The sequence below is a fragment of the Vigna angularis genome, chromosome 6 (genome assembly GCF_016808095.1).
Source record: "Vigna angularis cultivar LongXiaoDou No.4 chromosome 6, ASM1680809v1, whole genome shotgun sequence".
NCBI lineage: Eukaryota > Viridiplantae > Streptophyta > Magnoliopsida > Fabales > Fabaceae > Vigna > Vigna angularis.
The window spans coordinates 602257-674345 of record NC_068975.1 but is presented as its reverse complement, the minus strand read 5'-3'; the positions used below and the strand labels follow the sequence as shown (position 1 = coordinate 674345).

The window sequence follows — 72089 nt, the reverse complement described above, 5'->3', positions numbered from 1 at the left end:
GGCTGGGATTGGACCAAGATTAAGGTTTCACTAATCTCAAACCCATATAAGAAACTATAAGTACAAGTCAAAGGTAAGAGGTAGGTGATCGCATTTACTTTGCATTTAATATCACTATTCTGAGCACCATACGAATTGTTTACTGACTTAAGCATCGATTATTTCACTAAGTGGGTGGAGGCGGATGCCCTAGCCACGATCATAGCCAAGTAGGTGCAAAAGTTCGTATGGAAGCTGATTTGCGTTTCGAGCTGCCCCGAACAGTCGTCACCAACAACGATAGGCAATTCATCGATAGAAAATTGGCCGAATTCTATAAGAACTTGGGAATTAAGTATTTCACCAGTTCGGTAGAACACCCATAGACAAACGGTCAAGTGAAAGCGGTCAATAAAACAATTCTCATCGAGTTGAGAAGAAGGTTGGGAGAGAAAAAATGAGCTTAGGTCGACGAACTACCTAAAGTCTTCTGGGCATATCGGTGCACCTCGCATGGCATGACCAACTTAACGCCTTTCAACCTCACGTATGGCCCTGATGCCATGCTCCCCGTTGAAGTAGGGGAACCATCACTACGAAGGCAACTAGAGGACGTCCAACTAAACGAGGGGGAGTTAAGGGTTGAGTTGGAAACTCTAGAGGAGCGACGAGATTCGACGGTCATACGGTCGGAGGCTTGCAAACGATTGATCGAGAAAAGATACAACACCAAGGTGCGGCCAAAAAACTTCCAAGAAGGAGACTTGGTATGAAGAAAACTGGTGACACGAGACGGACGATATTGCATGGCAAGCTAACTACCAAGTGGGACGAACATTTTAGGGTGACAGAAAACCTCAAGAACGGAGCCAATCGCCTCGCCCATCCGGACGACCAGTCTATCCCTAACACCAGGAATGCTTCCCACCTAAAATTTTACTTTAGTTGAATAGCCACTTATTGTATTTCCTTTTTTGTCAAAGTTAATACAATGTTCATAACATTTTGTCCATAGAAATATTGTGCATAATAACAACCAACAGACAACCAGATTCATTGAACGAAACCTAAGTTGATGAACCGAGGGTTCAAAAAGAAACCACTGTCAACTTGGTCGGACGGTGAACGACGAGTTTTTCAATGAACCACTGCCGCCTGGTTCAAATGATCCTAATCCAAGTTGATGAACGGAGCGTTTCGAAATGAACCACTGTCAACTTGGTCGGGCAGTGAACGATGAGTTCTTCAACGAACCACTACCGCCCCATACGAATAATAATAACCTAAGTTGATGAATAGAGCGTTCCAAAAGGAACCACTATCAACTTAGTCGGTGACAAACAGCTAACGAGGAAAAACATAATAATTGCAAACTCAGGTAAATAGTAAATAACACCACATGACTACGAGGTCGCTGAACGTCCATAGCTTAGCATAAAATAACAAAGGGATAAAGTGTTCATGTGAAAGGAAAAAAGAAACTATTGTATTGAATGATGATCTTGGGGTACACATTGTATCAATGGGCCGATGAAGCAAACACCCTAACAAAACCTAAGTGTTTGTCGTCCAACCACATCCAAACAATCAAAAGAAAATCACAATAAACCCCTTCAATGCCGACTAGGCCAATCTATTCCCCGACAGCGCCGTCATTTTCCTGGGCATCCGTTGGTTCCTCCTCGGGAGCCTCCTCATTCACACCATCGTTGTTATCAACCATCTCATTGAGGGGGATTAAATTCCCTCACAAACCTCTTTCATTATGTCAAAACCCTTGGCGTACGGATCGACTCCCAAGAGTAAGGACGCCTGGCGGAGAGCCTTGTTAAAACTCTCCTCATACTCAATCATCATGATCTCGTTCAAACTCGTAACCATCTCCTCCGCCTTTGACAGCTTAGTGGTAAGTGCCTTATTTTGATTGGTCAACTCTCTCTCTTTCTCTGTTTGCCTTGTCACCTCAACCTTCAGCTTCCCATACTTCTCAACCGCCCAATCACCCGTTATTTGGGCAACCCAAATGTTCTTGGAAGTTTCCTTCAGCTCCCGTCTGGCCTCATCCAACTTCAGATGAAGGTTAGCCTGGTGCTTCTCACATCCCTTGTGGGCGGCCGCCATCGCCTCTAGCTGGGTGCGAAGGTCAGCGAAAAACTTATTCTTTTCAATGAGATCAGCTTGCACATCCTCTGCACCCCTCCGGTTGGCAAACTCGCGAAGGTACTAGGTCCACATCGCCGCCCAAGTCGACAACTCCAAGGCAACACTAGTTATGTCCCTCTCGAACAGTGGCTCGACGATCGCTTGTTGCGACGAGTTCATATGAAAGTTAACCTTGTGGCTAACATGAAACTCAGAACTGAATATGCCGCCCGGAAGGGGTTGAGGGACGCTCCCCTCGTGACGACTCTTCTTTAAAGAGGATTTCTCGCATTCCTTGTGGGATTTCCTCTTTTTCTCCAAAAGAGGAACAGTCGTGGCAGTAGCTGCACGGGACGACTGCTCAAGGTTTACCACCGGTGTTGGTTGAGGGACCCCAACCTGAGTGACCGCCTAGAGAGTAGGGGATGGACGACTCTTTATAGTCGTAGTCGCATGCCTTGGAGAGGCCGATCGAGGATCCCGACTCTTCGAGGTAGTGCCACTTGTTTGCTTCGTAGAGGGGAAGAAGTTGGTTTTCCTAGGAGGTGGGAGAGACATAATGCTTGAAATAAAAACACAAACTTAGCTAAGTTAACACCAAAGCACCAAATAAAATAATAAAAGAAAAAATACCCTACTGAATGCATTGTTTCAGAATCCTCATGGGCAAGGCACTCGACAAGGCCGCGGGCAGAAAGGTGGCAGGGTAACGCATTTATAATCCTAACGACCTCCAATTTAGCTGGGCTCATTAGGCCGACCGACCAAGCACTTATTTTTCGAGGCTCCCTTGTCCAGTAAAAGGGAAACAAGGGATGACATGTCCTGTCATGGAATTCGGACCGACCAAATTCTTTTATTATGACTGTAAAATATTTCGTCTTAAACCCTTTGAAAGAATCAGAAAAGGGTTTGAATAACAATTTATTCTTGACGAACATAAAAAATACCCATCCTCGCTTAGCATTTGGGCGTACGTTGTAGTAATGGAGAAAAACAGGAATTGTGGGAGTAATCCCCAAAGCAGAACAAACTACTACAAATGCCTGTATGGAAGCCCGACCGTTCGGGTATAGTTTGGAAGGAGCGACGTTGAGCTCGCGAAGAACCATCGACTGAAAGGTTGTAAACGGAACCCGAACGGACATTTGGGAGAATATATACGCATATATGAAAAAGAAATCCTCCATACGTGATCCTTTACCGTGGAAAACTTGTTCGTTCTTCTTTCTAACAACCAACCTTATCAAACGAGCATCCTCTATGTCTCGAACTATACATAACTATTCGACCCATCATTCCAGTTCCTTTTTAATGTTGAAGCATGACGTATAAAGCCCAACGTCATGCGACGCCCACCCGTAGCCCCGAACGATCGGTCATCCATTAACAGGTATCTCCTCGTCATCATCAATGTTAACTCCACCAACAAGAATTCCGAGGGCCACCCCATTTCTGACCCTCTCACCATGATAAAGGGGAGAGTGAGGCTCTGAGCTACCCTTCCACTCGGTTGTCTCAAGGTAGGAGGACAACACGGAGCTCAGAGATGATGACCAATCACCTCTACTCGTCGCACCCTCGTCGACTCTGCCCGACGACTCCTCAAATGAGATAACGTGAAGAATAGCCATTATTATTACCTTGGAAAAAAGAATGAGAAAAGCTTGTCTGACGGTATGCAGAGCAAAGAAAATAAAGTGGTAAAAATGATGACATACCCACCACCCTATTTGTAGAAAAATTTTAGAAACTGCCAATCCATCGCTGCCGTTAAAATTGGCCACATCCAACAGTCCCGATTGAGCGACCTTACCACTGCCCGAGAAGGAGATTGCACGCATACACGACACGTATTTTCCCGCTCAAATGAAATTTCAAAACACGTCGAACGGCCAGGACCAAACCATGACAAATCAACCACAATACTGCTTGCAATAAACCCCAACGCCAACTATGTTTTCCAGGGCTTGGGGGGCATGTGTACAGTAGGGGCCAGACGACTTGTGAGATAATGCATATCAAGAAGACCAGACACCTAAACAGTGGATAAATGTTGCTAGCTAGGACTAAACGGCCCTATCAAGGTCGGACGACCTTAGTCGACAAATAAGCTTTATGTGCAAAGATTAAGGTAAATGGTAATTAGGGGTAATGGACTAAGATTGGATCGAGATTAAAGTTTCACTAATCTCAAGCCCATATAAAAAACTATAAATTGGTCAAAGATAAGAGGTAGGTGATCACATTTACTGTGCATTTAATATCACTGTTCTGAACACCGTACGAACTGTTTACTGACTTAAGTATCGGAGAACCTTTGATAGGTACCCCTGGACAGTTGAAGTGAAGACGGAGATAATAGTATCCTGGACAACTTTGGATGAGAAATTGTAAAGGTATTAGATATTACTTAGCCTTATACCGGAAACAACTTAGCAAGATTATGTGTCAAATTGTATCTCAACTATGTCTAATTGGGACACATATAAACCACCCTTGAAAATGACGAGAGTTACAAATTAGTTAGAGTGCAAACATAAATCTAATTACTAAACACCAGACGTTTTATTGCTCCGTCAAATCGTGTACTCCTAAAAACTCTTCTTAGATGATCTATCAAAATGTTTAATACCCCATGACGTAGAAAATTCATTTTGGATTGCAATCTCTTTCACTTGGAATTAATTCCACCAATCAACATTCAACAAGATCTGAAAGTACATAAATTTCATTTTGCGAATTAGCTTCATCAACATATTTGTAGGATTTTATTTAATGTTGATCTTCTCCACTTCAATCATCTTCATCTTCTATATATGTACAAAGAAAATGATATTGTGATATTGATGTGGTTCGTTTTCTAACATATAGTTTTCTATTCTACTAATGATTTGCTATGAGAAATCCCCTGCTACGATGCAGAGTGAAATGTTATAGCTTAACATTTATGTTGAAATATTATGGCTTAACAAGATGGTTCTCAATTTAGTGATAAATTAGTTATTAAAATAGACAAAATAGTTTTGCCAAACATAAATTATTCGACTTTTTTATTCAATAACTAATTCATGTTATCTATTCTTTTAATTACTAAATTGTTGCTTTATCCTTTTAAAAATTAAGGAATTGATTTTTAATAAATAAAGAAATTAAATTGAACCAAATTGAGTGAATAAATCAGTAACTTAATAAAAGCCTAATTAAATCAAATAAATAATGGTAATTACAAGTGGACGTTAAAATGTAGATGTTACATTATCTTCTACACTTCACCATAACAGCAAGCAACAGCTGTACCATTCTGAGAAGGTTTAGTTTCCAGTTTATGTCGGCATAACCTTAACACGAACACCCTCAGCAATTCTCGTAACTTCCCCTTTTCTCTCTCTGAATTTCCAATGTTTGGGTTTAATGTTTTCATCAAGACGTTGTCTTCTTTTTTGTTTTTCATGATTTTTTAGCTTTTTTTATAAGCTCGTGTGTTTTTCGTTGCTTCTACTCTCTCTATTTTAAATTTATGCCACCAATCGCTTTTATAATTCAAACTTTTCGTGGCTAAGTCATGTCTCTCTTTTTTATTAATTTCATTTTTGAATCCTAGCCTCCACACTCACTAGTTAAAATCTTAGCTACAATTATGGGACACATGATGGGTGGTTTAGCATTCCAAGAAAGGTGGCATCTTTGGTGTGCTTTGTTTTCCTGGCCTATGTTTCACCATTATATTGGGGGTTAATCTGATGGACATGGTGTTTCGTCTTGTTGAAATATTAAGTTCATAAACTTGGCAACTGCTTGTTGAAATGTGTAAACTATTACAATCTCAGACTTAGAGAAGTTCAAATTTAGGTAGTATTATGAGATGCATTCGTAGACAAAATGGATGGTTTAGCATTGCAAGAGAGGTGGAACGCTTTAGAGTGTTTTGACTGGTTGGCCTATGTTTCACCATTATATTGTGGTTTAATCTAATGATCGTTGTCTTTTGTCATTGAAATACCAAGTTCACATGCACGATAAATGCTTGTTTAAATGTCTAAATGGTTACAGTATCAGACTCTATTCTTTCTGTTTTTGTCAACACTTTTAACCGTGCTTCACTACCGTATCTCAAAGCTTCGTGCTGTTGTTCTTGTCTTTTAGGGATACTTCATCATGTACGATATTGATACATGCTTTGGTTGTGTTTTGTGTGAAATCCCAACAGTTTTCAGTTTTACATTCTGAGATCTAGTGATATTATTTCCCAGTCTATTTCCAGTTGCAATCACAGCCCTCATGCACTGAGTCACACCTCCTTATATGAAGCTTAACTGGCTGAGTGTTTACAGAAAAGAGTAAACAATTACACCGCTTCAAAACAATCTTTTGCAGTAGCAATTATGTGTTTATTTCCTATGTACATACAAGGGGAAAAATGCACTATTAGACTATTAGATTTTTAGGTTTCATTGAAACTTAATATCCATAATTAATAGCTGATGCCAAGTGAATCCCTGGGACAAGTTCTGTTCAATTGAGTTTTTTGTCTATTTGTTGTTCTATGTGGGAAAGACATGCGTTCTAGGTGGAGGCTGGCCTCATTTTTGTTTTGAAAATGCTGTGATCACTTTATGTTCTTCAGTGCTTTGTTTCTCATCTAGAATGTGAGAATTAAATTGTTGCTATACTAAATCTACATATTTGGTTATAATTGTTGTTTTCTGGAACATAATCCACAGCTTACCGATGCCTTGATATTCTGATTTAAATGCTAGGGAATAAAGTAGCAATGGCTTCCTGTTATTTCAATCCTATCTCTACTAGCCCTCATCTTGTTTCAGCAAACTTATCAAGAAAGTTCAAGATTCCAAAGCTTCTTCACAGAGTAACTTTCTTGGACTGATGTTTTGTTGTTTCTTTGTCTTACTGATTAGTTCCCCTTTTAAATTATGGTAGTTTCTCAAGGTATCTTTCCTGGGGATATAATTAAACATGAACGTGCTTTGCACTTAAGATTAATTCTGTGTCAACTTTTTGGTGTCATGTTTGTCTTTTGATTACTTTTGATAAATGAAGTTACATACAAACAATGAAATTAATTTAATATTTGTGGAAGGCGTGATAAATCAATGAATTGAGTGAGCCTAATGTTTTGCATGAAAAGGGTATGAGTTATTATTCTATTTCATACAAATTGAAACCGATAAGGCTACAAAATTAAGGCCTAGATTTGCAATGTTTCCATTTCTTTTATGTGGGTTTTCAGTATTGAAATTCATAATACTTTTTAAAAAAAAAAAATATGAATGTTAATCCTACAGAAAAAGTAAATGACTAATAGGCATAATGTGGGAAACAGTGAGGCTTTGAAATTTTGATTGTCTGTAGAATGTGTTTGGTCAGTTTCTATATGTTTTTTAGTATAAAAGGTTTATGACTGCATGGTGTAACTATTGGGATATCATCATTCCTTAACATAGAAAAGTATGAAGAACCATTGAAGGTTTACTTCTAAAGTATTTGGGCAAGCTAAATGAGTTTCATTATCAGCCATCGTCTGCTTCTCTAATAGATTAAAATTGATTTTATATCATTCCTGAGAGGAGATTTATTCGCTAAGGCAACTTCCTTTTCTTATTTGTGCTGACTTGTTTTCATCATAACATTTTAAGCAGAAAAAGAGGTTTGATGGCTCACCCAGATCCTCAAAAATCACTTCATTTTACGGCTTGAAGACCCCTCCGTATGAACTTGTAAGTGATTCACTTAGTTGTCTGAATCCATGTCTTAGTTTGGAAATAAGTGTACTGTTTTGTCCTATATGCTTGGATTAGTTGAGTCATCTATTTCAGCATCAAGCTTATCGGAGAAATAATTGCATCTGTAGGTTAAATTGTTATATTCACTTGTGCTCAATCTAGGTGCTAGTTATAATTACCATTGACCTTCAACCATTGGAATGATCAAGAAAAAGAAAAACTAGGAAAGGGATGGCATTACTTTGAACTTTTTGTTTTTGGAGAAACATAAAATTATCCAACCTTCAGTGAACTTTAAAATTTAAATTACGATTTTGAAATAAATTGTGACAACTTATTTCTCTTAGCTCATTTCTTTTTATTATAACCATCTTGTTTATTGGGACAAAGAGGTATGTCTTATTGGATCTTATATTAGTAGCTTGTATGATCTTGTTATAATTATAGCAATAAGTAGTGGATCCTATATAATCGAGAATATCTAGATTCTATATCTATTATTAGGAATCTTTTTATTTATTTTTGTATCATATATTCATTGTTAGAGGATATCAAATTTCTTGTATTTATTATATCGATTCCTTTTTCTCAATGCAAAAAAAAAAAAAAAGGATCAACGTCTAAAGAACACATTTCTCAATGTCTCTCACTTTTAGCAGATTTTTTCCAGATTTCAGTAATGGTTGGAGCACAGCTTCTTACAGAAACGGAAAATAGGAAATGTAGACCATGCAACACCTTTTTCCTGAGGAAGGCCTGTTTGTTTAGTTAGCCAGGCCAAACAGCTTACTTCCCCCTCATCCGTTACCTTCCCCTATAATGTACCCCTCCGTCTCCTCTTTCTGCATGATTTTCATATCCTCCCCTCCAATCTCCATCCAGCTTTCCTTTTTGTTATGCCCCTCGTCTCTCTCTTCTACTCCCCTCAGCTGCTGTGACGTGTTTCTTTTATTTTGAAGACAAACTAGCATTGTTTCTGGGGTCCGTTTTCCCATTCTCCGATTCCTTCAGCCCCTCCTCCCTTTCCTTCTATGTTCTTGCATAATGGGCCTATCACTGCCACTAGTGTAAATGAATTAGTGCTTTGTCTTTAGTATCATGTCATTACCCACCAATGTCAATAAAATCTTACTCTCGTTTCCGTCTTCCCTGCTTAGGCTCTATAATTTGACACAAATTAATTTTGAGTTATCTATTGTGGATCAAATCGAAAAAAGGTACTGGTTTATTTGCTCAATGTGAAACACAACCTTTTTACAGAGGAAAGAGTTTAGGGAAATAAGAAAGTTTCCATTCACCAAATAAACAACAGTTCTAAATAGCCCATACGACATTGTTATTGAGAATACTAGTACTTTTTTGTGGCCCTTATAAATCGGATGCTCAACATTAAGCACAACAACCAATGTGTTCCTTTCAATGATGTATTTGACACAGATACGCTTGGATATGTTTTAAATACACATCTGTAGTGGATCAGTACTTAAAATCAAAAGAGGGCTTAATATAAGCTGAAAGAGTGCTTGTAAATAACTGTTGCTTTTTCGTACATATAATATTACTCCTAAATTACAATTTATTGTCATCCTTCAAGTAAAATCTTGTTGTTTCTGGAGTAGGCATTCACCAAACTCTCATATAGAGTAATGTGAAATAGGGGAAAATAAGAAACTATTATTAAAATAAATAGTTGATTTTAGTGTTTTCTCCCCCAACTTAATACTTATCTTGGGTATATAGGGGTTTGGGTGATTGTTGATGGTTACCCAAGATGAATGGTTTGAAGTTGTTTGGCTTGCAGAATGGCGATATCCTTGTGGTCCTTCTTGGTGGGTTTATTCTTGAACGAGAATTTGGTTTTGAGGATGAGTTGGTTGGTGAGGTTTTGGAGGGATTGTCTTAGGTCGGAGACAGTTTTGAGGGAGGTTCGAATGTCGTAAGAGGGGTAGGAAGTAGGAGTTTCGGGCGATGAGTTTTTTCCAAATCGGAAATTTATTCAAAGATATTTTGGAAATGGACTTTTGGGGTCGGGTGGGTCAGAGGAAAGGGATTGGGATTGTTGGAGTTGGAACTCTGTTGAGGTTTTAAGTTGGGAGAAGTGTGAGAGGATGGAGGAGGTGGATTTTGTTGAAGATTAGAGTTTGTTGAATGGCTTTGGGGGGAGCTTCGAAAGCCTTTCCACCATTGCTAAGTGCTTCTTCTGTTTCTTTGTTTTGTCTTCCATGGAGGGTGAGTGTTCTTGTTTCTTGGACTCCTCAAACTCAATTTATAACATATTCTTGGAATTACATGTTTCTTATGCTTTGTTGCTTGATTTCATTGTGTTTTAAAAATTTATTTCCTTTTGTTCTGATCCTAAGTCTGTCGAGGTACATTGTTAGGATCAATTACCATACATTTGAGGTATTGTCCGCTTTGAAGCGTAGAACTCTGTCACGATTTTGTTCTTAAAAGGCGTCTCGAAGGGTGGAATGAGTATTTAAACTGCCTTAGACCTCGACTCTTAAGCGATGTGAGACTATTAGGTGTGGTAGGAACATAAGCCCTTAGTCGAGGTCTAAGGGCAATGACTAGTCATCCCCACTGGAGGGCTTAAGGAAACTGATGGTTTGTTAGGGTCAATCACCATACATTCGAGGTTTTGTCCACTTTAGAACGTGGAACTCTGTTATGGTTTTGTCCTTAAAAGGCGTCTCAGAGGGTTCAATGAGTATTTAAACTGCCTTAGGTCTTGATTCCTAAGCGATGTGAGACTATTGGACGTGGTAGGAACACCTTTAAAAAAGTAAAGGAAACAACATGTGTCAAACATGTGTGACCACACAATATCTATGAAACATCATTTGTCACATAGGATTAACTTTAATGTCCTTGAAAAATGGGAACTAAAACCAATACTTTTGAAAGTACATAGACCAAAATGTATCAAAGTTTCGACCAGAGTCGATTTCCAATTTTACTTAATAATTCAGGACCAAAAACATATTTATCTCTATTTTTATTTAGTATTCGTGGATATAGGCCTTGAGGTGCCAAAGCATATCAAATTTATTGTGTACTTTTATTTGAACTATATGCTCTTATTTGTAGCTTTTTCGTTATTAGAGATTATTCCTATTTTGTGATTTCCAACAAACCTTAATCCTATAAAAGGCTTATTTATTACCCTTGAAAAATAAGACAGCACGAACCAAGGATCCCACACCCCAACCCCTTTTTCTTAAAATAGCCTAATATATAACATTCCACTAGTATATATAAATGTCATCATTTTTATTTTTATATATTTCCAAATATTAAACATATATAAAATATATAATTTGTTATTTTTCCGTGAGTTCGTTTTTAGGAATTGATACTTGAGTACCACTTAATTAAAGAACAAGTGTTGTTATAACAAATGTTGATCGAAGCAATTCTCACCCTTACCACTTGTTCATATGAAACTAGTGCTGTAAAAATGGGTTGTAACCCGTGAGCCAACCCGGCTCACCACGGGTTTGAGCCAGGTTGGGTTTGAAAAAAATGTAAGTTTTTTTATGCGAGCTAGTTTTCAACCCGGCTCATTTAGAACCCAGCTCACCGGGTTGAACCCGTGGTGAGCCGGGTTGAACCCGTGGTGAGCCGGGTTGGCTAACCAACCCACCTAATTTAATTTAATTATTTATTATTTTGTGTTTCAATATTATTAGTTAACATTTTGTTATTATATTGTGGATGGTGACAAAGAAGATGTTTCTAGAGAGAAAAATATTATAGATTTATATGTTTAAGATTCTAATATTATAAATTGACAAGTGATACAAAAATTATCAATACTAAAAACTTATTTATCGTCTTTTGTACATGTTTTTAGATTACGCTTGCATTGTATGATACTTTTTTTTTAATTGTCTTTGGAGTTTAACATCATTTTAGTGGACGTTAATTTAGATATGAATTAAAAAAAATTGTAAACTTTTTATTTTAAAAAAAAACTTATAATTAAATGAGCCAGTGAGCTAACCCGTTTAACCCACCAACCCGTGGTGGGTCGGGCCGAGTTCAAATTTTTTCAGCTTGCTAATAAGTGAGCTGGGTTGGGTTGGCTCACTAAGTGACTAACCCGTAGTGAGCCGGGCCTAGTCGAGTCGGGTTATCTGTTTTGACAGCTCTATATGAAACTATAAGTTATATTTGTATATATACATTTGAGTTTCATAAGTTTAACTTGGTAATATTTAATAATGATTGTCAATTTTAATATGATTTCTTAAAAGAAAGTACTATAACATTTATTTTATTTTGTGGATTGTATATATGCATATATACCTACTTTAAATGTATGTGACAAATCCTATATTTTTCAAGATGAGAGAAATTGCTATGTTAGATATGTGTTGTAGCTGATACTCATCACATTCATGCATCATAGGCAGCCACTAATAGGCAATTTGTGTCAACATTGATAATTCTGACTTTATTTTGCTGCTTCAATATTTCTTAGGATGCCTTAGAGCCGCATATGAGTAAGAAGACAATTAACAAGCATTGGGGTGAATATCATCGGAGTCTTTTAGAAGGGTTGAACAAACACCTAGAGAAGGATGATATACTATATGGTTACACCATGGATGAACTAGTCAAAGTGACATACAACAGTGGAAATCCTTTCCCTGAATTCAACAATGCAGCTGAGGTACTTGTTAGATTGTTGCTCATAGGCTTTGAACAATAAATCAATTCTGAAATTGCATGCTTGTTCGTAAAACTATTGAAAATGCTCCGTTCTATATTATATAGGAAAATTAGAATATACACAATGTTCACAATATTAAACATCCTCCAAGATTTGCAAATTTACACTCACCTCTCATCTTTCTTCAGAAATTACACTTACTCCCTTTTATCCTTTGTATATGAATGGTATATATGACTGGAAAAGAAAAATTGAAGAGGGAAGTTGAGATTAATTTTGTTAAATCTCAATTAAGTGTAATGTAGTCTGGGTTGTTTTTATTCAAAGAAGTACACAAAAAGTTTCTCTTATATATGAATTATATCTATGAAGAGCATCGGTATAATAATCGATTACATACATGTATTCAATGGGAGAGTGAATAATCTTCATGATATGTAAACCAAGGGAAATTTATATTATAGCACTTTAAAAACTGAAATTTCATCTTTTAGCTTCAATATTGTAAGGGGGATTCATTATTCTGACATACTAAGATATCTGTGGTTGCAGGGATGGTTTGAACTTAAGATTGGGGTCAATATGTTGACAAGTAACTTGCTTACTGCTATAGGATAGGTACTGAACATGACAATTTATACTAAGAAAACATAAATGACTTTTAGGGCAGGTACCCAATTAACATAGTTCCTTTAATTTCAGCCTAGAGAAAAATGAATTTTTCACGCATTTGTTGAGAATGTGAATTTTGGAGTTCTCTCCACTTTTCTACTTACATATCTATTTTTTTTGCTTATTTTTTTATCTATTAAAACTTTAGGGCTCTAAAAGTTGTCTACAAAGTGTAAAAATACTAAGTTATGTTAGGCAATGCCGTTAGTACTCAGTCCTCATTCACAACAGATGCATCAGTTATCTATTTGTTAATTATACTTTTAGTTAGTTTTGTAAGATAGTTTCATTAAAGCATGTTGCCCGTAAATAAGAAGAGAGGTGAAGAGGGAGGGATATCTTATCATTTGCAAGAGAATATGCCTTGGGTCTTGGGAGGTGCAGTCCCATGAAGAAGTACTGAGTGTGTGTGAATGTTCTATTCTGTAAAATAGGAAGTTTGTCCCTATATCTCTCTCTGCAATAGAGATATCAAGTTTGTATCCCCATAAAAGTACTAATATAACAATCTAAGTTTGAAACCAAACAAATGTAACTGGGAATGAAACAAATTAATAATCTTTGTTCCGTTGGTTCCTGTATCATTTCCATTTGTATTTGTCTTTATGAAATCATTTTTCCTTCTCTAGATTGTAGTTTTTATTTCTTCAAATATTTATCTCAACTTTACTTGGTTGTTTGAATTTTCTATAGTTGGCATGATATTGAGAGCAGTCTGTCCTATCTTGTGATGAAGCTAATCTTGTCTAGTCATCTGTAATATTGATTAAATTACAATTGTGGTTTCTAGGTGCTTTTATATTTAAATGCTGTCTGTAATTAACTCTGCCCTTTCCACACAGGTTTGGAACCATGATTTCTTTTGGGAATCCATGCAACCAGGAGGGGGTGATATGCCCAAACTAGGTTTCCTTCAACAGATTGAAAAGGATTTTGGATCATTTATGAATTTTAGAGAGAAGTTTGTAGAAGCTTCCCTCACATTATTTGGCTCTGGTTGGGTTTGGCTAGTTTGTAAGTTCATTCCATATTGACCTCCCTATCTGCGGTCTTCCAATCCTTATAAAATAATGTTTTAGCTTCTCAAATTCCATATTATCTTCTTAATATGCCAAAAATCCTTGGATTTTCCTTGCAATAAGAGCCTCTATTATGTTTTATCTCGAGTGGTTGTTAAATTCTAATTTGATATATTGCTCCAACAATGCTGGTGATTGATGCTAATATTCATCGGTTGGTGATTGATGCTAATATTCATCGGTTGTTTTAGTGAAGAGAGAAGAGAAAAGACTGGAGATAGTCAAAACTTCAAATGCCATTTGCCCAATTGTGTGGAATGACATAGTAAGTTAATTTCCATTTTCCTCCATAAAATTTATTTCATTTAATATTGTAATTGAATATAATAATCTTTTCTCATGCAGCCACTTATCAATTTGGATTTGTGGGAGGTATGCCCTCTCTTTCTCTCTCTTCCTCTTACTCGAACAACTCAAACTACACATGCAAATTACTTAATGAAAACCTTTATATAGTCATCACTAACTGACTTTTTTGTCGTTGCTGCAGCATGCATACTATTTGGATTACAGGGTATGTTTAACCATCATAAATCATTGGACATTTTCCATAAAGGTATTAACTTAACATTCATTGCGACTTTTGAACAGAATGATAGAGCAAAGTATGTGGATGTATTTTTGAACCACCTTGTATCTTGGGAAGCTGCTGCAGCCCGATTGACTTTTGCAGAGGCTTTTGTAAACTTGGGAGAACCAAAAATTCCTATTGCATGAAAATACTGAAATGCCTGAAATGCTTAATGATTATAGTGGTAGTAGCTACGACCATATGGCAACCTAGGTGGAGTTGGGGAAGGAATGAGTTTGCTTCAATCATCATTTACAAATTTTATAGTGCCCCGTGTGCTTCTCTCTGGTTGTCAAATTTTGCAGTGTTTAGGATTCAGGACAACTTGACATTGGGGGAGATCTAGTGAATAGCAGGCAAGTATTTCAATGTATAACAATAGAGAAAAACAACCATGATCTTGGACTGATTATAGTCTTATTGTATGAAACTATGAATGCTATAACCAATGTGGCAAGAAACTGTTAAATTTTGAAACAAAGCACCACAATATGCAGTAATATTACTTGATATGGTAATTGATTCTTGCATCCCACAATACTAGAAAAAAGCTCACACCATTCATCATTGCACCACACCACCCTGCCGCTGCTTTCACCGCCGTTACCGTCTTCGAAGAAGAGAGGAAGAATGTTGCAGAGGAAGAAGAGAGAAAATACAGAAAAACAAACTCGTTTCGAGAAGTTTTTTCCAGAACGTATTTAATGGGTTTCAGAATGCTCTTTTCAGAAGACATTTCATGTATGGATATTCTGGAAGGCATTATTTTAATTTTGGAAACATTTTTTTTAAATCCTATTCCAGAACACATTTTACACATTCCGAAAATTATTTTCCAAAAATCACATTCTGAAAATTTCTTTTCGAAAATTCTGTTTTGAAAATTTTGTTCCAGAATATTATTTTGAAAAGCTTATTCTGAAAATTTTCTGAATTATATAATTCCGAAGTTACTTTTCAAAAGATAAAATGATCGTTTTGAATGTTTGAGGGGGTGCACGAAGAAATTGTGGGAGTACAAGGACTATGATATAAATAAACTCAAAGCCCTTTTAGATAAGCTTTTTTTACCATACTTTTGCATGAGAAATTGCTTTATGCACCCTATATTTTTTTTCTTGCATGAAACATGTGAAATCACACTCACAAGTCACAAAGAATATATCAAATTGCATTTTTCTGGAATATACTTCTAGATTTGGTGAGAGATTTTGGATTGTACATTTAAAAAATGTGTTTTACGAAATATATAATCTGAAATGTTTCATCAAATCAAAAGTATATTCTAAATTATTCAATCCAAAACGTATACATACATAAATGTTTTGGAATGTTTAATTTGATGGTACAGGGGCATTAGAAAAGGGAATCAGGAGACAAGAAAGAAAGGGATGTAAAATTAAGGTTTTAGAGTTTCTAATAATTTTTTAATGAAGGGTAAAAAAGGAATATAAAATTTATGGGTGGTGTATATAAAACTTATATAAATAAAATGGTATTTTATTTTAATGATTTTATTTTGTGATATTAAATAATAAATGGTGTGGTGGGACCATGATGTGAGAAAGTGGGAGTAAGGTATTGAAAAGTCAAAGGAAAAGAAGGAGATGGAGAAGGGGTATGCATGGTGTGTACGTAAATTGTGGTGGAGTTTGTGAAGAGAAAAAGTAAAATAAAGTAGCATGAGTAAATAGGTGTAGAACCGTGAGTTAAATGAAGGAGAGAGAAGAGAAAATGGGTGGTGTGAGAACGGGTTGTGTTACTTAAAAAGAAGGCTTAATACCCTATTTTGTTTCTAGTTTTGCTCGAAAATGTTAAATTAGTCCATCTTTTAAAAAATGTGTCAATTACGTACTCACTTAATAAAATTTGCATCAATTAAATCCCTTCCGTTAAATCCGTACAAACGGCGTTAATTATCTTGATGCAAAAATAATTAACGTCGTTTGTACGGATTTAACGGAAGGGATTTCATTGATGCAAATTTTATTAAGTGAGCACGTAATTGACACATTTTTTAAAGGATGGACTAATTTGACATTTGCGAACGAAACTAGAGACAAAATAGGGTATTAAGCCTAAAAAGAAATGGTGCATGGGAGAGAGATTAGTCATCTTAACTTAGAAAAGTGAGTAAAAGTAATAGAATGGGAGTGGGGTCCACGGGTTTTGAGAAAAGATGTAGGAAAAGTGAACTTTGTGTAATAGAATGAGAGAACAAAAGAGGAAGAGAGAAAGGGAAGAGTAGTTACGTAAAAACCAAAGAAAAAAGATACAGAGAAGAGAGTTTTTGGTGAGAAATAAATGTGTCATGTGAGGTCCACTTGGTGAGAAAAAATGAGTTTTGTTTCAATTCTAAAAGGACTAATGGGATCCATTTGTGTGGGTAAAATATAAAAAGAAAGGATATTTAAGATAAAAATGGTACAGTAAAAAGGGTGTGTTATTATGTGTTGTGAATTTAGTAGAAATGGGGTACATTAGAAATATTTGTTCTAGTGGACTAGTTGTGAAATTAATAATTTCACCAGATGTGTCACTAAAAAATTATTAAATGATTTAATTGTGAAAATTAATTTATTTAATTATTTGTAAATTTTAATTAATTGTTGGATAATAATTTAGTTTGCTTATACATGTTACGTGAAATATGTATGGTTGTGATGGTGTTGTTCTGGGAGCAAATGTTATTTTCTTGGAATTTTGTTGAACGGATGATGTTCTTATTGTAATACGATGGTGTGTTGGGTCTCTACGGAGACAGAGATTCGAGTGTCACCCTACTTCGTGTGCGAGAACTTGAGAGGGTTGGATGTCTCGCTCAATGACTTCAGTTCGTGTTGAGTATAGTTCACTGGAGCGCGTAGTGTCGGATTTTTTACTCGTTAGTCCTTGAGAGTCGCGAAGATAGGTCTGAAGTTGCGATAGAAGACGGCTCAAATCACCCTATTTTGCGAAACAGGTTTGATACGACAAAATTCAAAGAAACAACATAAGTTTGTATGTATGATTCGTGTTATGAGTTGAACACTGAGATGTGTTGTGATGTATATGACTATGATAGTTTGAGTTGTGTATTGAGATGTAATGTGATGTCGGTGTTGAGTTGTGTATTGAGATGTAATGTGATGTCGGAGTTATGAGTTGAGTGTTAAAATATAATGTGATATAACGACTAGTATGGTCTGTGTTTTAATGATATTACACTGAATTGTATGTTATGTTATGTTCTTAGTTACTCATCCTTCCTTTTGTGGTTGTGGTTCCACCTGCAATGATCGTACTTGTACGAGAGTAGATAGATGGTGTTGCAGATAAGGCAAGACTGGAGTAGCACGACGAGAGATATGAGAATTAGTTGCGGGGAATTTATCATGTTTTGAAGTTATTTTATGTTTTTGAATAATGGATTTGATATTTGTAAGGTTTGAACATTATGTTGTGAGACGTTTAAACTTTTGAAGGTTTGTTTCCACGATGTTATTTAAATGAGAAAATTTTGGCATAAATTTTGGATTTTATTAATTAACAAGTGACACTCCGTCAGGGGTGTTACAATGTAGGAAGAAAAAAACGAGTGTAGGAATAAATGTCTCGATTAACATACAATATATACTTGCATAAGTCCGCACTCATTTAAGTTTACATTTTGCCTAAATTTATATTTGGAAAGGGAAAATTCTCATATCAAGTTTTGAATGACTTTCTCATCAACTCTGTATTATCAAGCAGAGCATATAACACCAAGATCTTCATCTCTTCATCTATATTTGCTTCCGCTACTTTCATTGATCATCATGGAGTCCACCTTTTTGAAGAAGTTTCATCAACTCATCATGGAGATCATCTTATGTTGAAGGAGCCTCCTCAAAGCAACCTCCATCATTTTTTATCAAGAGCTATGGTCACTATCTTGGAAGTCTTCAAGAGATAAGTGTTTAGAAGTTCTTACCCATTTATGTTCTTGTGAATTCCTTATTGTTTCATTTTTGCCAACATGTCAAATATGTTGTTTGAGTCATGAGTCTGTGTTGTATGTCTTGAAATATTGCTTCAAATTAAATTTTCTTCTTGAATCATCCATGTTGTGTGCCTAGGATTTCCATTTTTCTATTTGTATGTATGCAGAGTTTATGGTTTTGGGTCATCTTTTGAGTTATTTTCTCTACTTTTACGATCCTATTGTTTTATCATAAGTCTTGTATATCGATATATGTCATCAGATCTTTGTTGAACTTGAAAGAAAAATTGAAAACATTGAAAACTTGAAGCCTACCCATTTTCTGAAATACAGTGTAAAGAGTTGTCTGAACTTCAATTTTCAAAAATCAACTACAACTAGACTAGAGGTCCAAATGCTACGTTTTTTATGTTATGGAAAGCACTTTGAGTCTATTTCCTAGGAAAAAAGAACCATCTCATTTAGAGCTTTGTAGAAAAAGATATGGGTAAAACATTGAGCAAAGGTCAGAGTTATCCAATTCCAGCGTGAAATTTTGGATTTTGATGTTTTGGGTTTTTCTGGGTTTTCTTTGCGTTTTATAAGTGTATTCATACTTGTTATTAGTTCGTAAACAAGTTCTTAGTATTACGTTTCCATTAACTCATTTTTTTAGTTGTCGAAAGATCATTTGATTCCTTTGGATTTCCTGCATACATCACTTGAATTAGTCTTGTTTTTTAATATGATTTGTGAAAAGATTATCCCTCAATCAAAAACAAAAGAAAATAAGAAAAGAAAAGGGACTAAAGAAGGGGGAAAAATTGCCAAAAGAAAAGGACACAACAACAACAAGAAACTCAATTTTGAACTTGATTTTAAGTGTTGTTTGCATTTTTCCAGCAAGTGTTTTGCCTTGGCTAATCTAGTTGGTCTTATATTCTTAGTTTTATTTAGGTTTTATTCATCTATTCTAGAACTTTTCCTTAGGGATTCCTTTTGAGTACTTACCTAATTGATACCCTTAATTTTTTTCTTATCATTCTTGGCTTTCTTTAAAGTGTTATCTCATCTTACTCCATTTGAGTTTAGCTTTCAAATTGTGTTTTTGTTGCTTTCATTCTTTGGACACTTTGGTGCTTGAAATCAGATTTTTCTGGAGCTTTCTTTTGGGAGTTTAACTAACTTTGAAGGTAGCATCTTGAAGGCTTGAAAGAAGGCTAATAGAAGCATTTCTTTGGACTTGGGAAGAAGGAGTTCTTACATGGATTTGGAGTTTTCAAATTGTGTTTTTGTTGCTTTCATTCTTTGGACACTTTGGTGCTTGAAATCAGATTTTTCTGGAGCTTTCTTTTGGGAGTTTAACTAACTTTGAAGGTAGCATCTTGAAGGCTTGAAAGAAGGCTAATAGAAGCATTTCTTTGGACTTGGGAAGAAGGAGTTCTTACATGGATTTGGAGTGAACATAAAGAGAGGATAAACACTTGAAGAAACTAAGAATATATGAGTTTTTTTTGCATTTTTATTTGTTGTTTTGTATCACGAAACCTCTGTGTTGTTATAATTTTTTAGTTTCATTTGGTTATTTGCTTGGTGTCTTGGGAAAATGTCTTTGGTACAATCCCATCTCCATTTATAAAATTGTGTAATAGTTTAGTTTCCACTCGTAGAAGTGAAGGTGTGTCAAGTGGCTCTTAAGTGTCATTTGTATTTTCACATAGGGTCGTTAGTTTACTTGTTTACATAGTATTCAATTCCTTCCGTTTTCCTTTTATACATTGTCTTGTTTATCTTTTAAGTCTCCTTGGTACTTAGGTTGGTTGAAAGCATTTTAGATAAACCTTTCTTTGGTTTTAGGAGCATTCTTTGCATTTGCATTTAAAAAAGTTTTGGAAGATTTCTTCTTAGAAGCTTAGGTAAGGCAACTCAAGGACACTCTGCCTAGGAAAGACTTGGTTTCTAAGCTTGTCCATTGTGACTCACCTTTCTTTCTTGGGAGATACTTGAAAGATCTCTACTCTATTGTTCTCTTTTGAAATCATCCATCAAAAACAAAAAGTTTAATTGTGAAAACCTTTCTCACTCATAGTTGTAAAGTGTTTTGGAAACCTTTGTGAAAATATTTTAAACTTTACAACATGAGTGATCATTCTTATTCAAGTGTTCATAGTAGTATAAGAGGTAGTAAAAAGGACTTACATCTTAGGTATGAACTTACACAAAAAGTAAGCAAGTTAGAGAGTATGTTTACTAAGTTTATTATGGAAAAAAGGAGAGAAAAACAACAAGCTAAGTCATCCAATAGAAGCAAGTACACTAGAAACATCCACCTCTCATAGTAGAAGGAGCTTCAAAATAGTCACAAAAATAAAAACTTCTACCATTTTAGTTTGCGTGATGGTTTTTGGGATCATGATCGTTTCTATGATAGGTATAGTGAAAATCATTTGCATTTAAGAGCTAAGAATGACATTCTACACTTTGGTAGAGAAGTTAATTTGATGTCATACTTAGCTTGGGAAGAAAAGTTTGAAAAACTTCAGCCATTCATTATTAAGTGTAGTTAGTTTCACACTGTTTGGTTGTGTTCTTCTAGATTTGTGAGGCATGCATATGAGCGGTGGTATCAAAGGAAAAATGATGTTCAAAATGGTATCAAATCACCAATTAGAGATTGGAATGATCTAAGAGCTTGCATAAGAAGAAAATATGTTCCACCTTCTTTCAAGAGAAATCAAGAGCTTAAACATGAAAGGAGAGAACTCATGGAGAAAAATATAGAATCTATTAGAGGTGAAAAAGAGTTATTTCTTAAAGAGAAGGAGTTTGAAGAGAAACGTGAGAAGCTTTTGAAGGATAAGGAAAGAAGAGAAATTGAAAGAAAGAAAGAAGAATAAATACAACTAGAGAAAAGAGTTAGAGAAAAGGAAGCTAGAAGAAAAAGGGAGGAGAGAGAAAAGAAAGAGAAAGAAGAAAATAAGAGAAGAGAAAGGGAGGAGAGAGAAAAGAAAGAGAAATAAGAAAATGAGAGAAAAGAAAGGGGGGAAAACATAAGAAAGAGAAAAAAGAGATTGAGAGGAGAGAAAAGGCGAAGGAAGAAATCCTACTCAAAGAAGAACTTCTACTCAAAAAAGAAGTATTACTCAAGGCACATCTCACTCCCCCAATCATAATTCAGTCAAGAGTTCTAAAGAGAGTGTTAAAATAGAATGACTTAACTTTCAACACCAAGAGGGGGGAGGGGGGGGGGTGAATTGGTGAAATACAAAAACAATGTTTTCTTTAAATCTTTTTCGCAAAGTAGATGACTTTAAAAACTTTCCTTAAACACAAAGAATAAGATTTTTAAGTGCAGTGGAAATAAAGTTGATTAAACGCAGTACAGAGTCGATTAAGTAAAAGTGTAGGGATAGAAAAATCAAACACTACTTTTTATACTGGTTCGGTCAAGCCTACATCTAGTGTCCTTCCTCACCAGGAAGCAAATGCACTATAATGATAAAGGTTTTTACAACAAGGCTTTTATAGAGACCTCCACGTCAAAAATATAAAACACCTCTCTAACCTTCTAATCAAAATATAGGCATACAACACACAAAGACCAGCAACAAGATGTCCCTTCTCCTACTGTCTTCAACCCTTTGAGACCCCTCAAAGTCCAGAACGCATCACGTCCTCTTCCTGTAGTCACAACAGGGTAACAACATCAATCTTCACAAGATTGAATTCCTGATCACCAAAACAGACACCTTCAATGCAAATTTGATCAGACAATAAAAGCACACAATCCTTGCTCTTCAAGTTATCTCCAAAGATGAACACCACGGTCTTCTTTAAGAGTTCTTGGAGCTTTTCCCAAATCTGTAAGACAACACTAATCTGAAAATTATCACACAATTCGTTAGATTCTCAAAACTCCTTATAGAATTCAAATTTGCGTTAATATATAGTTTTTCACAATTTCGACGCTCTTCAGTCGACTTTGCCACTAATGAAGTCGAATACATTCATGACAATTATAACAGTTAGTAGCAGTCATAGCAATTAATTGATTATGCAATTAATGCACTTGTTTCACAATTAATGCTTGGTCAAACATATTTAAAAATATAGTCGTTAGACACTTTAAGACAAGCATTAACAGAATTTCAAAACATAACAAACTTAGTCGAATGGCTTGCGCACATAGTCGACTTTGTAACAGTTAAAAACATAATTTTGAAAAAAATTCTCACAACACACTTTGAAAAAGTTTGTGCAAAGCCACGAGTTTTAATCGACTTACTTCATAATGAAGTCGACTTAAAACTGCTGTTTTGCTACACAATTTAAGTTAAACTAAAATGCATGTGGTTTTTCTTTTCCAAAACAATTTTCATGCAATCACAAATTAAATCTCACATATATAACATAGTGAATTGCAATGATCAACACAACACAAACATGTTCTCATATAATCATAATCATGAAAGTAATGAGCATGTAACACATAAACACATGTGTTATTAATTATGTGTTGTCATCATAAAAAACCAGAAGCTCTGAGATTGTAGGTTCAGCTAAACCAGTGCTCCCCTTTCAACAATCTCAACAGAGAGTTTTCCAAACTTTGAACTCTTATCATTTCATTAATGATTTTCATTTCTTGGTTTCAACATTTACTTTTGAAAGTCTTTTGCCTCCATTTTCACTCCCCATTATATTTAACTCCTTGATAACCTTTGAAAAATTACTCTTTAAGTTGTTGTTACCTCATAATTTACAAATAACTCAAGGTGAACAAAAAGATTTTTGTAAATTAAGTCTTATAACTTTTGAAGAAAAATGTAAAACTCGAACAAGAGATGTCCAATGTGTCAAGTGTTTTGAGAGAGGGAACATTTCTTTTGAATATCCTCCTAAAAGAACATTGCTTTTAAAAGATCAACACACTAGAAGCTTGGATAATTGTCATTCTTCACGTAGTGAAGAAAAAGTTTGAGTATGTAGAAAAAATAAATTTTCCTAAAGAAAATCTTTTAAAAAATAAAAGGCCTTATTTCTTTTATATATGTTTTTATCACTACAACAACTTTTTGAAATAAAGGTCAACAATCTTCTTCAGAAAACCTTTTCCAAAAACAAAAAGGCCTTCTTTCTTTGTTCTTTTGTTTAGGTATATTCTTTTAATAAGACTCTTATTTGCTATTTGTTGTAGGTACATTTTTTATCCAGGAGGATGTCATTAAATCAAAGTTGTGCTTCCTCAAATATCTTTCTAATGTGAGGACAAATCGTTTTCAAGAGGGAGGGTATGATAGAATCCGTTTTAGGAACCAAATTGAAATCCATGAAGGGAGCATCAACTAAACTAAGGCTAAGAGATTTGAAGAAGAAGAAGGACTTTCAAGCTTTTTCTTGTTTTCCCTCAAGTCTTAGAAGACATTAGACCTCTTATAAAGAGCTATGGTCAAAGAAGATAAAAGAGAAAGATGGAACTTCAAGAATTCTACTATTGTGGAGATCACATTTTAGTCTTCTTCTTTATCTTAAAACACTTTTTGTAAATATGTAATATAACTCATTTTTAGGCCTTGTATTTGGCCATGACACTTTGTTTAGAAGGCTTGGTGGCTTTAAAAGAGAGCTAGTGCACCATTAGGTCCTTAGTGAGAAGGTAACACCTAAAATGAGTTAAAAGTGAGGGGTTTTGAAGGAGTTAGTTGCACGGAGCCTTTGCATTAAATGCTTTGACTAAGTTAGTTACAAAGCATAAGGCTCATCACATTTAATGTTTAGGCTCCTCATTTAATGCTTAGGCTCCTCATTAAATGATGGAAAGACTCCTAAATATTTCATGTACTCTAGCCTTCACCTTCACCCATAAAAGAAGAGACACCCTTTTGTAATCCTTAGAACTTGATTAAATGTAAATTCTTTTTGCCAAAATTGCAAGACTTCTCTTCTTGAATTCTTACCTTATGAAATTGTCTTCTTATAGACTTCTTCATACCTTCCCCTTCATGGTTGGCCTATTCTCCTAGAAGGACATCTACCAAGACCATACAACACCAAGATCTTCATCTCTTCATCTATATTTGCTTCCGCTACTTTCATTGATCATCATGGAGTCCACTTCTTTGAAGAAGCTTCATCAACTCATCATGGAGATCATCTTATGTTGAAGGAGTCTCCTCAAAGCAACTTCCATCATCATCACTTACAAAGTGTTCACTATGGTGTACTTCAAAACGCTCCTCGATCATTTTATCTAATAGATTTCTACATGTGTAAATTATACCTACAAAATAATAAACAAATTACAGTCCTTACCACCAAAACACCCAAATAGGAGATAAATTACGGTCTCTACCACTAAAACACCCAAATGGAAGACTACAACTTGTACAAATTTCAAGGTGAAATAGGAAACCACAACAAACAATACATAACAAATAACAATTGTTACTCCAAGAACAAAATATTCATATCCCAATACAAAAATGCAATACCCAATCATCACAACAAATAAGAAATGAAATAAAATAATACGAAATGAAATTCACTGATAACCATGTTCATTAGATAACCTTGTATCACTAATGAACGCATAATTTCTACTCAAAATCTTCTTTCTACTCCTTTCATCAATATTCACAAATTATTCAAATCTCTAATTTTGTTTACAATGTTTTACCTAATGCACAAAAACAAAAATTAAATTTAAAGTAAAAAAGATTCACATCACCCTCTTTACTAGCTAATGTATCAACGATTTAGATAGTCTTTAACGATTTAAACTTATTTATTACATATTTAAAAAAAAACTTAATTAAAACAACTCAATCTGAAAAATTAATTGATATTTAAGAAAAAACAACCACCAACTATTTAATTTTTTTTTTAAGATCACGGTCAATCATCCAAATATTTATTTTTCAGTTCCCGCCATATTCCGGTCTTTTACTATTTTGATTTTCATTGTCTTTCAGCGGACCAAAACGCTCCGACTTCCTAATGACATGAGTTATTTGTTAAACCCAATCCATCGGAGCAGAATCCCCCGTTTTCTAAAAATTTCCCAAATCGCTTATTTTACCTTCCAATTTCCCTTCTTCAGAAACCCTAACCGTGGTTTTCAGCAAGTTTTCCCAGTCTCAGAATCTGCATCAGGGTTTGTGAAAGAACCATGTCGAGAGCGTTAAGCTGGAGACACCATGTCGTGGTTCAATCTCTGTTGTCGCGGGGCCCACTCAGCGAGAAGGACTTCCACGCCATGTTTGAAGAGCTCACCAAGAGAAACCCAGGTTTCTAAATGTTTTCTCAACCCTAATGCCGCTTTATTCACTTCTGGTGAAGAATTGTGTATTTGTTTACTGTTAAAAAAATTTAGTTTACACTTGATTTAGGTTTTGAATTATGATTGGTTGTAGAGTAGAATTGCTGCATTATGAGTACTGAGGGTGAAAGTTGTCTTGGTTTGATTTTAAATGCTGGTAGCAGACTCTTTTCTTTTAAATTAGAATTTGGTTTCTGTGTTTCATGTATCCTTGCTGGGTTTTATTGCGACCTTGACATGGGTGAGCTTGCTTTTATTAGGTACTGAGCGGCAGCTGCTCGATGGTTTTATTCTGAAAATCAACAAGGCGCTTAGTTGTGCTAATTTTGAGTTGCGTGCCTGCATAAATCAATATGATGGCCAAGTTTATTATGGGGTGGTCAATACCGTTTCTGATGAACATTCCAAGTTAGGGACGAAGTATAGTGTTCCGCAAATTGCCTTTTACAAGGCCATTGTAAGTTTTGCTTAACTTGATTGTGTTTTTCTGTCTGTGTTCATTTGTGTGATGTGTAGTATTTGGTATTTGCGGTTCTGTGTTTCCCTCTTGTGCATTACGTGCGTGTCACTGGATGCATAGAGTGGTTTCTTTGAATTGAGGGAAGTATTTTTTTCTTGCCTGGTATTTGACATCTGACGCAACTAATATTGTTTATTTCTTTGGCTAACAACAGATTGAAGCAATAGTACAGGATGCCTCTGCAAAAGGTGTTATCTTCAACATCCATGCTCTCAATCTTAGTTTGGATGGCCAGGTTATAAACTTTTTCACCTGGCTGAATGTTTCCGATTGTAAGAAAAGTAATGTTGTTTCAGCCTGCTGCTAGCCAAATGTTAAACTCAAGGGTTGTAAGAGGATTGGAAGTGGTAAAGGATTGAAACTCAAGGATCATAGTAAACTACTTGTAAGAGTTATGTACACATGCAAAATTTCCACAATTTTTTTCAGAATCTCCATAGAGATTATCTACCCTACTTGTTCTTATGGGTGTTCATCTCAAAATGATTCTAAAACATATGTGTAGGTATGTAAGTAACTTAGTGCACAATAGGAATTTTAATTGAGAGCAATCAGCAGAGAAATATTTGTCTAGAAAAACTATCAAACACATGATTATTCTATCCCAAATCACTACCTCATAAATGCAAACAAAAATACATAATTGTCCCCACAGACATTAAACCTGTAGCTGCTATTTAACTAAGTCTTAATATAAGTGCTATTAAAACTGCAGTAATTATTAAAATAAATTCCTATATTTCCTAGAATAGACTTTCCAAACTTTTGTTCTCTGAGGGTGGCCTGACATCTTATCAGACAATTTGATTATAAATACTCTATTTAGTGCACAAGCTTAGAATTTTCTCAAAACTCATATCAATAAGGACTATGGCATTTGAAAAATGAATTTTGAGGAACTACTTCTTGCTCAACTTCATTAATTTGCTTACATGTCTTCTATAGTTCAAATTCACACAATACAAACTCTATTATGGGTTGGAGCTTTCCTCAAGACTTATGGTCTTGGTTCCATATCATAGGTTTTTTTTTTTGCATCATTGAAGGCCATCTGCAGATCTTATGGTTAACATTTTAAATTTCTAACAAAGCCTACTTTAGAGATATGTAGTCTCCATGACATAAGACAAAGTTGATTCTGCTTCATGTAAGTCTTCCATCTTAATAAATCATATATAGTTATACTTCAGTGTCATAGTATGACTGATTCTATGTTATAAGTTATACCATCTAACCTAAACATTCGATGTGCAATGTTATAAGTTATACCATCCCTCCAACTCTAACTCTTGTTTTACCTCCATTTTTAAAATTTTGCAATAAATTCTAAGCATGAGATTTTTTTCTTGTGGTTAAACTTTCCTAGTCTATTTTTGTTTCTGGTTTTTTGTTAATCTGCAATGAAAGTAATAGTTGTATTACTCCAGTGTATCACTATTTATTTGATTTGCAAATTTAAAATAAAATGTACAATTTTCATGGTATATGTTCAGGTTACAATTATGACAGATCCACAATCACAAGGAAGCCAGTCAAATGTTCCATCTACTTTGAAAAATTTGAGTTTGTCTCAAAAAGAGAAAACCCTGAATGAACTTGTAGAGGACCAGTGGCTTAATTTGACAACAGAGGGTGTTATTAAACTTGGTTTGAAGTCATTTCTTGATCTTCGCAGTTGGTTTCGAAATAATGATGTTCCATCCTGTCATGTTTGCAATGAAGCTGGAATAAAGGTTGTTCCTGTTGCATTGTGACAGCTCTTTTTTGTTATTCTTTACCCATCAATAGTTTTGATTACTTTGATTCAGTGTCAGGCTTTCTTTTTACGTTTTTTATTGGGATTTAAATGTTCTGTTTTGTTTATCGTTCATAAATTTGTAGTAGATTTTTGAAAAAGGTTGCTTATTGATCTGATTGGAACATCTTTAATAAATTGGGTGGTTTCTCTTATTATATGCACACCAATAATCCTTTTTCATATATTAAAATTTCTCTAAATATTATGAGGAATTCCTACTGTCCAATTACCTGGCTTGTGGAGGCCGTGATCACCTAAAACAATAAAGTCACTTGTTTTGTTTGTTTTAGAAGGAACAAAAACACATTGCTGCATTGTTTGAATCTGATAATTCATTCGGCAATGTCTGACAGGCTGAGTTGTGCCAAAATGAAAATTGTACTGTGCGAATTCATCAGTATTGCCTGAAGCAACTTTTCTTGCAGGGAAAGGTATGGGTATTGTTATTATTAGTCTTATTTCATTTTTACTGTAGACAGGTGGAAAGATTCTGATTATCTTGCTATTACTAACTTGTGTTTAGGTTGCCAAAGTTTGCCCAAGTTGTGGGACTTCCTGGCCATATACTGTACCGAAGGAGGCCTTGCGGATGGAAGATGACAGTGAACCTAGACAAAGTCAACGGGTGACCAGATCTGATCGAAATAGGCGAAGTGCTAACAGGGTTGTTGTTGATGATGAAGTTGGATGCAGTAATCAGGATGAGCTGAATGAAAATAGAGAAATCCAGAATGGTAATGTACGGAAAAGAAGAGGACGCCAAACAGATAATGCAGAAACAGGAGGATCTGGTGCATCACAATCTTCAGCAGCCATTTCGGGTTTGAGAAGAGTAACTCGAAATTCTACTCGTCTGAAGTAAACAATGGTGCTTTACACTGCTTTTTGGGGAAGCACTGTACATTTTTCTGCTGACTGCTGTAATTTATGCTGAACTTTTGAGGATATTTGTATGGACTTTTGTTGTAAATGCAGTTAGCTAGTTTTAGTGACTATTTGTAAACCAGCAATCTTATGTTATTCCTCTGGCGTGAAAGGACAAACCTCTAGCAAATACAGTGTAAATTCGTCCCTTGTGTCAAAAGGATCAAAATTAGAGCCGCATCGACTCGAGGTAGCTGCATGATTATTTTTCTCAACTGATAATGGAATTCTTTAGTAGTGTTGTGCTTCTTTAATGGATAAAGGTTGTTCAACACTGTTTGCTAATCATTTTACAACCATTTGACATGCATGAGTGGTGCCAAATGGTGGTAGAAAAATATTAGGTGTCAAAATACCATTAGTATTTTAATTATGTTATTGTTATAGAGATAATCATCAATGTTTATCGGAAAGTAAAGTAACATTATGTTGGACTCGATGTTCAAACTAAGTTTCATGGTTTAAGTGAATAAAAAAATGTGATTGAAATTAGAAGAGTTGTTAAAATTAGTTTCAGTTTTTAGTAAAAATTAATTGTTAGCAAAATTGATAATTTGTACTTTTAACATATTGGTTAAAATACATGACTTCAATTTTTTTATGTTGTAAGAAATTTTATGCGGATAACTTTAAAATATTTATACGAACATTCTTTTAAGTTTTGAAATATGTATTCTCTTTGTAAGCTTCTGATTAATTTTAGTAAAACAAAAACATTTAGACATATTCAACAGAAATTTGGCAGGATCTATTGAGTATTTGTCTTGAAATAATAATAAATAAAAGCCGAACTCAACCAAAGTAATGAAAAGGCTCATGATTTAGTGTTATGCTAAAAAAGCAAAATAACTCTCAAGTTTTGCTTGCACCTGAAATAACTAGCAAAACCACCAATTCCCGAGAGGGAGAAATGTAAAGTATTTTGTGCAACTCTTCCACCGTTCGACTGACGTATTTGCGGGTGACGTCTATGTAGACGTCCGTTGTGTCAGGCCAGACGTCTATATAGACGTCCGTTGTGTCAGACCGGACGTCTATATGGACGTCCGCTGTGTCAGGCCGGACGTCTATATAGACGTCCGCTATGAACCTCTCGGACGTCTATACACTACTGCAGAAAGGGCTTTATTAGACGGGTTATTTAGGGTTATTTACGGGTTATTTAGGGTTATTTAGGATTATAGGGTTTGGACGTTTGTTTGTGCACTCCAACACGTATGAAGAGCAGATTCGAAATGAAAATGGAGGAAGATGGAGGAGTAAACGACCTAAAACGTAGGCCAAAAAACGCCGCCCAAGAACACGCAACAAACTGCACCAAAATGCACCGAAAACGATTTTTAATCGGTCCAAATGAAAGATATTTCATCACTGAACAATTTAATCGGAATAAAAGTAAGATTAAATGGTCCAAAACAGATAAAAACCAACCTGGAAATGCAAGGCGCAGAGGGAACTCTCACGGGTTCGCATAACTCCTCGCGGGTTCGCGTTTTGGTGTGTATGTCCTTATTTTAAACGTCTTTCGAACGTCCGTTGTAGCGGGGGACGGACGTCTATATATAGTAGACGTCCGGCCCCCTCCAGGACGGACGTTCAAGGGCTGACGGGTTGAACTACCCTGTCAGCCTCTTGAACGTCCGTCCTGGAGGGGGACGGACGTTTACTATATATAGACGTCCGTCCCCCTCTAGGAGGGACGTTCAAGAGACTGATGGGTTAACCAACCCTGTCAGCCCTTGAACATCCGTCCTAGAGGAGGACGGACGTCTATATATAGTAAACGTTTGTCCCCCTTCAGGACGGACGTTCAAGAGGCTGACAGAGTAGTTCAACCCGTCAGCCTCTTGAACGTCCGTCCTGGAGGGGGACGGACGTTTATTATATATAGACGTCCGTCCCCCGCCAAGACGGACGTTCAAGAGACTGATGGGTTCAACTACCCTGTCAGCCCTTGAACGTCCGTCCTGGAGGGGGACGGATGTCTATACATAGTAAACGTCCGTCCCCCTCCAGGATGGATGTTCAAGAGGCTGACAGAGTAGTTCAACCCGTCAGCCTCTTGAACGTCCGTCCTGGAGGGGGACAGACGTTTATTATATATAGACGTCCGTCCCCCTCCAAGACGGACGTTCAAGAGACTGATGGGTTCAACTACCCTGTCAACCCCTGAACGTCCGTCCTGGAGGGGGACGGACGTCTATATATAGTAAACGTCAGTCCCCCTCCAGGACGGACGTTCAAGGGCTGACAGAGTAGTTCAACCCGTCAGCCTCTTGAACGTCCGTCTTGGAGGGGGACGGACGTTTACTATATATAGACGTCCGTCCCCCTCCAGGACAGACGTTCAAGAGACTGATGGGTTCAACTACCCTGTCAGCCCTTGAACGTCCGTCCTGGAGGGGGACAGACGTCTATATATAGTAAACGTCCGTTCCCCTCCAGGACGGACGTTCAAGAGGCTGACATGGTAGTTGAACCTGTCAGTCTTTTGAACGTCCGTCTTTGAGGGGGCCGAACGTGTACTATATATAGACGTCCGACCCCCTCCAGGACGGACGTTCAAAAGGCCGAATCTTCAACTCTCCGATCAGGTTTTTGAACGTCCGTTAGAGGGGTCGGACGTCTACTATATTATAGACGTCCGTCCCCCTCTAGGACGGACGTCTCCACACTCAATTATTTACATTTATGCCATCGGTCAATTATTTACGTTGGGGTTTTGGTGGACAGACGTCTATGGGATGACGTTAAAGATCAATTCTGCACTAGTGATTGGTTCAGAAGAAAAAAAAGGTTAAAAGCTAGAAAAATGTAACGAAAGAAATGATATTTGGTTAGAAGTAAATAAATGGAAAAAATGATTTTATTTATTGTTAGTAATTTTATTTGTTATATTTATTAACATTTGTTAGTGCATACACAATTAGACTAACTCTACATGTTTGCTCATAAATCACTCAATTTTGATAATACTTAGTGGTATATCAAACAAGTTTGTCAAATGTAAATCAACTTAAGTTGTTTAAAACAACACAGATGCATGACATCTTATTAGGAGTTGTTAGATGATCCAAAAATAGAAATGTGAAAAAGAATCATCAGAAGTATCAAAGTATAGTCGCACAAACAAAGACTAGATGACTTACAAGAAATATTAGACAATTCATGAAGAGACATCATACGCATGACAAGTTTGACCATCATAATCTTGCATATGTCTCCAATGATTCATTGGATGCCTAGAATGATCGTTTACATATTGTAAACAATATTGTTCAATACTAAAAGTGAGTGAATTGATTTAACTTTTAAAACACTTTCCAATTAGTAGTAGATTCTGAAAATTTTTCTCGAAACACTTGATTTAATATAAGAGAGATCGCACAAAAAGGTTTTAGGTTTATTTGAATCAATAGATTATGCATCCAATATCAATCAATTCAATCTTAAAGTGATTGTTTCCATTATGGTGAAATTTTAGATTACAACCACACCACACCGGTGAAACATGAAATTACAGTCAAGATAGTGCACCTACAATTCACTTGAACAATACTTATGAAGAAATACAAACCAAAGCATATACACTCTGCAACCAATGCACCAAATAGATGTATTACAAGAAATTACAATATTTAAAAGAGATGTCACCTCATTTTTTATGGGTCACAAAGATGTAAATTCAACGAGTAAGCGAGTAAGATCACCCTACAACCTTAAAATTGATCTTATTGCAAAAGTAGTATTTTCAAAGATTTTAAAGCTTCTTGAACAATTTCATGGATGCATGTTAATAATAACTTTTCAAAGAAATTATCATATTTCAATAAAACTCAAGAAAACCTTTTATAGAAAATATATTAATTATGACTCAATTGATTACGCTAAGTAAAACTCAATTACTTTGTTCCATGTGGTCTTTAGAAACACAATAGGAAAAATATGATTAATTATGCTTCCGCTTAATTAATTATTCATGTGAGTTATAATTTGACAAACTAATTAATCTAAGTTATAAGTTATAATTGATTATCAATTTTGAAAAAAAATTACTAATTGATTATTTATAAAGATGGTTAAACATTGTTAGATATTGTTATACACAATATTTTATATTTACCATATTTATGTGTATTTGTTATATTTTCCAGTATTGTTTTTCATTATAAATGGATTTATGTGTATTTTTCATAGTAGGGGAATTAATCCTTTATCTATTTTTTACTATATTCAACATGACATTTAGAGCTAGAGTTTGCAAGTAATCCATATACAATTTTTTTTTGTCGTAATTGCAATTGCAACCATCATCAGAGCCACAACCACCATTAGAGAGCCACGGTTCAAATCGACGAGTATTCTGATAAGTGCTAAATATTAGTGAATTTCAATGCTCAATTAACACTTATCTTGTTTTGATTATATATAAAAATTATGGTAATTATCCCAATTTTATTTGTTTTGTAGAAACACATGAATTCAAGGAGTTGAATCTGTATTTGGTTGAAAAGAAGATTTGCATTGATTTTGGAAGAATTTGTTTTGCCACACTTGAGCGCCACCTGATGGCTTGAGCCACTAAAGAAAACCCACCAATGAAGGTTTCCTAAAGCCATCAATTAAGGCTTAAGGAAATATTATTGCCTTAAGTGCCACATATCATATTATTGGTAATAAGTATTTTTTTTCTCATCTCTATCTACTTTAGGCTATTTGCCTTTCATTAACATGGTCAATGGGTCTAGGATCTCCTCACATGGTGTTGCTATTGTTCACCTTCTTCCTTCACTATCAATTTTCTTTTGTCTTGAACTTTTTTCTTTTTCTTTTCTTCCAAAAATGTACTTCTTTTTAGCTCTTGGATCCTTACATTTTCTTTTTCTTTTCTTTTAATCTATATTTGTTTCCTTTTGACTTTAATCCATTACTTTTTCTTTTCTTTTCAATTTTACAATTCAACATGCAAACAAAGAAAACTAAATAAATTATCCTTCAAATCCTCAAAACTTATGCAAAATCAAAGTAAATCATTAATTAGGACTACAACTAATAAAAAAACACAAAAGTAGATAATTTCCACAAATCAAATGTATAAGTACACAATTTAAATAAAGAACACCAAAAATTAAAAACTTAATGGAATATGATAAAACCTTAGGGGTTTTACTCCTTACAAAATTATGAGAACAATGAATTGAAGAAAATTTCAAAACAAGTAAAGAAAACAAACATTCAAGTTTTTTTTTGGAGTGTTTTTATATGATAGAAGAGGAAATTCAAATCAAAACCTTACCCAGATTCTAGATGATACAATCTAGATACTAGATGATATGCTCTGGTGTTACATGATATGATCCTATTCAGGAAAAAGTATGATCGTTTCTGAATTTGAATCCTCAAGATACAAAAAAAAAATAAGAATTTGAAATTAAGACGGAATTGAGAATGTTACAATCTAGCATATTGAAGAATCAATGAAGATTCGCCATAAAAAATCTCATCTTTGATAATAACCAGAATAGGAAGATGCCACAATCTAGCAATTAATGAGTCAATGAAGATTGACAATAAAGAATTCCATCTTTGATAAGAATAAGAGTTCTATGATAAGAACTAAGATAATATTCTCTTATTGAATTAAAAATTTATATATTGACCAACCAAGGTGTCTCCCTCAAATTTTGGTGTGTTTATATATAAACACAAATGTTTGTCATAAGTGTTTTGAATTGTAATTATTCTTACTCAATTTTTTTTAGATCCAGATATACTCCAATATCAATAATTATTTTTTAAATTTATAAAATAAAAAAACCTGAAAGTTTTAAATTTACAAGAAAAAAACAAAAGGTAAAAGACCATTAAACATCTTAAAGAGCATAGTGTAACACCCCTTATAGGATATATTAATAATAATAATAATAACCTTGAAGCATGAATCTTATGAAAGTGTTTATTTATTTATTTATTTATTTTATACCACACATAAACAAACCATACACACATCATAAGTTCATACATTACAACAAACCAGATCTTAATTGTTTCTTAAAATAACAAAATCAAACGAACATAAATAAGAAAACATTATAAAAATCCCAATAAGTTTTATTCCCGTCTCTCTCTCGAAGAGCTATTCCAATCCAGCTTTATCTGCAATACCATCTACTCCCGTACAAGTACGATCATCGTAGGTGGAAACCACAACCACAACATTTCAGGGTGAGAAACCAGAAATATCACATCATAAACACATTACATATAAATTATATAATTTCCATGATTTAATATAAATCGACACACATGATATTGCAGACTAGTCTTTCATAAACAATGTCGTTTACTTGTAATTCGTCGTCATAACCTGCTCTCAATAACAGGCGACCCGAGCCGTCTTCCATCGCGACTTCAGACCTCTCTCCCCGACTCCTCAAGGACTAACGAGTAAAAACATCGATACTACGCGTAACGATGCACTATACTCAACACGAGCCGAAGTCATTAGGCGAGACATTCACCTCCTCGCGCAGAAGAAGGTGACACTCGAATCTCAGTCTCACGCGTGAGACTAGCAAAAATGCTTAAAAGACAAACAAAGTTACAAGTAAATAACATAGTGTATGTACCACCTCCAACAGAATAAACGTGCTCAATCACGAATTCATACATATTCTCAATAATATGTATAAATAAACCAATATTAGATCAAGAAAATAACCAACAATTCTCAATAATTGTTTTAAAATACTACCAAAGAAATTACGGATTCATACATATTCGCCGAAACGCTATTTGGACGAGAACTATTCATCAAACACTATTTTCAAATCACCAACGTTAATGAACGAACGCTGTTTTCAAATCACCCAACCGAACACTATTTGACCGAACGCCAAAACCGACCGTCATTAAACACTATTCGGCCGAACGCTACAAACCGAGCACCATATTGAATTCAACACTATCAAGCCGAGCGCTAAAACCGAAAGTCATAATGAATCGACTACTGTTTGGACGAACGCTCAACGATTGAAACCTAAGAATACTAACTCAAGGCCGAACGCTCATAATTACAACAATACCAAGGTCGAACGCTCACATCACAAACATACCAAGATCGAACGCTCAAGAACGAACACCAGGTTGGATTCAACACTACTGAGTCGAACGCTAAGATCAATTACCTAGGCCGAACGCTAAACCATTGGACACCATATTGAATTCATCACTGATTGGACGAGCGCTTAAAGATCAAACATCCTCAAAGAACGAACGCTGCCTATGGCGAGTACTATCTGAATACAAACGTCATCGGAGCCGAACGTTCGCTATGAACGATCGCTAACTTAGAATAAATATCATCAAAATTGAACGTTCGTTAACCCAGAGTATGACCGAACGCTTACAATCTATGGACGTTCACTATCTGAGAACAAGGAACATAAGACCGAACGCTCTTTACAACCTATGGATGTTCGTCTTGAGACCAAGGCCGAACGTTCGGTATCCAAACCTAAGAATACCAAATTGAGAACGAACGCTCACCATCATTAATCTACCAAGACCGAACGCTTGAGATTACTTCACTAGAATACTAAGTTAAGGATGAACGCCTAAAGTCATTAATTCACTATTTAAATACGATTTGAACGAGCGTCTAATATATTACTATCTTTACGGACGAACTCGGACGTTCGTCAAAACCGAACGCTTATCTGAGCAATTTGGACGAACGTCCAATTTTGACTCACCAAAATTGGACGTACGCGCGTTCTGCAGAATTCTGCAGAATCGCACCAGTTTTCAGAAAGAACCCAGAAACTCCTTTTTTATCCAGATTTTACCCAGATTTGCAGCAAACCCATAACATCTCAACAATCAATGAAATAAATCAAACTCCCCTTACCTTCTACCCATCATACAATATACATGCTGTAAGATCCTTGAAAATATTTGTTAGATACTAGAAAAAAAAATTAGTGAATAGTAAATTGTGAATAGTAAAAAGTAAATAGTAAAAAAAAAATTATTTTTGGAAAGGATAAGTGTTACACGTAGCTTTGAGATCAGAATTCACCAATTTGCAAATAAAAAATAATTTTTGTAATAGTAAAATGAATAAAAAAAATGAATAGTAAAAATGAATAGTAAAAATGAATAGTAAATTTTTTTACTATAAATAGCCAAGGGGGGGAGGCTGGAAATTTACACCAAAATTCTAGAGAAATTGTGAGAGAAGAGAGTTGGAGTAAATTCTAGTTGAAGAGGGGAAATTCTGAAAGTTTCCGGAGAACGATTTGAGAAGAGGAAACTAAGTCTGGAATAGAGCTAAGGGGAGCTAACTTTGAGTATTTCCTTTTGTATTATCTTGAGTCTTGAATATGCTATATTTTGCTTTTGTCTGATCTTAAATCTTGAATATAGAGTATTTTGTTTCTGTATGATCTTGAATTTAAATGAGAGTATGCTTTTGTGTTGATATCCAAGTGTGATAGTTGTAAATTGTGATGTTGAATATGTTATGCCATTTGTATGTTATTAGTTGTTTATTTTTATATTTTGGAAGGATTAGAAATTGTCTAACCGGCTCTGCCAGATTCAATTTCTTGTTTCCCCAAACATTTTATTGTTTTCCTTATTTATTTTTATTGTAATTTGGAAGGATTGGAAATTGTCTAACCGGCTCTGCCAGATTCAATTTCTTGATTCCCCAATTTTTTTTATTTCTTTCCTTACTTATTTTATTACATTTTTGGAAGGATTAGAAGTTGTCTAACCGGCTCTGCCAGATTCAACTTCTTGTTTCCCCAAACTATTTATTGCTTTACTTATTTATTTTATTGCAATTTTTGGAAGGATTAGAAGTTGTCTAACCGGCTCTGCCAGATTCAACTTCTTATTTCCCCAGACATGTATTGTTCTTGTTATTTAATTATATTGTATTGTTGGATGGATTAGAAGTTGTCTAACCGGCTCTGCCAGATTCAACTTCTTATTTCCCCAGACATGTATTGTTCTTGTTATTTAATTATATTGTATTGTTGGATGGATTAGAAGTTGTCTAACCGGCTCTGCCGGATTCAACTTCTTGTTTCCCCATAAAATTTTATATTAAGATTATTTTTATGATTGTCAAATATTGTATTCTTGTATGGCCATTTATAGTAATATTTTATTATTGTTAATTGTTTATAATTATCTTGTATGAATTCTATTATGGATGTTTATTGTGATGAATTTAATCTGTTCTGAATGAGTTTGTTGGCTGAAATTGATCTTGTTGGAAGATCTGAAGTAAGGGTTCTGAAATAGCTTATATATGGGTATTAAATAGATGTACAGATATTGTTTGAGGTTGCTATGAGAGGAAGTGAACACATTAGAATTTGGCATTTCAAATTTAGAGCATAAGAGAACATGATAAATAATTTAAATAAATCAATTGTTAATTATTGAGGGCCTTTCTTTGTTGGTAGGATAGAGGAACCTTAAAAACCTGAGTTGGCACATCCCTGATCATAGAGCAGCCCTAGCCTGGTCTAGTCAGTTGTGACTAGTCATATGTGCTGGCGTCGAAGGTGAGTTTGATGCGTTCAGACATCTGGGTCCTCTCCGGTGACCAACTGGAATAAAGAAAAATCCATACTAGGATGAAAATAAAATAAAACAAGTTGATTGTAGATGCATAATATTATCATGGTAAAAATTTCATATATATTTTATTACATTGAGCCCAGACTTTAATATGTATTTCCTAAGATATGTTGATATATTTTGGTTGATCCATGATCTTTGTTTGGTGAAAATACGTTGAGTTATACTCGTTATGGGCAAAATGAGTTTATAATATGAAGCATGATATCTGGCAATATGTTTAATTTATTGATACCAAAACGGGTTATTATGAATTCATGATTAAAGAATGAACATGATTGAGTTAGATGGATAAGAGGGTATGAATTGTTGGTTTTATGAAATGTTGGAGTGGATATGAGAAATCATTACTTATGAAATGATGTTTACTACCGGGAGTAGTATGTTCGAGTTATACCATGAGAGTTTGGTATGAGCAATGTAACACCTGAGGTTTATGAAAGCAGGCAGAAAGTGGTCTGACCATAAGGCTTTGACATAAACATATGATTCGTAAGTTATATAGAAGCAGGCAGAGAGGGGTCTGACCATAAGGCTTCAGAAAGTAAGACATAGTATATAAGTGAGGCTTAAGGAAGCAGGCAGAGAGCGGTCTGACCATAAGGCTTCATGAGTAAGCATGGTACACTTGTAAGATTTATGGAAAGGAGAAAGATGATTTTGATAACGATGAATTAATGACATCGGAATAATGATATTTTATCAATTGCAGAAACACATGATTATAATATTTTTATTACAAGTTTAATGATTTTATGATATGGTTGGCTTACCCTTATTTGTTTGTACTATGATCATATAACTCATGTTATATGTGATTAGATAATGTTGCAGATGCGGTTGAAAAAGCTTAGAGATGAGAGAGATGCGGGGAAAAACTTTTAGGGATTTTTTGTAAAAAGAATAAATTTGTATTGGGAAGATTATGTTGTGTAAAACTTATAAGTTGAAATTTCAATGGTGAAGACTATATTGTTTAAAGTTTGTAAGTTTGGTATTGTACTTTGGAGTAATTGAAATAAAGTTTGATTGTTTATATGAGATATCAAATTAATTTAGTCTCTAACTATCAGTAATACCCTTTAAAATATTAGGGTGTTACACATGCACCATCAAACATACATATATAGTCTAGCTTTTAACTACCCCAACATGCAAACAGTTATATAAATCCTAGTTTCCCCCCTTACTTCTAGTTCCAGTGAGTTTCCACAATCCTTTGAGGTTCAAAGCAAAGACCAAAGATGACTTTCTTTCCTTGCGTAGCAGTGCTTCCCACAATTCAAAACCACACTCCGAACCTATGTTTTAGCATAGTATGTATATTCCTCCCCTCTCTCACATAGATTAGAGTTTATATAAGAAAAATGGTAGGTTCTCATCTAAGTCACAACTCACGTTTTTAATATGCACCATGTAGCTTAACTATATGATTCCTACTTAACCCTATAATCTATCCAAATCCCTACAAAACAAAAGAAGCCAAGCTATGGAAACACATTTCAACACCTACTGCCGACACTGTCACTTTCAGAAACTCAATTCATGCCAAAAAGAGGAAGCACAAGTATAAATCTATGTTCTCGCTCCTATCATAAACATGAAAAGCCAAAAGCATAGAAAATTCCCTTCAAGCCTCTTACACCTTCACGTGCTCCACCCAACAATGCCTTCTCACCATTTTTCTTTTTATTTTATCACTATAAGACCCACACCTCCCCACCAATGAAAATAAAACAACTAGGAAACATTACTCAACCATTCTTTCAAACAATTTTCGAAAATTAAGATATAATTAGTTCTAATTAATTTATTTTATTCACTTTCTTAATATTTTCATTACACAAATACATATCATAATTAACTATTTAGTAACACAAAATATAGTAAAATAAAAGTATATTTTTATTTTACACAGGTCTTACACATAGGATGAGAGGTTAATTTTGCTAATTATCTTACATGTCCACTGTAACATCCCAAAATATAGCATAATACTATATGATAGATTAATCACATATAATAATATGATAGATCAGTTCACCAAGAGTTTGTAAAGTATTTTAATAGTACAGTTATCCAAAATAATCATAAAACTAAAAACATTACGGAACAACATAAGTCTGATACAAATTAAAAACATAAACCGAACGGTGATACAACACCCTGTATAAATCGATCGGTTTACAAAAGATAGGTTAAGCCTATTGACCGAACGATTCATTCTAAAACTATAAACCACTGATGACCGAGCGGTCCTAACTTAAGTAACAGGGTCCTCGCCTTCCAATGTTTGCTCCACCGAACACTCATCACCTTCTGTTCACATCCACAGGATGATCATTGCAAAAGAAAAGATAATCGGACAGACAAAACAAGACAAACAAGAAAGTAGGGTAAGGTAATGTAATTTAATTATAAACACATATATACAATTCATGCAAGTTCAATATGTACAAAGACGAACGATACATTATATAATTACTGAATACATTTAATCACATACCAACCGAACACCACCATTCATATATATATATATATATATATATATATATATATATATATATATATATATATATATATATATATATATATATATATATATATATATAAACCGAACGCTATGACTTGACCATCCGGATTGTATGAATATGTAGCTACAGTCGTCCTTGCACTTGTGGTAGTGTAACAGCTGACACCAATCAAGCTACTACCCAAGGTTAATCCCATAATACCTACCTCGGCACCCTGAGGTGGTAGGACCTCCTGCTATTATCACAAATGAAATACCTCTCTCTATGTGAGAATGATACTCATAGAATTTCAGGATGAACGCCAGCTTAACATATCCATATTCATACTTTACAATTCAATAACCATACACGAGACATTCCGCCTTGGAATTCTATTCCACAGTATTTAAAGGTCACAATTCTCGTATTTAACATAATCTATCATTCATCAGTTACATTTTCATTCATACAGTAAAGAGAACATGTGAACGTTAGAGACCAAACACTTTCCCACTACCCAACTGAGAGAACCGAATGCTTCATAAGAGACAGAACAAAAGAAAATAACCGAACGCTATTATTGACCGACCACTATAGAAACCGACTACTAGGAACTTAATCCAGTCCTGAAGAGCTTACACCGCACACTCATAACTCAAACCGAACTCTAGTTTAATATCAGAAAATTGTGATTAGACCGAACGGTCATACTTAGATAATACCTCTAATAGACCGAACACTTGTAAATGACTGAGTACGTAACATGACCGAACAATCAATCAAAGCAAAACTCTGAATAACACTTCTTATACCAAAACAAGGCATTTTTCTTAATTTCTAACCTTCCAAACTTGATTTCTAAGTTATTTTAAACCTATTCCACTGAACCTATTACACACTGCTCACTACTCATATTTTCACATGCTCTCATTCCCAAACCAGAAATGACCGAACGTTCTACAACAGGAAAACCCCAGTCCAGTTCACATGTCTCGGCCAAACACAGAATTTGAATACAATTCAATCAAACACACCATTATTCATACCTGCAAGCTTCCACACATCAATTTCAAACATAGAAAAATATAATTAAATCACTAACTTCCCTTACCTTGAATAAACTAGGAACTTCCTAAGCTTCCACCACTTTGACTAACCAACAACCACTTCTAAAGCAACCTACTACAATTCCGATCGGTGAAACGGGACCAACCAGAGGATCAAAGACAAAAACAGATAAATGAAGAACACATGCAAGCTAAACAGTGCTTGCATGTACCAGAAATTACCGAAACTTAAAAAGAACGAATGAGTTTACTTACCCACTTCACACAATAACTAGATTGATGGAAAAGAAACTCTTGCCACCAAGGAAGAACTCAGACACATCCTAGATGATGATTAGAAGAAGGAGAAAGTGAGGATTTTTAGAGAGAAGAAGGAGAATTGTAAAGAGAAGGAGAAGAAATTCAGAAATGTGGAGAGAAAAGGTGCATGCAAAAGTGGCTCAACGTTTGAAAATTTTACTCTAACATCAGCTATCAATAAAATTCGAAATTAAAGTTTTTAACCTAAAGATTAACTTTTTTTATTATGCTAAATATAAAATACATCAATATTTATCATATTTAACAAATAAGTGGTATAAATAATTTTTTTTTATTTTAAAAATGTAACTAGTATATCTTCGTTATATTTTGTATGCATTTTTACAATAATTTTTGATGAAAACTTATTTTAAATATGTTTCCATGACAACGTAAGACCAATTGTTTTTTTCTTCGATTTTCATGATACTTAATGGTCTAAACTCACATGAGTGGGGCCCACATCTAAACTCAGATGGTTTGTCCTTTTTTATGCCTTTTGCATGGAAACATCTAATGGGCCGATCGAGATTCGTCCTCCACTCTCTTTCTATTTCTCTCTCTAGACAATAAAATAGAAGTTCTGTTCTTCTCTGTTTACAATTCTCGCTGAAATCCAAGTTCTTGCCGTGCACCGCTGCTTCACTGCACACTCTAGGTACCCCAAATTTCTCAACCTTATGAAATTCTATTTAACGTCTCTCGTTTTTTGTTTTTTGTTTTTTTTTTGTGTGTGTTCACTGTGCTATTCGGGTTGATTGAAACTTTTCTGGGTTTTATAGATTACCCTTTTTCAGTTTTCATATTTTGCTGGTGGGTTTTCTCTTATTTCCGTGAAAGTTGTTTCTGTTGAAGTTTTTTACTTTCTGCATCTCCAAGCACTGTAGTTTAGAATTGGATTGTGAAGTTTGTGTATCTTTATTGCTATATTGGTATGCTGTATTCCGTTGTCTTTTCTGTACTGTCCCTTTATTATTTAAACAGCTTCGTAGTTTTAGTGGGAAAGTTGAGGGGTTCTGGATTGAGAGTGTGATGTTGTTTATGCATAGTTCATGTGAGTTGGTCTGCTAAATTGAGAAACTTTGGCTGTGGAAATATTCATGCGGTTCTCTTGCCTCTTTGCCCCCAACTTTGGTGGTTAATTTATTTATTTTTTGTTTTTATGATGTCAAAATAATATCACCTGTTTTAGTGTGTATTGTGCAAGGTTAGTGTTGTCTGTGGATGTAATTTGTTTTCTTTGCTCCTTATTGACATGCAAACAAACTTGGTTGGAAATTTGTTTCTTGGGAAAGTGAATGGTTCAGTTTTCCTTTGGCAGCTGCGGAGGCTGTTTATTGGATTGGTGATTTTATTAAATTTTTTGCTTTTAAGTTTGATTTGTTGTCGTTGTGTTCGTCATAATTATTCCTTTTGTCTGAAGGAGAGATTTGGTATTTATAACTCGTTAGATCTTTGCCACTTGTTTATACTTGAATGCTGGTTGGTTACAATTATTATGTTTCATAATCTGGATTTGTGCTTTTTAACTGTAACTTGTGTTGTTTATGGTGTTTATTATCATTTTCTACTAGTATATAATGAGTTGTTGTTTCTCTAATAATTTGATGCTAAATTAATGTGCAGATAGAATTTATACACCAACAATTGCATAAAGCGAAAAGTAAGACTAGATTTGTGATAATGGGGGCCTCGAGCTCCAAAATGGATGATGATAAGGCTCTCCAGCTGTGCCGTGAAAGGAAGAAATTTGTTAGGCAAGCACTTGATGGGCGCTGCTCTTTAGCGGCTGCTCATGTTTCGTATGTCCAGTCACTGAAAAGTACAGGAACAGCTTTGAGAAAATTCACAGAACCTGAAGCACCAATTACCAATGCCACACTGGAGCCATTTGAGAAAACCCTGTCCCAATTTTCACTTTCTTCACGCTCTGTTTCTCAACACATTGATACAACTGAAACCTTTTCTCCAACTCCCTCTCCTCCTAGTTCTAGTAAGTTCCAAGCAAATCATATGAAATTTAGCTCCAGTTCTTCTAAAAAGGTTGAAGAAAAACTACCTGTTCCTGTTGTTGGAATAGTAACATCATCAGGTACTCCACACGATGCTGCTGCTCAAACCCCTGAAAAGTTTGATCCATCAGCATCTGCTGGAGATTATTCTCTTCCAGTTGAAACTCCACCGTGGGATTATTTTGGTCTCTTTCATCCTATTGATCATCAATTTTCTTTTCAAGAAGGCAAGGTCATGCACCAAGATATGGTGGGGAATGCTGATGATATAACACAACTTATGGAGGAGGAAGGAATTCCTGAATTAGAAGATGATGAGAAGGTTTCTTCTAATGGTAGGGAAGACTCTACGGACTCTGAAGATGAATTTGATGATGAGCCTGCCACAGATAACTTAGTCCAAAGGTTTGAAAATTTTAATAGAGTTAATGATCATGTTAGAGCCAATGACGCACCTGCCACAATTAAACCTCTGAAAGGGGATTCTGCTTCTGAATTTGAACATGTGAATGTGGAGAAGGGGAACTCTCCTGTTGTATCACAATTAGAGACAGCTTCTACAGAAGTTGAACTTCCAACCGAATCAAATAAATTGACGGAGAATGAAAATCGCAGTGAAAAAGTTGTTCCTAAGGATATCTTTTCTGGCATGAAAGATATTGAATTCCTCTTTATTAAAGCTTCCGAATCTGGTAAAGAGGTTCCAAGAATGCTTGAGGCAAATAAGTTGCACTTTCGTCCTCTAATACCAGCTAAAGAAAGTAATTTTTCGAGCTCTCTAGTTTCCATGTCTTTCCTTGTTAGTTTCTTATAGTTTTGATAATATTAAATTTTAGAAATTTTAGGAGGATATTTGACAAGACCATGTGGATAGAAATATTGACAAATATTCTCGGAACTGTCAAAATTGACATGCCTTGAGCTGGGTCTCTGTTTGTCACTCTTAGTCGTGTGAAAATGTCACATGAGAGTATTCAAATCCATTCATAGAAGAGACAAATAAATTGTTAGAATTATTGTATTTGTATTTAGATGTGAGTTGTGAGTGTGCTGTATGTGAGTGTGTGTGAGGTGTGTACCACTCACTTACTCCTATAAGTATAGGATTAAGTGAAGGGATGTAATAACTAAGAGAACCATTTCATTCAATACAATACCATTTTCACATGGTATCAGAGCAGGTTCTCTGATCTACCTCTAGGGTCTCTACTGTCTGCCGGCGGCCGACCGCCATGGCCGCCGGCAGCCCCTACAGTTTCCGGTGACAGCCCTCAAATTCCATTTTCTCTTCTTCTCTGTGCACCCGTTCAGACCGAGTGTGCCACTGCTGTCGCCGCCACTTTTCCGCTGCCATCGCTGCTGACTCCGTCGCCACCGCCGCCGCCGCTGCCGCCGCCGCCGCCGGCCACCGTCACAGTTTCGACGGGTGACCATCGGATCTGGACCGTCTCCTTGAGCGACGGCCAACCCTACCGGAGACAGGACCAGAATCCTCCGAACGCGCCGCCACGGAGCTCTTCTTTCCGGCCAGTCCGCCGCCGGCCGTCACCGTTTCGACCGGTGACCAGCAGATCTGGAGCGTCTCCTCGAGCGACGGCCAACCCCGCCAGAGACAACACCAGATTCCTCTCAACGCGCCTCCACGCGGCTCCTCTTTCCGGTAGATCTTGGACGCGTATAGCCACGCGCCGCCTTGTTGCCGGCCACCGTCACCGTTCCGACCAGCGACCACTGGATCTGGCTCGCCTCTTCACGCGACGACCAACCCCACCGGTGCCGGCGTCCGAAACCTCCGCACCAGCTGTCACGCGCCGCTTCTTCTCGGCCAGTCTCGGCCGCGTGTTCTGCACGCGCCGCCTTCCCGGTGCCGGAGTTTCCCCGCGACACCTCCATAGCCGTCGTCGGAGCTCCCTCTCTTTGTTTCGACCATCAGAGCAGCCATTGCTGCCATCTTCGTCTCCGCCGTTGGTGTCCAGGTGCCGTTTCCGCTGTCCGCGCGGTCTGCCGCTGTCCACGCGGTCTGCCGCTGTCCACGCGCCGTTTTGCTGCTTTCCGATACCGTTTGTCGCTGTCCAGGCCCCTTTTGACCACTGTCCAGCCACTATTGACTGCTGTCCGGGCACCGTTTTCCACTGTCCAGCCACTGTTTGCCTCTGTCCGCGCCGTCTGCCGCTGTCCAGGTGCCGTTTCCACTGTCGGGCGCCGTTTCCGCTGTCCAGCACCGTTTTGCCGTTGTCCAAGCGAAGTTTGCCGCTGTTCGGCACAGCCGTTGTTTAGTGCTAGAGTTAGCACTGTTTGCTGCTGTTTGGTGCTAGAGTTAGCACAGTTTGCCACTGTTCGGGGCTAGAGTTAGCCCGATCTTCTTGCACTATTTGCTGCTGTTCGGCACAGCCGTTGTTCGGTGCTAGAGTTAGCCCGATCTTCTTGTGATACACTGGAACGTATCACCACTTAGGAGTTGTCCAACAAAGAATTTTGGACCTTCAATTTGGATCTTTGATGCCTCTGTTTCAGCATTGTAGCTTAATCTTGTGTTTTGTTTTAGTGGTCCAGCAACTGTGATATTCCACATTTCCGCCGTTCACACTAAGGGGGAGTACGTTTCCAAGACACTGCAAGTCACATGTATATGGGTGTAGTCCCTGCAGTTTTGTAGATTTCAGCTACTACTGTTGATCCCGTCACCCATATACATGTGACTTGCAGTGTCTTGGAAACGTACTCCCCCTTAGTGTGAACGGCGGAAATGTGGAATATCACAGTTGCTTAGTAGAATTTGAACGCTCAGTCCTAAACTCAGTACAACAAAACGAATTGATCAATTCGCACTGACGACGATCTGAATAATAAAGTTCTTTGTAGGACTGGAAATTAGCGGTATATTTCTTAAAGGCTCCTAACATTAAAGCAGCCTCTTCCCCAGACTTCTTGTATTTCAACTCAAAGAAAAGAGAAAGTTGATCGATACACGACTGAGACATTCGGTCTAAAAATTTCAATCGATCAACAAAACTCATGAAGTGAGCAAACAAGAATTCATCATTGTCAGAATAGGGAATTTTCTTTGTTCCTAACCGCTGAACCTCACGCAATGGATCTGGAACGGAAAATGTATTACCGAACTCGTCAGAGAGTAAGAACTTCGAACAAATATATGGCACTGCAGGTTCCATCACCTTGGCTTCCATGTTAAAGAGAGTTGTGAATTTACTCGGATCACCAACAGGGGGAAGCACTGAAAATCCTAGAGAATCATCGCCTGAGAATAAAAGCTTTTCGAATTGGTCGGTATCGTAACACCGGTTTTGAATACCGGGAGCGGTCACAAGAGAGTAGGTACAACGAAGGAGGTCCTTACAGCAATTAAGAAACGTAATGCTGACGTTCCAGAGCTAGGTGATTCCGTTAATCTGTCCAGGTTGAGTAAGGCTGGGAGGTTATACTCTTCTTATGATACGTTATAGTAGCTGGAACCGGTCTGTCAATATTGAGTGTGTCGCTCACAACAGGTTTCACATCAGATTTTATCATGTGATCATAAAACTGCAAATTCTCAGCATGAAGATCTGGAAGATCGTCATACGAAAGACCTGAAGACTTCCATTTTTCCATGTAATCGTGGAAGTTGCTAACGACATTGACAAAATTACTGGATGCCAGAGAGTTACCATTGATATACGAAATGAAAAATCTCTCAGCCACAGCCTTACTCAACCTGGACAGATTAACGGAATCACCTAGCTCTGGAACGTCAGCATTACGTTTCTTAATTGCTGTAAGGACCTCCTTCGTTGTACCTACTCTCTTGTGACCGCTCCCGGTATTCAAAACCGGTGTTACGATACCGACCAATTCGAAAAGCTTTTATTCTCAGGCGATGATTCTCTAGGATTTTCAGTGCTTCCCCCTGTTGGTGATCCGAGTAAATTCACAACTCTCTTTAACATGGAAGCCAAGGTGATGGAACCTGCAGTGCCATATATTTGTTCGAAGTTCTTACTCTCTGACGAGTTCGGTAATACATTTTCCGTTCCAGATCCATTGCGTGAGGTTCAGCGGTTAGGAACAAAGAAAATTCCCTATTCTGACAATGATGAATTCTTGTTTGCTCACTTCATGAGTTTTGTTGATCGATTGAAATTTTTAGACCGAATGTCTCAGTCGTGTATCGATCAACTTTCTCTTTTCTTTGAGTTGAAATACAAGAAGTCTGGGGAAGAGGCTGCTTTAATGTTAGGAGCCTTTAACAGTTTTGTAGATTTCAGCTACTACTGTTGATCCCGTCACCCAGCCATCATTGATGAGGATTTAGTGTAGTCCCTGCAGTTTTGTAGCTCTTAGCTTTCAGCTACCACTGTTGATCCCGTCACTCATCCATCATTGATTGGAGAATCAGTCCTTGTAGTTTGTCATTGGCCACCAATGCTTTCCTTCATCCACTTTTGAAGTTGAAGTTTCACAAGCTGTTGTTGTCCATCTATGTTTGCCTCACACTCTTGAAGACAAATCATCTAGTTCAACACCGAGTTCATCTATTCCAAGCTTAGTACATACAATATGTATGCTCTAGCTTGAGGGGGAGTGTTAGAATTATTGTATTTGTATTTAGATGTGAGTTGTGAGTGTGCTGTATGTGAGTGTGTGTGAGGTGTGTACCACTCACTTACTCCTATAAGTATAGGATTAAGTGAAGGGATGTAATAACTAAGAGAACCATTTCATTCAATACAATACCATTTTCACATAAATAAATGATGCTTTTATGATATGCTGCACTTTTCCTTGTTATATATATGTCACTTAAGATATGGACAACAACAATGCCTTGACTAAAACAATAGAATTGTTTACCCTTTGGCTAGGCAGCTTCTGTTTAAATGTCCATAACCTAGATCATGATACTTTGAAGAATATATCTTGTTCTTCTTTGGGTTTAAAAAAAATTCAATTTATAAGAGGTTTTGAAAGTTTCTTTACATTATTCACTTCAAGATTAAAGGCTTTGAAGCTTAAACATGAGAATTATTATCATAACAGGTCGTTCAGCTGCCCCCTCATTTTTAAAGGCATGTTTCTCATGTGGGGAAGACCCAAGTCAGCTTCCAGAAGGTAATTTCATATTCCTTTTCTGTTGATCTCTCACATTACTAGGACTTTGTAGATATTGTGTGTATAAGTAGGAAATATAATATCCTCGTATTAAATGTTTGTATTGTTGGAGTTGTGCATGATGTTATTGGAAGTTTATAATGAATTTCAGCAGGAGCAGATCTGGTCTAATTAAATTGTTAATATTTTTCATGATCCTAACCTTTTTTGTGCTTATATTGGTGTCTAACGACTCTCCAATTTGCTGATATTACAAGCTTTTGGAAGTCTCTCAATCTGTAGTGACCGACTGCTGTTTGTTGAAAGCTGTTTCTGGAATCCTATATCTAATTTTTTTTTTCTTTTTTTCACTACATCTTCTTAGAACCTGCTCAAAACTCGGTTAAGTATTTAACTTGGCAAAGGACTATGTCATCTTTATCCTCTTCATCCAGAAACCCTTTGGGACCAAACTCAAAAGATGACATAGAGGACCTTACGAATAATCTTTTTGATAGTTTGTGCATGATCTCTGGAAGTCACGCGTCAACCTTGGATAGATTATATGCATGGGAAAGGAAGCTCTATGATGAAGTGAAGGTACTGTATACTGTGTAATTCTCAGCACCATTTAGACTTTTCTTTATTTTGGCCATGTTATGTTTTTATATGCAGAAGTCATGGTTTGGATGTCAGAATAAGCTCAAAAGTTCTTTTCTTAACAAGTATTTAAGCAATAAGGTGTATGCAATATTAGAAAGGATATCAACTGTTTCTCAGTGAAACAGTTTATTAATTTGATAGAGGTTCTTTTTATTTTACATACAAGGTAGGGACAATTATTATTCTGATTTGTAGCATTTCATTCTTTATGGTCCACTTGATACCCTATAGTGGATACTATTGAGATATACGGTGAAGAGACAAAAACAAACTCTATGTGTGTTGCAACATAGAGACATGTGTATATATAACAGTCTCATTCAAAGAAATATAAAGAGATAGGCAAGGCCCATATATTTAGTTACATTTAACATCCCCTTAAGTTGGTGCATATAAATCATATAAACCAAATTTGTTACAAATGTAATCAATTCTAGGACCCCAAAATGACTTAGTGGAGAATCTGCCAACTAATTTTTAGAGTAAAGAAATTGAGTGGTGATGTTTCCATATGCAATTTTTATTCTTCACAAAATGTGACAATCTACCTCAATTGGTTTAGTCCTCACTGAATTTTAAAAAATATGTAGGGCAACTTGGTTATCATAAATAAGACCCATTTGTGTGAACTCCCCAAATCTGAATTGTTCAAGCAACTATCTGAGCCAAATAAGGTCATAGGTGGTAGAGGTCATAGCTCTATATTTTGCCTCTGCATTTGATCTTGCTACTACCGTCTGCATCTCGCTTTTCTAGAATATCAAGTTGTTCCCAATAAAGACACAATATCTAGAGGTAGATCTCTTGCATTTGATCTTGCTACTATCTTGCTTTTCTAGGAGATAAAGTTGTCCCCAATAAAGACACTATCTGGAGGTGGATCTCTAGTCAGAAGCAGATGTATAGCCCAATTTGCATCTGAATAACCCATAACACTAGTGTGATTATTATGACCATATAACAAACCTATTTTAGGAGCACCTTTAAATTACTTCAAAATGCGAATAACTGCATCCGAATGTCTTGGACATGGAGGATTTAGAAACTTACTAACCACATTAACTGTAAAGAAAATGTCGGACGAGTAACTGTGAGATAGTTCAATTTTTCAACAAGTTTTCTGTATTTATCAGGATTAGGAAGTGGCCCCCCATGGGTGAGTCAATGGGCTTGGAAGTCATTAGTCCAATTTCCTCTCAAATATCCTATTTATTGTTCCTTTGAGAAATGACAATTCCATTGTTTGATTGTGCTACCTAAATCTCCAAATAATATTTGAATTGTCTATACTTTTGGAAATGATGACACAGGTTTGTAAGATGCCATGATGATCACTACTTGTAAGAACAATGTCATCAACATACACTACAAAGTAGATACATGCAATGATTGTGGGACAATAAAACACTGAATGATTAGCTTTGCATCGAGTCATACCAAATTGTTGGAACACTTCACTAAATCTACCAAGCCATGCCCTAGGAGATTGTTTGAGACCATATGAAGATTTTGGAGATGACATACCAATCTGGAATACTCCTCTTAATTAAGCAAACCAAGAGGTTGCTCCATATAAATTTCCTACAACAAATCACCATGAAGGAAAAACTTCTTGACATCCAAATGATAAAGAAGACGATGAAGAGCAGCCATGGCAATGAATATCTGATAGAAAGCCATCTTAGTGATGAGGGAGGTGTCACCATAGTCCAATATCAATATCCAAGTATAACCTCTGGCTACCAAGGAAGTTTTGAGTCAATCAATAATGCCATCAAGACTAACAAATTAGAAATCAATGACCCTAATAATTAGAAATCAATGACCCTAATTTCCTAGAATCTGTAATAGCTACTGACTAACAAATTTGTAAAGCAAATTAAATTTATCACTTTTTCATCCTTCATATTATTGAATGCATAAATTTATCATTTGTGCATATGTGTACATGGTTCAGGTTATGCTCAGGTCACAATATCTGAATCTCAATTATGTGGATCCTTGCAAAAGATTTGTCTCTGATTATCAGTTCCGATTCCTTTTATGTTTTTAATCATATTGAATAGATTTTCGACCTATTTCTACTAATTGCAGGCAAGTGGTATGATCAGAAGGGAATATGACATGAAGTGTAAAGTCTTACAGCATCTGGAATCAAAAGGAGAAAAGACTTATAAAATTGATAAAACACGTGCTGTAGTCAAGGATCTGCATTCAAGAATTAGAGTTGCGATTCTCAGGATAGACTCTATATCAAAGAGGATTGAGGAATTGCGGGATAACGAGCTCCAGCCTCAACTTGAGGAGTTGATTGAAGGGTATGATTCTATAGATTCTTCTTGTTTTTACCAAGGCCACTTTTTATGCTCTTTTGTGTTAGCTTTATATTATGATATTTCAGTAGGGATGATAAAGCAGTTTAGAGTGCCTTTAATTATCAGAAGTTTGTTTATTGTGACTGTCATTCTAGGTCTCACTCAGACAACTGAAACACAGTTTCAAATTGTTATTTATTTATTTCTTATAGTGAATAGAGTTTAAATTGGTTATCCCTAGGCCTCTGTTAAATGATTGTTATTATTCTATGCTCATAGGGTTGTGACTGTATTTTGTATAATAACCTTCTAAAATGGATCAAGATTTGTTTTTCCTAGGTATTTCTATAGATATGAACATCTTGCTTTTTGTTTTCTTTTTGCTTATGATGTTTATATTTTGCTGTGGTGGCAGGTTAATTCGGATGTGGGAAGTGATGTTTGAGTGCCACAAGCTTCAGTTTCAGATAATGTCTGCAGCCTATAACAACAGCCATGCCAGAATGGTCACTAATTCTGAATTACGCAGACAAATTACTTCCTATCTTGAAGGTGAGCTTCAGTATCTATCCTCAAGTTTTAGCAAGTGGATTGGAGCTCAGAAGTCCTATCTAGCGGCCATAAATGGATGGCTCTACAAATGTGTCTCTCTTAAACAAAAAACAAGCAAGAAAAGGAGACCTCAACGACCACTCCTAAGTTATGGTCCTCCACCAATATATGTCACCTGTGAAATCTGGTTGGAAAAACTTGGTGAATTACCCATCCAAGATGTTCTAGATTCCATGAAGAGTTTGGCCGGTGAAACTGCCCGGTTCTTGCCGCGTCAAGAGAAGAACCAGGGCAAAGGTTCAAAGAATCCCCACATGAAATATTGGAATGCTCATATCCGCAGTGAATCATCAGATAATCTACTGAGAGATGACCCACCAGAGGATTGGGATTCAGGTTTCGATCGATTTCGGGCAAGCTTTCTTGAGTTTGTTGCTAACTTAAGTAATTTTGCCGGGTCTTCTGTCAAGATGTACACTGAACTAAGACAAGCCATTCAGAATGCTAAGAATTACTATTATCATAGGTCTAATTCTCAGGCTCAAGATGGTCAGTGGAATTCTCAACCGCAAGATGATAATTCCAAATCTCAATCTCAAGTTTCCAATTCTGAAAATAAAAAGCCCTAACAATAAGCAAAGGGTTGCACAAAACATGGTGGAGGTGCAGCATTGTATTTCTAATGAATGTTGAGTTTCATACAAAGTCTATTGCATAAAACATAGTGGAGTTGAAGGATTGTATAGGTTTGGTTAAACTAATAAATGTTGAGTTTCATACAAAGTCCATTGGATGTGGCATTTGTACATGAAAGAAAGAAAAAGGAAGGAATAAAGTATTTATAGGATGACCATACTTATATGATAGTTTCATCTTTTGAAAAATACTGTACAATGGAGTGGTTACATTACAGGTTAGGCAAAGCTGTTGTTGGTTGGTTCTGTTGAAGTGTTGTTTATGGAAAGAGAAGGGACTTGTCAAATGTCATTTTTGTTAACACATATAGGACTTTTACTTATTTTCATTACTGATGTAATTATTTGAATTTATGGTGTGCATATATGAGCATTGGTTAATGTTTATTTGAATTTTGTAATGGAATACTGATAGAGGGTATCTCTTAAATAAGCTTCCTGCCAGGGATAGCAATGGAATGGGGGCAAGAACGGGTCTTGTTATCTTATATCCATCTTCAAATAAAAAATTCATTCACATCTTCATATTCGAACATAATAGGTATGGAATTTTTCAATATTAATTAACTTTTACAAAATAATAAAAAGATTTTGCAAATGAAATATAATATTGTTAAATATTTAATGTCAAAAGAAATTATTTTTTAATATTAAATATCTATAAAGAAATTATAAATATATAATTATTTCAAATAAAATTTCATGATAATCAAAATATTTATTACATTTGTAAGTATTAATAAAAGAAAGTTGATAAAAATATTTTATATAAAAATTGAAGAAAAATAATGAAAATTAATAAAATAAAATAAAATAGTTTTTTTTATTATTTTATGTATATGTTGATAGGGAGAGCCATGTGAATGCTAATCCCAATTTTCATGTGTTTGGTTTTTGATGATCACAACACATATGTTACTATGACAACAACAAAAATATGTCTTTATGTTTTATACATATGTTGCTAAACTAATTGTTCTGCATACTCACTATGATCATAAATGTGTTTACATCTATTGTATGCATTCTTATGTGTTCATATGTTAAAACCACTTGCATAAAGAAAATCTGAATGAAGTAATAGATTACACTGGTTTAGTAATCAATTAAGTTCATTAGATAGATTATGCTTAAAAATTGTGGCAAACTACACAAGTTTCAATCAATTACATAAATTGTAAAATCGATTAAAATTCGTGTCTTTGCAAACACCTTTTTTGAAATGTGAAGTGATGTGTTTTTGAAGAAAAGGTTTTCAAAACTGTTTAAGTGTAGGACTTAACCAATTACATTGTTTACGTAATCAATTAAGTTTGGTATTATTTGAAAACTGTTTTCAAGCTAAGTCATAACTGTAATAACGGTCATATTTTCAAATGTTTTGACTTACCGTTAACATGCAATCGATTACATTAAATACTTAATCAATTAAATATGTTGTAATGTAATCTTGATATAACTTTGATAAAGCGTAATCGATTACATTATTTTTGTAATCGATTAAAGTGTGTCTGATATGAGAAAAACTATATAATAACATGTTTCACACTATTTTAACAACTTTTGACACCTTGATCATTTTGAGAATTTTCATATATGCTATAAGAGACTTTTAAAAAGAGATTGCAGGTACGCCTAGTGCTCCAAGAATCAAGATTCAAAGGTTTTGAAGAATTCTTGAAGGCTAGCATTGAACGTCTATTGGTTGATCACTTCTGCATAATTTAGGTGCATTCTTTACTGATCATAATTTGTTTTGCAATCAAGAAGATTGTTGTTTCCTTGTGTGTGTTGCCAGGAAAAAGAACTTGGTGTTCTTGGTACTTTGAGAAGGGTCTCAAAGGGTTACTGTAGTGAAGAGAATTGTTCTTCTGCAGGGTGTGTTAGCTTTATTAGATTGGTGTGAGTTAGAGAGGAGATTTACATTTTGATAGTGGGTCGCTGTAATTCCTTGTTGTAAAAATTCAAAATCTTTATAGTGGAAAGTTTTTCAATCTAAGGTTGATTAAAGAGACTGGAGGTAGGCATTAAGGCCGAACCAGGATAAAAAAAAATTGTTTATTTTCTATCCTTAATCTCTCTACTGCATTATTTTGATAATTGTATTATACGCTTTTAAAGATCATCTAAAGTTTCTAAAAAAATTTAAAAAGAAAACGTTTTTATTGATTACCAATTCACCCCTCTTGGCAAGAGAAAGAAGCCATAACTTTTCTTACATATAATTTGGTGTTAGATTGTTGGTGAATAAATAAATTAAATTATAGTTTTATATATTTATTGTTTTGTTTATATATATATATATATATATATATATATATATATATATATATATATATATATATATATATATATATATGATGTGTTGTGTATGATGTATATAGATATGGTTGTGTATATAATTGAATGAGAAATTATGGTGTAGTAGTTGAAGTGAGTGTTTAATGGAGAGGGCCATTGTTCAAATCCATGTAAGCCCAGTTCTCTTGCGTTTATTTTTCTTCTTTTGCTTACAAAGTAAAGAAACTTTCTTTTTAAACATATTTATTTTGCCTAAACATGTTGGACTCCATAACTTCAATGTTTGGTTTCTAGGTCCAATCATAATTTATCCAACAAACCCTCAAATCACAACATTCTTGCTTTTATAGCCACAAATCAGACTTAGGTACAAAATTGTTTGATCTTTGAATGTTTGCCCAAACTATAATAGCACAAAAATTATTTTTAAAAATCAAATTTACAAAAATTAAAATTAACAAAAAATATTAAAATGTTAAGATAAAAGTCCATTATATTTATAAAACCTAAAAGCATAATTAAATGTTCATATTTTTATAAAAGAAATATGCTTTCTTTATTTGAAAATCATTATTAATTTACGTGGATACTTTTTACTTAATGATTTATTTTATATTTAAATAACATCGTTAGATGGGATACAACCTGTTAATAGTGATTTATATGTTTATCATTCTCGTGATAAGATCAAACGTCATATCTAGTGTTGTTATCAGTTTGGTGTTTATTTCAAATAAATTTTGAAGTTTTAACATTATTATCCACCATTTATTAATTAATTACAAACCATACTTGGTCCAAATAAAGAAACTGTTTTCTTCTTTATTTATCCTCAGCACATTTTCAACCAATAAAGTTTATTCACTAAATCCCATGTCACTGGTGCCATTCTACAACCACTTATTTTCAACCAGCTAATTGCCTGATAGCAAAGAAAAGTAAGTTTGACACAAAATTCATTGCATCAAAATTTTAACTTTCCAAGAAGTACAGTACTACTTTTACAAACTTTTTCATAAATTTAAATTAATTTGTATGACATAAAAATAAAATTTATGAAGAAATTTTACACATTAACTTTAATGTATAAAGTGATGAACTGTCTTTTTTATTTTCTTTTTGCATTTTTTCTGTTACATAATCTTGTAAAATGTTTATCCAAATCCTTATGTTCAGCTGCGTCGGCCAATTGATGAGATTGTACATTCCCTGTCGCATGAACAGCACATTAATGGTGTTGAACAATGAAAAGCCCTTCATGATTCATTGACCAATGAGACATCAAATATGCGAATGGTGTGCCCCACCACACAGTCTGAACAAGCAATCCAAATGGAATTCAACTTAACATCAGCCAAAGAACTGTTATGGGGTCAGAACTGCAATGGGGTCCATTTTCACATGGAAAAGGATAGGTATAAGAAAAGGCCAGAATAAAGGACAAACCTTTCACTTATCCACTATTTTACCATCTACTGGGTCAAACCGCCACACATTTTCTTAGATTATATATATATATATATATATATATATATATATATATATATATATATATATATATATATATATATATATATATAAATGGTGAAACTAAAATTTGGAAGAAACTTTAAATCTTATTTATATCACAGTCTTACAGGGAATAGTGATTTTAAGTAACAGGCTAGATTGATAAAAGAACACGGCAGAACATTGGGGCTACTTAGTGGGAACATGTAAGTTTTTTTTTTTATTGTAACAAATACTAGTCCTGTAGAGGATAAGCATAGAATATCTAGTTCTAGAAATACAGAATTACATGTGAAGAAAATTGGGTAAGACTTTTGGATGAAGGAACTTCACATGAAAGTAAGAGTTTGTGATGTGGACAATGAGCTTCCGGATTCCACTTGTCATCTTCACTGATACCATATGGAAAAGTCTGGCTGTTTCTGAAGAGCATCATCCATCCCTACTCCTTGCATGTCCTCCTTGAAATCAAATGATGCCAAATCACAAAAGGACCCAAACATTGAATTGAAGTTATGGTTGTTGTGATTGGTCTCGAAGGGAGCATTATTCAAAGCTTTGAACCGCTCATATTGTCCTTCTTCTCTAGAAAATACGTGATGATTATTGGACATGTTGGGCTCATCAAAGATGTTTCCTTCCATAGTGATTCCATGCTGTCGAAGGCAGGGATTCTCTGCAGCCATGCGATTACATGAACTTATGTTTTTGTTGCCTTGAACATTTGTTTCATAGTTAGCCATAAGGTCACTGATCATTTTCTGACCATCTTCTGAAACTTCAAGCCCAGTAAGATCAATTACAGGCGGGACCATGTTAGCAGACTGAGCAGTAGACTTGGGTGGAACAAAGGACTGGGGGTATATCACTGGCTTTACCTCATTAACATGAAAGTTTGGACCCCCAAAATCTGAAGGACCTCTGAATGCACAAATTAACCTATGATTGTCTCTAGAGATTCTATCAGGGAAACCAAGCTGAACTTGACTGTAAGGGCACTGAGGCTGTTCACATGTGTAAATCTTCAAATCCATCATGTTAAAGTCATTAGAGACCTTCCTCTTCCTAAGAAGATCCAAATTTGTAACTGCCTCTCCCTTGATAGAAAAAGAGGGCTGCTGAACACCCATAGTTCCCCTCATTCTCTCCATCCCCAGATTGGACATGTGAATATTCTCATGTTTCCTCTCTTCTACATCGAAATTAGGCTCATCCTCACCCCCTTCAACATCATATTCATTGCCATCATTGACCACCAAAGATCCACTCCCTCCACCTGAGGCTAATGGAGGGACATAGTCAGGGTAAAGCTCTCTTGCCAAGGCCTCCTCCTGATTGATGATTGCAAGCCAGGTTGCACTTTCCTTCGCTGTCATCTTATCTTGGAGGCACTTGGACTGCCTCACAAGCTTCCGAATTTTGGCAATATCTGGGGACATATGCTTGATAACTGCCGTCAAAACGCCAACTTTCCATGCCTTCTTTAGGTCATGGGGCTTTTTGTAAGGAGGGGGACTGTGATCTTTAGGCAAACCAATCTGGGGCCACCACTCTTCATTTCCTGTAGGCCACCATGGTGGAGGAATACCCTTCTCTAATGGAAACCTCCTCTGGGGAGGATCACAGTGTTGCATGAGTGCTGACAAGAGAGAACCCAAGGTTGTGTCCTGCAGCTCTTGCAAGGTATGTGGAGTTGGACCAATTGAATTGCATCCATCATTCCTTCCAGGTATAGAATGATCAGCTTGGTATTTGACTATGGCAGCTGGACCATTTCGATCGAATCTGACTTTATCCTTCCACCATTCACGAAGATTATCCGATGCTCCTGTCACTGGTTTCCCCTTCTCGGGGATTATCCCATAAACAAATCCTTGTGCCTTGCAAACCTCCATCATCTTCAGCATGTACTTCAAGATTCCATCTTGAGCCCTGGACATCTTTTTCCTCCTTGCCTGTTCTTGAGACTGTCTTTGCTTCACCGCATCAATTCCTTCCTTAGATTTACTCTGCTCCTTCAATCGCTTGAGACGCATTTTGTCCTTCCACATCCTCCTTTCAAGCTCATCTACCCCGATTTCTTCATCACTGAAATCATCCTCAACTATCGCCTCTGGATCAGTTTGCCGGGCGGTGATATCCTCGTCCCCAAGGACAGTAGACATCGTGTCCAAATCATTACAAAACCCCATCTCCTCAAACATCATCATCATTTTCCGAGGAAAAAATAAAGATCGAACCTGTGAGCTTCTGATGATGGAAGTAGGAAGTTGGATTTCAAACTAACCCCTTAGCACTGTACACCAATTCAAGTTAACAAATTCTTAGCTCTTAAAGGCCTTTGCACCTGCCAACAGTAACAAAACAAAGATCAAAGAAAATTCAAAAAGGCACAGAAATCAAATACTCTACAGATGAAGAGAATCACATCGTAAAATATGCACATATATCTCGAAGCTAAAATCAACATTAATCTAGGCTAAAACATGAATTAAAAAGAAAAAAAACATATCACCTCAAATTCAAAACGTTGATGAATATTAATAGATCAGGGCTGTACCATTTCGACAGATCCAATCATTAACGAATCAAACAGGGAAGCAAAAACAACATGGGCAAAGACAACAAATGAGGTGACTATGAAAACAAGGACAACAAATGACGACTTCGAAAGGTTTTGTCATTAAAGCATCATAAAAGGCTGCAGCTTTCAGATAAAACATAAAAGTTAGTAAAATTGATGAGGAGAACAATCATGCCAAAAAACCCCCCACAAAACCAGCAAGCTAAGAAAGGGAGAAAACTTCCAACATGGAGGATGAAATAAATAGATGAACAGGAACTTCTCCATGATAGATCATAAGGGTAACAAAATCAGTATCGACAGAGACCAGAAATGAAAACAACAGAAACCCATGAATCTGATTGACCATGCAGATAGCACGAAGCAGTTTAACAGTGAAAAGGGCGAGCGAAAGAAGAAGTGCACAGATTATTACCAGAGGATCCAGAACAGAGTCTCTGTGGTGGCCACGAGTCAATAAGAGAAGAAGAAGAAGAAGGTTCTTTGTATTGAGACTGTCATGAGAGAAGGTGGGAAGAAAGAGAGAGGGAAAAGGGACAGAGAGTTGAACATTATCTGGTTAATGGGAAGATGGTGGCTTTTTATTGGTAATTAAACCCCACATCGAGGAAGAGTGTTTGTTAGTAATAAAGTTCAGTTAATTTTTTCTCCACTTTTTTTTTTCTTTTCGTGTGTGGCAAAATGTGTTTTCTTTTTTAAGTTATATATCCAAATATGAAATTATCAAGGAATTAGACAAATAAAATTATTTATACTTAACTTATTATTTTGTAATTATTCTCATAAGATACATCTCATTTTAAGTTTATCCCTTTCTGGTTATTTTACCTAATATTCAAATACTGTCATTCCTTTTTTCTTTTTCTTTTTACTACTACTTCAATATTTTGCTTCTTGGTGTCTCTAATTGTTTTGACTATTTAGTGACTTCATGGTTTGGCTAGTTTCAATTAATTAATCCGTTTCTAATTCGTGAGTCCAATTTTCTTTTATCATTGTGTGGTGATGCATAGAATAAGTCTCTGTTATAAAATCTAAATGGGTTCATAGTAAATTGTTGATAAGTAATTATTCATTTTTTTAGCGATATAATTAATTTTTCTTAAAATTTATAAGAATATAATTAATTTTATCTTTATTTTTATTGTTTATATCATTTCTTAAAAGTCTTCTTACTTTTGCTTTGGTATTATTATAATCTTTAAAAAGTTATCATGATCATTAATTAAACATTTTTTTAAAGTATGTGAATATTAAAGTCTTGTTAAATATCACGAGAATTTATTTACATGGTACTTTGAAAATGCAAACTAATACACTTGGTAAAATAAATACATTTTGTCTCTAGTGATATCTTTCATATTTGATTTTCTTAGTAATTTCAAAAATCAACTCGTGTGAAAAATAAAATGTTTTCATTTGCATATCCATGATAATATGATTTCTGGATGATTGATCTCTATCGAATACTGTTTATTCTTATGATATGAGGGTGAATAAGAGATAAAATAACCCAAAACAAAGTTTTGAAATCACTCAATTTTCCCGAGTACAAAAGGATAACTATGGAATGTGTGATGAGTACATATCTATGTCTGTCTTGTAGGTTTAGTTTTGAAATTTTGATGGATTTACGTTTAAATAATTGATTTAAATAGGATTTAAGACAATATGACTTATCAAATTTGTGAATTAAAAGGTCTTAAAAAGTGATTTTTAGTTGTATCAATTATTTTTAGATATTCTAATGTTTGTTGAAGAACCTCAAGTTAAATTTTGATTCATTCAAAGTATGAAATTAAATTGTCCAAGTTACAAAATAAGGCAAAAATTAGTAAATTCTGAAGAAAAAAAATTACAAGGAGCAAAATGCACCCTTAGTTTTCACTTATTCACTTCCTTTTTAGTAATGGGCCATGAAATTAACTTTACTCCTACACCTCCTTATTTGTCTCTTTTCACCACTCCTATTACTCACATTTAACCAGATGTTGTCATGTGTCCTGGTCAACTACTTTTAAATTTATCCATTCTGATGATGCCACATGGTGATCCTATCACATTCATTTGAACACATCACATATCGCCACATCATCTCCATCTTCAACACCCAACCACAGAAACCTTAGTTTCCATGACGTCCTCAGTCCTTGTTGCTAGCCACCATCAACTACCATGAGATCACTATGAGCCACCTCCATGCCTACTTCGTTATACACATAAACCCCAAATAAACCACCACGAGCCTCACTACAACAAGTGTGAATAATCAACGAGTAGCGACACCACTATCCTCCATCACGAACACTAGTCACAAAAACCCTTAAGCCACCAATAGCCACCACTGAACAAACACCTAACATCAAATTCACCATCGTGAAACCTATAGAAAATCAAAAAAATCCCTAATTGCCAGCTTCTCCTCCTTTAAGAACCTTCTTCATTTCACCCACGCGAACCACCTCATGTCATTGAGAGTCATCAACCACTGGAATCACGCCTCCATCGTCTTTTTCATCCTTTCAACCACGCCGAAACAAAACCCATACATAGAACCTCGTGAGCGTACACTTTCAACCTTCATCGCATCACACCTATTCAAACCTAGAGCAACCTCTATCGCAGCAAAACCCTAACTTTGTGTGAAAGAGGGAACTGCCATGTGGCAGTCCCTCATTGGGCAGTCTCTCGTAAGGTCAAACAACACAATATGGTCAAACAAGGGGGCTTAAAGTGAAAATGTTAAAATCTTCTGGATTTCTCTATAATTTTGGACAAAATAAGAAAGGATAAATAGGGATTTTAGGAAAATTCAATTGTTGATAATTTATTAGATATTTTACAAAATATTTAATGTAATTATATATGAAAATATCAACGAAAATATCTACCAAATATTTTTAAAACTGATTAAATTTGTTAAATATTTTGGAGATATTACATTATGATATAAGAGATTTCATCAACATAAAAGTCAGAATCCAAGATCAATCAAGTTCTATATAAAGAGACCAAGGGAAAGCAGGAAAAGGGCATTAACAACTTTGGTCTAGAATTGACATACACCACATCTATTTTTCTCTTACTTTTATTTTCATTCATCATGTATTCCACTCCATCCATGGAGGGCATAAATTATAGGGCTGTCTCACTATAATTTCATTATGAATTATGATGTTAGGTTGAAGTAATGTCTTTGTTCTTTCAATTACTGCTTTGGGTTATCTTTCATCTATGTCTTTTCATCTATGTAAAATGTAATGGTTTTTATATCATAGCTAATTCGTGAGGTGTTTTAATCTATATGCATATTAATCATATGAGTCTAAAGGTTTTTAATTTTTATTGAGAATGTACTTTGATTGAATTTAGGGACTTTCATATGATTGAATGAGAATTTGCTAACAATTGAGAATGTACTTTGATTAGTGGTTAAAACTTTAACAATAATTAGTCAAGAATATCCTTTGATTTATTAACTTTTAACTTGGTTGAGAGATAAAAAAATAGATATGATTAAACATAATAGGATTTAATTGAGAATGTACTTTGGTGGAAACTACTTAGCAAAAGGAAAAGAGTCAAGCCCAATCCTCGAGTTGTTTGAGAGTTCGTCCTCTACTACCCTTATTCCTTCACCATTAATTGCTCACTTAAGGACAATCGTAAAGCATACTATTCCTGCTAGAGGTAGAAGATTTAGAAAACTAAGTCATACAACTACCTTAATAGGCAGGACTAATACAGCCACAACAATCCCAATTATGACCAACACCACACCATTTTAACCTTCCTCAATCTCATCAACTTAAACATCAGTTGTAACGAGATAGGGAGAAATCTCCCAACCTTCTTCATAATGGCACTAAATTTCTTCATAGTTCCTTTTTGCGATCAATAAGGTGATCATGAAATAGAAGTTCTGTTACCCTAGATTAATTGAGTTTCACCCACTCTTGGTTTCCACTACACAATCCTGGTATCCCCATATACGCTGCCTAGTAATCCTTAACTCTTCTAAGTTAAACAACAAGTGTTTGAATTTTCTTTTGAATTTGTAATCAATCTGATTGCTTACAAGTAGTTAGATGATTACTCTCACAGAGAGGATATATGTTCAATACAATACTATCTACAAACTCGATAGGTATTTCTCTCTTTTTTCTCTTCTTACAAATAGTAAGCTAATATTGTAATGAAGCTTGAGAGTATTTTTTTATTTTTGCTTTTTCTCTTCTTCTTCTTACAAAAGTAAGATTATAACACTAAAGCCTAAGAGTGTTTCCTTTTCTTAAGATCTTCTCTCTTTCTCTCTTCTCTTGTGTAGAATGATTTGACTCTAGTAGCTTAGAGAGACTTCTTGACTCTTTCTTGATGGTGATTTTTCTTTACACTCTATGGATTATCATGATCTCTTTTTTTTTTTCTTTTCTGATCTTCTATTTATAAACATTTGATTATATAGCCATTAGATGATGCTTGTCTTAAGATTTGGTGACAATATGACTGGTGGATGAAGCTTGTCCTTGTGTTTTACTTTTCGTAGCTTTCAAAATAGATGGTAGTCATAGGTTGATGTCTTGTTGTTAGAGTTAACTTGCTTTTCATAACCTTATCAAAAGCATATTAGACAATTCATGTGGCATAACTTTTGATGAACGAAACCCTCGCTTATATCTTCTTCTTCTTCCTAATGTTCATTTCTGACTTGTAGGTAAATGCTTGTAGTAGATAACCTGCATTGTGTAGACTAGATGTTTAGATAGTAGATATATATTTTTTCTTATTTATCTTGTTAATTTAAACTTTGAGCATTTAATGACATTTAATGCTTGTTCAAAGTTTTTTATGTTTTCTACGATTTGATTAGGATTTGACTATTTGAATTTTCTAATTAGAATACCTGATGCTTCATGAGAGTTTTATCGTTTAGTGAAAATGTGTTTGGCATGTGGTATTGTTTAGTTTGTAAGAGACTTTCTAGGCATGCCTTTAATGTTTGATACTTTTATTAAGCTTAGGTTGTTGAGAGAATTTTACAGTTTATTGTAAACATTTTAGGATTCTGCTTTCTTTAGAAGAAGCGTTTAACAAGTTTGTCCTCTACAAGATTTTGGAATATTGATTGAGACTCTTAAAGAGCTTCATCAAAAACATTGTCTCGATACTTTTGTCTATTTGAGAGCTTTACCTAATTTCTATTTGGTACATTAAGATTTTTGCGTTTAGCAGGACTTCTCTTAGACACTTTAACCTTTTGGGAATCGTTTAATGTTGTGTCTAGGTTGAACCTTAAGTGTTTTTATGAGTTTCTTAGGTCATTAGATTTTTAAATTTGGAAGTCGCTTAGTGTTGCATATAATTCTTATATATTTTTCAATCCTTTTTTATTTCCAACTATGCCTGGAATTAGTTTGATCATTTTTTTGTGAGGCTCATCTAGTGTTTGTATATTTAGTTTTGAATAGAATTCTTATAACTTTTTTAATCCTTTTTTATTTCTAACTATTCTTGGAATTAGTTTGATCATTGTTTGGTGAGGCTCATCTAGTGTTTGTATATCCTATGGAAGTCGTTTATAAATGCTTCTTGCTGGACCCTTAATTCCTAGTAGTTTTCTTCACTCCTTTTTTATCTATTATGGATTCCTAGTGTTTTATTTTTCATTAGTGAATTAGATGAACTAGATGTTTAGACTTATTGTGTGGACCTTTTATTTTAAACTTAGTGTTCCTATATATTGTTTAGTGTTTTGACTATTTACACTTTACGATTATATCTAAGACTACTTCGTTTAATGTGGAGTAGTTGGAGGTCAGCTATAGTATCTTAATAGAGTAAGTATGAAGACCATAACATAATTGTGGATCACTTTACTCTTTGCCATTATAATCATAAATTCACATGTTTCAAGCATAACTTTTGTTAGTGCACACTTACTTTATTGTCTCATGAAGAGATACATGTTGAATGTTGCAGATTTAATCATAGAAGAAACTTTCAAGGTGGTTATTTCAAAGAAATTTATGAGGAGTACTACAAATCCCCTTAGCTTCCTAAGCCTAATCACTCTCCTTTGGAAAATGTAAGGCATGGTGATTGTAGAGTAGTCAAGAAGGAAGGTGAAGCTGCTTATCACCAATGCATATATAAGAGTTCATTGTCTTAACCAGCTAGACCGTGAACTAGAGGCAATAGAAGCAAGAAGGGCGATCACATCCCCAACTCATGATACAATTGCTCAAGCCACATGATAATCTAAAAAAATCCATAATAGCTACCATAGAAGCTACAACAACCATAACTACCACATCAACTAATACCTAATTCGAACTATGTTCTATTTCACCAACAACAAGAAGCCAATAATTTTTTTATGACACAAACTGTATACATGTAGGAACAATTGGCAACAAGGCATGTAGGGCGAGGTTGTGGTTATTGTGTTGGTTTGCTTATCACCGAAACGCGTGATAGTGTATTGGTTCATCGGTCCGATTTTCGTTGAGAAACAAGTTTGGTTGTTACGGTACATTCAATGACAAGGCATGTTGTTTAAACATTACTTCATGGTGATATATGTTCTTGTGATACAAATGTTGTTTGGTTTCTTGGATTGGATTGGTTGTTTTGTGTAAATTGGGGGAGTACGACTATTGTAAATTATCTGTCATTGTTACGTTAGCTCACCCTTGCTTGTTTGATTATGTTGTGCGATGATGGTATGACTTGTGTTGTTATGCAGGAGCATATGATATTACAAATGTTGTTGGTGTTGATTGGAGACGCATGGGAAAGTCTTATGAGGGATTTTCAAAATACGTTTATGACAAAGTTTATTTTAATCTAATGTTTTTGGAATTTTATTTTATGGTTTTAACATGGAATAATATGATTTTTCTCTCGGTTTGTTTTAGTTTTTGATAAATAAAAAAGTTTGGTTTAAACCCTGGGATGGTTCTCATATTTGTTTAGGAATCTCAATTTGGTCCTCTCATTTAAAATGGTCTCAATTGGGTCCTAAATTTTGTAAATTAGAAACAGCTAAGCGTTTTTCGTTAAGTGGTAACAAATGATGTCAAGACCTCCTGAGCTGTAATATTTTCGGAGGACGTGTCATTGTTGATTAATTTTAGTGACTGATGTGTTTTATGATGATAATTTACATGTGGAGTGAATTATGACTTGCAATTCCCCAATCAAATTAGGGTTTTGATGCAGAGGGGATTCTTGCAACGCAAGGACATGGAGAAGGTTTTCTAGTGACTGTTGGTTCTATCACGATGGCACATTGCATAACTAGGTCATGAGGTCTTTTTCGTTTTGGAGGTTGAAGAAGTTAATGGAGGCAGTGCACGAGGCTCCCTAGAGAAGATGAGGTTCGTGTGAAGCTCGCGAGAACGCAATTTCTTATTGGTTTTTATGTCTAAGTGATTCGCCGTTGCGGCGCAATGGAGATGCCATGATGGCGCAATTAAGCTCACTATGAAGGCGAATTACGCGAGGATTTCAAACTAGGGTTCTGTTTTCTCTAGAGGTTGGAGCATGATTTGGGTTTTATTGGTGATTAACGACGAGGTTGATGGGTGAGGAGCTTGCGACTCGCGAGTTAGGGTTTCAATTTGTGTTTCTCTGGGTTTTTGTGGTTTTAGGTTATCTATGATTACAAGTGCGTGGTGATGGAACTGGATGCTCCATTGCCGCTGCGATTGCACAATTTGGGTGGGGTGATTCTCCTTATTTGGTTTCTACAGGTTCACGAAGAAGATGTATCACGGTGGAAGAGGAACTAAGACATGAGACTATGGTGACACTTCTCTAGTTCGCATCTTGGTTGCAATTTGGGGCTTTTCACAATCTGAGTTTTCTGGTTTTCAGGTCTTCATGGAGGTGCGATCATGGTGCAGTGGTGGAATTCTCGATTTCTGCGATTAGGGTTTTGCCACAGGGGCTGAACGACGATCTACTGTGTGTGATGAAGCTGATGGGTTCGCGACGCGTGAAAGATGTTGCTCGCGGTGGTGATTGGAATGAACATGGTTGAATCGGGGTGGTCCGGTAGAGATGGCGACAATGCGAGATCAGCGGTGGCATGATGAAGAAGATGATTGTTTTGCGGTGTTATTAATTACACATCATAATTTGAATTCTATTTCCACGTAATAAAATAATACAGATCAATATGTCTAATATACACCACATCAGCAGATCCTGACACCTTTTTTTACCACTTAATGGAAATGACTTAATTATTACTAATTCACAAAATTTAGGACCTAATTAAGACCGTTTTAAACAAGTGATAACAGTTGAATTTACTGTTATTTGATACTAAAAACACCATTTTTGACTTAGAAACTAGCTTGAAATCATAGTTTTTTGTGAATAAGAGAGTTGAAGGTGAATTTAATGATTTTATGCTAGAATTTCTTATTTTCAACATGAATTGAGATGATTTGGAAGATAAGTTGAAGTTAGTAAGGAGTTAGAACTCAGGAAGAGCTGGAAAAGTATTGGAAAGGAGGATCGCAGCAACAGTGAGCGCCATTTTAGGTGGCCTCAGCGCCAGAGTACACTGTCTCACGCTTGGCTACCCTTTTTCTAAAGCCCTCAGCGTAGGAAGTCCCTGCCTCGCGCCTGGCTGCCCTTTTTGGGGGCACTGAGAGCCACTTCCTTGAGTCGCACCACGCCTACTTGCCTTTTGAGCTGACCCTAAGTGTCATATGATTCGGCACACCGCCCGGGCGCCCTAAGTGGGGCTCTGAGCGCTAGTTTCGTGGGCTTGGACCCGTTTGCTGTTATTCTCAGAAGTAGTATTGCTCAGGAATGAGGGTATGAGTTCTGGTTGTCTTAAGCTACTAATCGTAATGCAAAATTAATTGTTAGGGATGCAAAGAATTGTGACCTTGTAATTAAGAATAGGCTTTCTTCGCCGAGGAATATGGTTTTAAGTACTTTAGATAGTGACATTGACATTAATGAAGAAGTAGAATTCGTATATACATGAGAGCAAACTAGGTGAAATCTAACCGCAACAACATATTCATCCCATAATATCAAATTCATCAGTTCATCTCTACACTTTTGTCCAATTGATCAAGTTGCATGCATATTTACTTTTCTGTATTTGTGTTTTGAACCAAAAGATTTTGTTATCAAGTCTTATTTAATCAAGAAATCACATAATTGTTTAGGCCGTGAGTCTCTAGGGAAATGATACTTGGTCTTACCATGTTTATTACTTGATACGATTCGGTACACGTGCTAGAGTCTTAATAAGTTTTTGGCGCCGTTGTCGAGGACTCGTGGTTTAACTATTCTATTTGTGTGATTAATGATTAGCTTTGACTTGATTTTTTATTATTTTGTTTTTGTTTTGTGCTAATAATTGTTTTCTAGGGTTTTATTTTCTTGTGTATGTAGGATACGATTTGTACAAGAAGCAAGAAAAACTCTGAACCTCATCTTGAAGGATTTGACAAGACTAGAAGGAGAAGGAGAAACAGAACGTCCAGAGAATTATTTCTTTCTCCATAGACACTTTTACAACCTTCACCGCAAGGATTTGACCATAACATTGAAAAGATGGTTGGAGAGAATAATGGCAGACACACTCTAGCAGATTACACAACAGTTGTTGGCCCTCATCATTTTAATAACATTGCAAGGCCGAGGGTCAATGCTACAAACATGGAAGTAAAACCAGCATTGATACAATTGGTGAAGAGCAACCAATTCAATGGACTGTCTCATGAAAGTCCATATGAGCATCTGACCATATTCAACGAGATTTGCAACACTATGAAGATCAATGGAGTGCCGGATGACGCTATAAAGCTTAGTTTGTTTTCTTTCTCATTGGGAGGCAATGCTAAGTTATGGTTGAACTCTTTCCCGAAGAATAACTTTACTGAGTGGCAGGTCGTGGTTGAGAATTTTTTGAACAAATACTTCCCACAATCTAAAATCAACAAAGGAAAACTTGAAATTTCTTATTTCAGGAAGGGCATGGAGGAGACGTTAGGTCAAGCGTGGGATAGATATAAAGGCTTGCTGAGGAAGACGCCCATGCATGGCTTTGACGAAGCAATGATAGTCATTCTTTTCCTTGGAGGTCTTGGCTCACAAACCAAATTGATGCTAGATGCCTCAGTTGGAGGTAATATCAAGTGCAAGACTCTAGAGGAAACCTATGAATTGATTGACAACATGGCTACAAATGACAATGAGATGCATGGTGAAAGAGAAGCTCCACCTCAGCAGAAGGGAGTTCTACAGTTACAATCTCATGATGCTCTGCTTGCACAAAATAAAATTATTACTCAACAATTAAAGAATTTGATGAAGAAACTCTCTCAATTGCCAAAGGAGCTGCAAAACCTTTCACAGGTTCAACAGGAGCTCTGTGAATTATGTGGTGGTGATCATATCAATGGTCAATGTGTCATGCCAGTTGAGACCCAAGAAGAAGTCAACTATAGGGGTAATTTCAACCAAGGGTGGAAACCTAACCCAAGCATGGGTCAAGGTCAATCTGGGCAAGCTGTTGGACAATTCAATAGACCACCGCAACAACAACAACAATGCCAACAACAACCCTCTTTATCTGAGAGAACTACAAAGCTTGAGGAGACTCTCCAACAATTTATGCAGGTGACTATCTCCAACCATAAAAGCACTGAAGCTGCCATTAGAAATTTGGAGATACAAGTTGGCCAATTGGCTAAGAAGTTGGAGGAGATGCCTGACTGGAGTTTTGGGGCTAATATTGAAGTTAACCCTAAGGAGGAGTGCAATGCCATTATGACTAGAAGTGGAAAGATTTTAGATGAGAGAAAAGATGAGAGAAAAGAGAAAGTTGAGTTGAGTAAAAAAGAAGAAGAGAATGAAGAGAGAAGAGGTGAGGTTGAGAGGAAAAGAAAGAAGAAGAGGAAGAGAGAAAAGAAAAGAAAAGAAAAGAAAAGGAGAGAGAAGAGAGAAAAAGAAAAAATATTTGAGAAGCCCCTTCCTTATCCAAAGAGCTTTTCAAAGAATGAAAAAGAGAAGCAATATGGGCGTTTCATGGAGATCTTCAAGCAATTGGAGATTACTATGCCCTTGATCGAAGCACTACAGTAAATCCCTGCGTATGCGAAGCACATGAAGCAATTCCTCGAAAAGAAGAAATATCTAGATGAGGAAACAATTGAAGTGTAGGGTAACTGTAGTGCCATATTGCAGAAGACGCTACCTCCCAAATTCAAAGATCCGGGGAGTTTCACCATCCTGTGCACCATTGGGAATCATGATATAGGGAAGACTCTAGTTGACTTAGGAGCTAGTATCAATCTAATGCCCTTATTTATGCTTAAGAAGATTAGTGGTCTGGAGGTCAAACCTATAAAAGCATTCTTGCAAATGGCAGACAAGTCCATTAAGCATCCTTATGGTGTGGTAGAAGACGTGGTGGTGAAAATTGATAAACTCAA

The 72089-nt window shown here is 35.6% G+C and overlaps 4 protein-coding genes across 10 annotated transcripts; 3 read left to right on the top strand and 1 right to left on the bottom strand.

The window, feature by feature from the left end:
• Positions 1–5353: 5353 nt before the first annotated feature.
• LOC108319982 (superoxide dismutase [Fe] 3, chloroplastic) lies at positions 5354–15363 on the top strand. Of its 6 annotated transcripts, none has more exons than XM_017551320.2 (9): positions 5354–5490; positions 6882–6991; positions 7782–7859; positions 12352–12543; positions 14058–14229; positions 14486–14559; positions 14640–14666; positions 14785–14808; positions 14886–15363. In XM_017551320.2, the coding sequence occupies exons 2-9, from the start codon at positions 6896–6898 to the stop codon at positions 15009–15011; spliced, it is 789 nt and encodes a 262-aa protein (XP_017406809.1). In that variant the 5' UTR covers positions 5354–5490; positions 6882–6895; the 3' UTR covers positions 15012–15363. The 6 variants fall into 6 exon arrangements, with proteins under 6 accessions (XP_017406809.1, XP_017406806.1, XP_017406808.1 ...); XM_017551317.2 differs by having other exon boundaries at positions 7779–7859; XM_017551319.2 differs by lacking the exon at positions 5354–5490 and adding an exon at positions 5499–5799 and having other exon boundaries at positions 7779–7859.
• A 10369-nt stretch (positions 15364–25732) lies between these two features.
• LOC108319992 (uncharacterized) lies at positions 25733–29525 on the top strand. Its single transcript, XM_017551329.2, has 6 exons — positions 25733–26091; positions 26384–26580; positions 26798–26878; positions 28137–28376; positions 28795–28872; positions 28965–29525. The coding sequence occupies exons 1-6, from the start codon at positions 25974–25976 to the stop codon at positions 29301–29303; spliced, it is 1053 nt and encodes a 350-aa protein (XP_017406818.1). The 5' UTR covers positions 25733–25973; the 3' UTR covers positions 29304–29525.
• Positions 29526–43402: 13877 nt separating this feature from the next.
• LOC108319998 (protein ROLLING AND ERECT LEAF 2) lies at positions 43403–54620 on the top strand. Its single transcript, XM_017551335.2, has 6 exons — positions 43403–43560; positions 44529–45675; positions 49952–50023; positions 50388–50602; positions 52760–52983; positions 53396–54620. The coding sequence occupies exons 2-6, from the start codon at positions 44586–44588 to the stop codon at positions 54159–54161; spliced, it is 2367 nt and encodes a 788-aa protein (XP_017406824.1). The 5' UTR covers positions 43403–43560; positions 44529–44585; the 3' UTR covers positions 54162–54620.
• Positions 54621–58124: 3504 nt separating this feature from the next.
• LOC108320001 (protein ETHYLENE INSENSITIVE 3) lies at positions 58125–61220 on the bottom strand. Of its 2 annotated transcripts, none has more exons than XM_017551340.2 (2): positions 61037–61220; positions 58125–60384 (listed from the first exon to the last, which is right to left on the bottom strand). In XM_017551340.2, exon 2 carries the CDS (start codon positions 60248–60250, stop codon positions 58427–58429), a length of 1824 nt encoding a protein of 607 aa, XP_017406829.1. In that variant the 5' UTR covers positions 60251–60384; positions 61037–61220; the 3' UTR covers positions 58125–58426. The 2 variants fall into 2 exon arrangements, with proteins under 2 accessions (XP_017406829.1, XP_052734944.1); XM_052878984.1 differs by having other exon boundaries at positions 60553–61051.
• Between the last annotated feature and the right edge of the window lie 10869 nt (positions 61221–72089).

Coding starts and splice junctions, on each gene's coding strand:
- LOC108320001 (XM_017551340.2), bottom strand. CDS start 60,250: ATGATGATGATGTTTGAGGAGATGGGGTTTTGTAATGATTTGGACACG.
- LOC108319982 (XM_017551317.2), top strand. CDS start 6,896: ATGGCTTCCTGTTATTTCAATCCTATCTCTACTAGCCCTCATCTTGTT. Junction 14,667..14,784: donor TCAATTTGGATTTGTGGGAG/GTATGCCCTCTC, acceptor TCGTTGCTGCAG/CATGCATACTATTTGGATTA. Junction 14,809..14,885: donor CATACTATTTGGATTACAGG/GTATGTTTAACC, acceptor ACTTTTGAACAG/AATGATAGAGCAAAGTATGT.
- LOC108319998 (XM_017551335.2), top strand. CDS start 44,586: ATGGGGGCCTCGAGCTCCAAAATGGATGATGATAAGGCTCTCCAGCTG. Junction 45,676..49,951: donor TCTAATACCAGCTAAAGAAA/GTAATTTTTCGA, acceptor TTATCATAACAG/GTCGTTCAGCTGCCCCCTCA. Junction 50,603..52,759: donor AGCTCTATGATGAAGTGAAG/GTACTGTATACT, acceptor TACTAATTGCAG/GCAAGTGGTATGATCAGAAG.
- LOC108319992 (XM_017551329.2), top strand. CDS start 25,974: ATGTCGAGAGCGTTAAGCTGGAGACACCATGTCGTGGTTCAATCTCTG. Junction 26,092..26,383: donor GCTCACCAAGAGAAACCCAG/GTTTCTAAATGT, acceptor TGCTTTTATTAG/GTACTGAGCGGCAGCTGCTC. Junction 28,377..28,794: donor GCAATGAAGCTGGAATAAAG/GTTGTTCCTGTT, acceptor AATGTCTGACAG/GCTGAGTTGTGCCAAAATGA.